Genomic DNA, 69,290 nt, shown 5'->3' on the forward strand with positions numbered 1-69,290 from the left:
TCTGCCCCCGAAACTGCTGGAGCATTTTAAGGGGAGGGACAAGTCCACCCCAGGGCCCCAAGGGGAAGACCTCGGAGCAGGGACTTGGGGTTGTTCCAGGAGCAAAAGCTGGTCCCAGCCAGCTCTCCTCTGCTCCCCCGGCACCGGGATCAGCCCCGTTTCTGCCAGAAGCATCACACAAGCGCTTGCCCTCCCCGGGGGCATCTTTGGGACTTGAGAAGAGGCGCAGCAGCTGGGTTTATGGGCTCAGAAATGGGCGCTAAGTGAGCTGGTTTGGGGGCCCAAAGCAGAAGCCGGTTTGGCCGTTTGTGCGGGGGGGTGGGAGGGCATTGGGGGCTGCAGGGGAAAGCAGGGGGTGGGCAGGGTGCGTGGACCCTCCCCAGGGGCGGGGGTCTGGTCCTGCTGGACCCTGAAGTGCGGGAGGCCGGCATGCACCAGGCCAAACTCAACGTCTGGGTGGTCTCTGCTTTTCAGACCCCGCACGCCCTCTTCGAGTCCAGCTCTTCCTTGTTGACTGCTTAGAATAGTTATTAACTAATTAGTTGTACAAACTAATTAATATATATACAATGTACAACTATGATATTTAATCCTAATAGTCAAGGTTTGACAGCGATTGATTTACGACCTTGTCAAAAGCCCAGGCTGTTGCAAATAGCTTGAGCTTGTAAGGAGAAGGAGCTGAAATCAACGGGAGCTTCAGTGCAGAGCTGGAGCTTCAATTAGCCAGAACCGTAGCAAGCAGGAGCTGGAACGAGACGGGGTGTCCGCTGTCTGGGGCATGCCTTAGCCAGAGGCAAAATTACCTGCAGCTGTAATGAGCAGGAGCTGCGATTCGCTGCAGTGTCTATTTGCCAGAGCATCCGTCGGCCGGACTGCACTCCCAGCACGGCTGAAGAGCAGCCAGGCGCAGGCAGGGCTGTCCCCAGCAAGGAGCTCCGAGCGGCAGGGAGGCGAGTTGTCCTTCTGCCAGCGGGCAGCCCGGCCTCTTCCCTCGGGGATTAAATCCACGCCACGTGCCTCTCTCTGCGTGGAGGGTCTCTCCCGGTCCCGTTCCCGAGGGCTGAAGTGAGGTGGGGGTCTCCCGGCTCTCCCAGGGGCCAGGCGGCAGCACGAGGCGGCGGTGTCTCCGCGGTACCTAGCAAAGGGGAGAGAAACCGGCCGGCTGGAGCTCCCGGGGTGCACGGCGTGGCCCCGCACGGCAGAATCCTTCCCTGTGTTTTCACCGTTGGCTGGGTGTGACAAACAGGTTCATTTTGTGCCTCCTCTTTTCCCAGCGTCACCTTCTGCGTCACGTGAAGAAAATCGTGCGTGGCTGATGCCGCTTGCTGCTCGGGTAATGGCACGTGTGGGGCTGGGGGAGCGGGGAGAAACATTGGCGCGTTCAAGGACGCTGCAGCTACTCCACATCAAACCCAGGGAAAAGGCAAATTTGCTGCCAGTGCAGAAAAGCTGATGAACAGTTGCCGTTAACAGAGCATGCCTCGTTCCTGAATTGGTCCCCGGGTAGTTACGAATGTTTTCCTTTCAGGTAAAAGAATGAACTTTCATCTACGATAAATTAAGAGCTGCCTGTGACCTTCTTTAGGGTCAAGTGTTTCTCTTCTGTTTGTTCATACTGATTTTATGGGCAGGTTGGAAATAGCCTTTTATTTTTATATGCATAACTCAATTTTTAGTAATATGTGGTGTCAGTATAGTTGATTTTTGAGCACCTAGGTAACACTAGAAATGTAATGAATGAAACACGACGGAAACTGATATTTAAACTTGATTTTTACTTGATTTTTTTTTTTTTCATTAGAGTGTTGATGGCATGTTGTCCTGTGGCTCAATCCATGTTCTGTTCAGTGGAGTCTTCAATCTAGGACTTTTAAGGAAAAAAGTTTGTGTCGTGGTTTAACCTGGCAGGCAGCCAAATACCACGCAGCCGCTCGCTGACTCCCCCCCCGCCCCCCCGAGTGGGACGGGGAGAGAATCGGAAGGGTAGGAGCGAGAAAAACTCGTGGGTTGAGATAAAGACAGTTTAATAGAACAGAAGAGGGAAAATAATAATAATAATAATGATAGAATATACAAAATGAGTGATACACAATACAATTGCTCACCACCCGCGCTGACCGATAACCAAGTAGCGATCGGTACTTCCTGGATCACGCCTACCGTTCATATACTTGAGCATGACATCACATGGTATGGAATACCCCATTAGCCAGCTGGGCTGGCTGTCCTGATTATGTTCCCTCCCATCTTGTGTACCTAGCTCAGTCAGTAGGCACGGGAGCTGTCCTTGGACTAGGAGGGCACTTAGCAACAACTGAAAACATCAGTGTGTTATCAACATTCTCCTCCTACTAAATCCAAAACACAGCACTAGGAAGAAATTTAACCCTATCCCAGCCGAAACTAGGACAGTTTGTCCTTCCAAAAAAGGGCTAGTCATTCATAGGATCGAGGTATAGACTTGGAGAGTCGCTTAAGTACGTGATCAGAATTAAAGCCAAATGTCGCTTAATGTTGCTGCTGTTGGTCTTCACTTTCATTAATTTCCCCGCTGCTCTGTCATGGTTGGGAGCTGTGAATCTGAATTTTTTTCACATTTTTCTCCCCAAGGAGAGGCTACCTTTAAAAGTTACTTAGTTTCCTCGCAAATGCATCGGTCAATAAAATTGAGTTATGATTCTTAAAACCACAAAAATGACATAAGTCTTACAGATCTGGACTATTTCTGAACACGTATTCATCACATGCAGATGTCATCGGGATACAGATCGTCTGCACTTCATGCTCTGACAAGACAACATGCTGAGACAGGGACGAGCTCCAAAAGAAAAAAAAGGTACAACGTCAAGGTTTTGTTTTGTTGTTGGTTTTTGTGGGGTTTTTGTGTTTGTGTTGGGTTTTGTTTGTTTGTTTTTTAAGAGTGCGCTGTTGACCGGTGGCAGCCTGCAGAGCTCTCTCGCTGCCTGACCTCTCCTTTTCTTCTCTGTCACTCCTCTTTCGTGGCTGTAATTTTCACTCGGGTAGTTTTAGAAGAGCAACGTAGTTACTTGCCTGTGTAAATGTGCTGGTAATACCTGGAAGGTAAATGCTTGAACCAGTAGCGAATAACGTGGCTACAAGTAGAATTTCTGAAGGAAGAACAACAACAACAGGAAGCAAGTAGCAAGTTACCACAAATTTGTATGCGTCAAACACATCAAAGTCTTACTGCCAAACATCGTTTGGCAATGTGTTCCAAATGGCTAGTTTTGGTAAACATAAACTTTCAGGAAGTTCAGGGTTGTGTGTGGAAAAACATGCCCCTCTGTCTAGGTGTCCTGCTATGTAAATAGCATCAGTCAGTAGCGCATCCAGTGGCAGGGCTGTTGTTCCCTACTCTCGATATTGCCGTAGTAGTGTTGTGATATTTCGACCTAAGAGACGGGTATAGGAATGGAAGGAGAATGCCTGCGTTCTGCAAGGGCTACGAATGCCGACCCTTTTCTCTGCCTGCTGCTTTCCTGTGCGTGAGATGAAACTGTATTGTTTTTCTCCCTTGTTCCCGGTCGAAATATTTCTGAAGCTGTCGCTACTGTGGGTTTGCAATTTGTGTTACTGCGTTTTTGTAGAGTTCTGGTTACGGATCATTTCTACCGTGGCAAAGTGTCAAGATACGGTTTTCAGTTTAAAGCTTCGAAAACTGCATTTGCTGAAATCGGAGTAGGTGAAGCGGATTGTTGTGGTTTAACCTGGCAGGCAGCTAAACACCACGCAGCTGCTCGCTCACTCCCCCTGCCCCCAAAGTGGGATGGGGGAGAGAATCGGAAAAAAAAGTGAAGTTCGTGGGGTGAGGTAAAGACAGTTTAATAGGACAGAAAAGGAAGGGGAAACAATCATAATGATAAAAGGATATACAAAATAAGCGATGCACAATGCGATTGCTCACCGCCCGCCGACGGATGCCCAGCCGGTCCCCGAGCGGCGGTCGCCGCCCCCCGGCCAACTCCCCCAGCGTATATACTGAGCGCGACGTCATATGGTATGGACTATCCCTTTGGCCGGTTTGGGTCAGCTGTCCTGGCTAAGGTCCCTCCCAGCTTCTCGCTGGCAGGGCATGAGAAGCTGAAAAGCCCTTGACTAGCGTAAGCGCTGCTTAGCAACAACTAAAACATCAGCGCGTTATCCACATTTTTCTCGTACTGAATCTAAAACAGAGCGCTATACCAGATACCAGGAAGAAAATTAACTCTATCCCAGCCGAAACCAGGACACCGATCTTGCGCGTGATCCCGCTGTGCTCGCAGGGGTGCTCAGTGGCTCCTCATCAAAACAGCGAGGTGTGTGTGTGGACGTCCGTAGGGTTGCGCTCGGGGTCTGAGAGCGTTATGTATTTTTGCTGTTGGAAGACGGAATAGAGCGTGTGCCCGTGAAATCTAATGACGGTCGAAGGTTGGGAGGGACCCTGAGCAGGTTTGGTGGCACAACTGCAGTTTTAAAAGATCTTGACCGTTTGGAGAAACGGCCTGGAAAAAAGGATTCCTCTTTTGCAGCGAGTTCACGAGGACAGATGGGTTGCTGTACTCTTTAACAAAAACACTCAACTTGGGACGTATAGGGTGAGGAAATCTCGGCTATGCTTAGGCTTGGGAAAACGTATGTAGGTATCTGTGTCTGTCACCTGCGTGTCTCTAGGAAAGTGAGTTCTAGCGAAACTAAAACTGCCAATGAGCCAACAAAAAGGCACGGTTGTCTAAAACATGTAGAAGCTCTAGCGGCCTGTCTCAACAACTGTACCAAAGATGATGCAAAATACTTTTTCCTCCTCTCAGTTGTAGTCTTCACAGAAAAGGAAGCTTTGTGCTAAACGTTGGGTTTTTTTTCCATTCGTCTCAGCAGAATGACAACTGCCGTGAAAGTACGAGACAGATGGAAAGGATCCATAGTGGTCTGCAAGTACGAGGTACGTCTGTGATACGTGTCTGCATTTTTCCTAAGGTGCTTGTAGTATGGACTTTACAGTTAACGTTAAGAATGTGGCAACTCTCCTTCTATATTTTTTTTTATGTGAAATATTTTAACACAAATACTAAAAATAAATAAGGTCTGTTCTGGAGCGTGGTACGCCTATGCAAAGCTTGCTTCCCTCCGTCTATTTTCTCTTCCTGCAAGCACAGTCTTCTGTTTCTGTGTGCTTACTATTAAAGGGTGCTGCGAAAGTAATGTTGGACTAGAAGAGGAAAGGAACCGTTTGTAGGAGTTCGGATGTTCGGGAGAAACAGACTTTGTATTCACGATAAAAGCTTTATGCTTTTTCGGTCAGTAGGTGTTTAAAATACCTTACAGTAGTACTCGAAAACCTTACTGAGATACTAGCATCTGTGCTAAAAGCCATCAAGGTCAAAGAAGAGACGTGGACAAAACGGGACAAATCGGCGTCGCTTCGGTGTGTTTTCCAGGCTTTCCCGAGAAGCGTTAGCAGCCTCATAACTAGCGACAGCGAGTCCTGACGTGTTTCCCATCAGAATGCATCTTCAGAGATGATGTACTTGGCAGAAGTCATCCGCAACGAGACTTTTCACTCTCTCTGGAAAAAAACAAAGTAGTAAGTCGATTTCCTTCCAAAGACCTAAGCGCAGCACGTCTTCCAACAGTCGATGTATCGCTGATCTTTGGTTCTCAGGTGTAACAGTCGAGATATCATAAAAACGCGTTCCTCCGCATGCTTGGGTACAGCCAAAAGCATTAGCAAATCTGCCAATCCCTTTTGGTAGCCTTATCTATTGCAGCAGTGGGGATTTCATATTCCCCACCGCCTGCTCCCCGCTCCCCCCCCCCCCCCCCCCCCCAAAAAAAAAAGTGAAACTATATGGGAGATCTCTTATCTCACTGATTTTTCTATCATAAATGAATTTTAAAAAAGAAAGTTAAAACTGTATAATTTACAAACTGATTTGCGTTGTTTAAACTGCAACTGCCGAATAGCTGTAGCGTATAATTTATTAGGTGTACTTAAGCAGTTAGGTAGTTGTTCTAAATGTTTAAAAAGAGGCAACTGAACGTTACGGGTTTTTTTTCCCAATCTTTTGGCAGAGTGCTCTGAAGTCCTTTATTTCTGTCTCGCTTTCAATGGCGCTTTTCCCCGGCAGTTCGGTAGCATCGGTCTCGGCGCAGCTGGCCAGGCGTCCCTCCTAGTCATGTAACACACGCAAAACCCCTGGTCAAATGATAGCTGTGTATTTTGGAGGTAGATAATTTAACGGTATGAATTCACAGCTATGCAATTTAAATTAATGCAAAAGGAAAATCAAATATTTTTATAGCATAAGTATTCTTCTTGTACGTGTATAAACATACGCGCACCTTTTTAGCATAAAATGAATTGCTGAGATTTGTTCTTTCTTTTTCATTTTACTCTTCAAAGTTTTACACTTCACTTTCAGCTTTATTGACCAAGCAAGCAAGATGCGCAGCAGCAGCAGCAGCGCCAGGGCTGGAGCTGTGGCGGCGGATCCGTGAGCGTAGATGCTGTTTACGGTACACCCTTGTCCTGCAGCCTCACGGGGTTATCTCCCTGCAGCGGTGCTGTAAGGAAGGGACGAGGCGTTTTCCAACACCAGCAAGAGCGTTTACTTCTCTGCGAAGAACGTGTTCAAAAATCGTGTCAATTATTTAATTATGCTGATTTTAAGCGTTCGAATCGCTCTAGCTTTTAAAGGACGTGTTGTATTTCGAGCTGACCTGTTTGCCTAGCATCCTCCTTTAGCTCAACTACTACCCTATCCCTTATCCGACTGAATTCCTCTGCTTCCTTCGGTGCTGCTATTTTTTTAATATGCTGAAATGTCATTTGGGATTTTTGTTTTTCAGATGTAAGCGTCCCGTGCTGCTCAAGAGAGACCCCCAGCCCAGGTTTGCCTGCCGGTCGTTAGGCGTGCTGATGGTAAGGGGCCAGCTGCCAGCCTGCGGGACAGGGGCTGGGGGGGGGGGGCTGCAACCGTTTGGGGGGGGCCGCCCCTCCTTTATTTTTCTAGCAGAGCCCCCCTTTTTGGCGGGGGTGCGTGCGTACATACGTAAATGGCATTATTAAAGTAACGAGCTGCCGGTTGGGGCCGTTTCCCTCGTTTTGTGCCTTTTTGGGGGGGTGATGATGTCATTTGGGGCACCCCAACATCACCGCGGGGGTGATGATGCCGTGGAGGAGCAGGTGAGTGGGGAATGGGGGGTCATGGGGGGGATCCCCCCCAAAAAAGGGGGTCACAGCCCAAAAAATGCCTGAAAATTCATGGGGGGGGGGGGTTAAAAATTTTTAAAAACTGTAAATACGTGTGTGAGGCCTTGAAATAGAGAAAAGTCTCTCGTTGTTATATATATTGAAAAATAATATTCATTTATATGTATAAAAGGATTTCAAAATAAGAACCTATATCTGTCATAGTATATAAAGGATTTTAGAGTATAAAAAAATTTGGAAGACATATATAGGGTTTTAAAATACAAAAATAACTCGTGTATATATATAAATTAAAAAATAAAGGACTTTAAAATGCAAAAAGGATGATATATTTTATATACGAAGGAATTTAAAATAGAAAAAAGTCTGAATAGATATAGCTATCTACACTTACTACGTGTTACCTAGAGAGTCTAAATAGATATTGTATGTAATCTAAGAGATTATATCTAAGTCTAAATAGATATCTAAGTCTAAATAGATATCTAAGTCTAAATAGATATCTAAGTCTATAAAACTCGACACACCCCACCCCGTCCCCCGAAACACCTCTCTGCTGAAGATATAAAAGCGCTTTCAAAAGCTGCCTCTTCCCTGTTCTCCTTTTCCGCCTTTTCCCATCCTGGTTTGGGGCCAGTTCCCCCAACAGGGACTTTCCCCTGCAGGACCGTGCACAGAGAGCGGGACCTGCCGCCATGGCATAAAAATACCACAAAACCCCTGATTCAGGGCCTGCAAGGGCTGAAAAAAAAACAACCCACAATTCTGGGGGAAAAATACCCAACTTGGAGCTCCCGGGAGAGCCAAATCCACCTGGATTTGGGCAGCCGGAAAGCAAAAAAACCCCCATTTTCATGCACAAAACCAAAAGCAAAAATCACCAATTTTTGTTGTGAATAAGCATTGAAAAACCTCCAAATTGAATATTTTGGAAAAGGAAAAAAACCCCAATTTTTATATTATAGAAAAGCAAAAAACCCCCCAATTTGGGGTGAAACACCAGCCATTTGAGGGGCATCGCTCATGGTCATCCAGTGTGGGTCATCCAGTGTGGGTCAGTTATCGGGAACTGTTTTATCTGTTGCGGAGTATCCCAGGTGAGTTATCTGCTGTGGATGGTCCTGGGTGGACCCCCTGGTGTAGGTCATCCCCACGCATGTTCCCCCATGCATGTTTCTACCCACACACACCCCTCCCAGTGTCCGCCCCTCCTTTCCCGCGCGAGGTTGTTTCCCCCGCGCGAGGTTGTTGTTTCCCCCGCGCCACGCCCCCCATATCCCCTGCCCTCCTACCTCGTGCCGCACTGCCCTCCTCTCTCCTCTCCCTCCTCCCACCCCCCCGTGTTCCGCACTGCCTCCCCGTAACCCCTCTGCCCCGGACCCCTGGGGTGCTGCCTGCCCCGCCAACCTGCCCTCCGCCCAACTCTGACACCCCCCTCCCACTCCCCTGCACCCCACTCCCACCCCGCTCTCCCTCCTCCTGCGTTTTGGGTATGTGCTGAAAACAGCGTTCATGACGCAGGGGTGTGTTAGTTCCTGCTGAGCAGCGCTTGCACAGCGCTGGGGGCTGTTCTGTTCCTCAGCCTGCCCTGCCAGCGAGCAGGCTGGGGGTGCACAAGGGTTTGGGAGGGGACACAGCTGGGAGAGCTGACCCCAACTGACCCAAGGGATATTCCAGACCGTATGATGTCATGTAATAAAACTAGGGGGGAGGTTGCCAGGGGGGCCGCTGCTGGGCTGCGGCTGGCTGGGCATCGGTCGGTTGGTGGCGAGCAATTGTTTTCATTTGTACTGCTTGCCTGTCTTGGGTTTTTCTCTGTTGTTGTTTTTTTGGTCCCCCCCCCCCTTTTCCTTATAAGTGGAGTTTTTTCACTTTTGCCCTTCCAATTCTCTACCCCATTCCACTGAGGGAGGGGAGCGAGTGAGTGGTTGTGTGGTGCTTAGATGCCGGCTGGGATTAAACCATGACACAAGGTGAGTTGCAAGCCCTGCCTGGCTTAAATGCTTTAGGCTCTCCGTGTTATTCCTGCCATCTTGCTAGGCCATCCTTGTTCTTTCCTGCTGCTTTAAAGTGCCTTGTGCTCCATAAGCAGGCTGGGAAGTATGGTTGTTGCAGAAACTGCTACACCCTGTGCCTCCTTCTCAGGTTGTTAGCTTTGCCCGTTGTATGGGCTGCCGAGGTCGTCGGCTCTGCACGGGACGCAGGCAGCCTGCAGAGCTTAACGCCAAGCCATTCCTTTCCCCTCTGCGCAGCAGCGGTTCTGCCGCTGCTACAGGCAGCCACTCGCTCGAGGGCGAGGGGCTGGGATGACGACAGGCTGCTGCACGCTTCAGTCGAACTAAGACGCCCCCCAAGCTACTGGGAAGAAAGTTAACCCAGTCCCAGCTGGAACCAGGACAGCAGCTAAGGGAACCGAGCTGCTCACCTGTCACGTTGGCAGAACAGCCCCTCCAGCCCACTAAGTACTGCGTGTTGCAGGCAGCAAAGTGCAACTGTGACGCTTGCTGGCAGGAGCGGCAAGGAGTGCAGAGCTACGCGCCCTGTACAGAGCAAGGATGGAACCTGCCGGCTCTACGGTCATCTGCTGAGGACACCTAATACACCAACATGCCTCTTCGCTTTCCCTGCTTCATTTCTAATTACTTTGCACGCTGGAGGGCAGGGTGGTAAGTGACGTCGTGCAGTGTCTCTCCTCCAAGTGACAAGCCCTGCATGGCAAGCCTTGTGTGTGTGCAGGATGAGGAGAGCAGAGTGCTGATAGCACAGAGGTGAGGAAAGGTGCAAACACCACAACAAAGCCCCAGGACCACCAGCGTATCGCTCGTTTGCAGATCAGCCACTGGCACCGGGTCTGCTCAGAAGCGCGGTTTCCTGATCGACATAGCTGCCCCTCTCCTGCTTTCAGGGTGTCACCTGTGTTGCCTTATTTTTTTTTTAAATCTCTCTCCGGCATCTGTTGAGTCGCTGCTGTCACTGCCACAACCCAGATGCCACATGCAGACCGAGACAGCAATCCCTGGGGCTTCCTCTGGGTTAGAAAGAAACCTGTTCCACGGGTTCCCCGTGCTGCTTCTCCTCCCCAGGTAATGGTCTGGGGGGCACAGACTGATACCACCGGACTTTTAAAGCAGCCGAAGGGAAAGGACTGAAATGCTGGAGCCACCGGGTGTTTTTGATACAGAGGTGACGAAGATTAGTGCCCGGGCCGCGAGTGGGAAAAGGGCAGAGAAATCTAAGCCCAGTGCCCCCAGTAAGCAGTTACCATCTTTCGATGGTACGAACTGGGCGGAGAGATGGGGAAAGGGTCGGTGAGACGGCGGTGGCACCCGGCGGCCAGAATTGGGTACTGCAGCTCTTGAGACGCGCATGCGCAGTAGCGCGTTTTTCTTTGCTCGCTGCTGCCACCGAGCGAACAGAATTCGGTACTGCAGCTCGGGAGCCGCGCATGCGCAGTGGCGCGCTTTTCTTTGCTCGCTGCTGCCACCGAGCGACCAGAATTCGGTACTGCAGCTCGGGAGCCGCGCATGCGCAGTGGCGCGCTTTTCTTTGCTCGCTGCTGCCACCGAGCGACCAGAATTCGGTACTGCAGGTCTTGAGCCGCGCATGCGCGCTGGTGCGCCTCTTTTTGCTCGCTGCTGCCACCGAACGATCAAAACTGGGTACTGCAGCCCTTGAGCCGCGTATGCGCGGTGGCGCGCTTTTCTTTGCTCGCTGCTGCCACCGAGCGACCAGGATTCGGTACTGCAGCGTGGGAGCCGCGCATGCGCAGGGGCGCGCTATTCTTTGCTCGCTGCTGCCACCGAGCGACCAAAATTTCCTACTGCAGGTCTTGAGCCGCGCATGCGCGCTGGCGCGCTTGTCTTTGCTCGCTGCTGCCACCGAGCGACCAAAATTTGGTACTGCAGCTCTTGAGCCGCGCATGCGCGCTGGCGTGCTTTTTCTTTGCTCGCTGCTACCACCGAGCGACCAGAACTCGGTACTGCAGCGCGGGCGCGACGCATGCGCAGTTGCGCGCTTTTCTTTGCTCGCTGCTGCCACCGAGCGACCAAAATTTGGTACTGCAGCTCTTGAGCCGCGCATGCGCGCTGGCGTGCTTTTTCTTTGCTCGCTGCTACCACCGAGCGACCAGAACTCGGTACTGCAGCGCGGGCGCGACGCATGCGCAGTTGCGCGCTTTTCTTTGCTCGCTGCTGCCACCGAGCGACCAAAATTCGGTACTGCAGCTCTTGAGCCGCGCATGCGCAGTGGCGCACTTTTCTTTGCTCGCTACTACCACCGAGCGACCAAAATTCGGTACTGCAGGTCTTGAGCCGCGCATGCGCGCTGGTGCGCCTCTTTTTGCTCGCTGCTGCCACCGAACGATCAAAACTGGGTACTGCAGGTCGGGAGCCGCGTATGCGCGGTGGCGCGCTTTTCTTTGCTCGCTGCTGCCACCGAGCGACCAGGATTCGGTACTGCAGCGTGGGAGCCGCGCATGCGCAGGGGCGCGCTATTCTTTGCTCGCTGCTGCCACCGAGCGACCAAAATTTCCTACTGCAGGTCTTGAGCCGCGCATGCGCGCTGGCGCGCTTTTCTTTGCTCGCTGCTACCACCGAGCGACCAGAATTCGGTACTGCAGCGCGGGCGCGACGCATGCGCAGTTGCGCGCTTTTCTTTGCTCGCTGCTGCCACCGAGCGACCAAAATTCGGTACTGCAGCTCGGGAGCCGCGCATGCGCGCTGGCGCGCTTGTCTTTGCTCGCTGCTGCCACCGAGCGACCAAAATTTGGTACTGCAGCTCTTGAGCCGCGCATGCGCGCTGGCGTGCTTTTTCTTTGCTCGCTGCTACCACCGAGCGACCAGAACTCGGTACTGCAGCGCGGGCGCGACGCATGCGCAGTTGCGCGCTTTTCTTTGCTCGCTGCTGCCACCGAGCGACCAAAATTCGGTACTGCAGCTCTTGAGCCGCGCATGCGCAGTGGCGCACTTTTCTTTGCTCGCTACTACCACCGAGCGACCAAAATTCGGTACTGCAGGTCTTGAGCCGCGCATGCGCGCTGGTGCGCCTCTTTTTGCTCGCTGCTGCCACCGAACGATCAAAACTGGGTACTGCAGGTCGGGAGCCGCGTATGCGCGGTGGCGCGCTTTTCTTTGCTCGCTGCTGCCACCGAGCGACCAGGATTCGGTACTGCAGCGTGGGAGCCGCGCATGCGCAGGGGCGCGCTATTCTTTGCTCGCTGCTGCCACCGAGCGACCAAAATTTCCTACTGCAGGTCTTGAGCCGCGCATGCGCGCTGGCGCGCTTTTCTTTGCTCGCTGCTACCACCGAGCGACCAGAATTCGGTACTGCAGCGCGGGCGCGACGCATGCGCAGTTGCGCGCTTTTCTTTGCTCGCTGCTGCCACCGAGCGACCAAAATTCGGTACTGCAGCTCGGGAGCCGCGCATGCGCGTTGGCGCGCTTTTCTTTGCTCGCTGCTGCCACCGAGCGAACAGTATTCGGTACTGCAGGTCGGGAGCCGCGTATGCGCGGTGGCGCGCTATTCTTTGCTCGCTGCTGCCACCGAGCGACCAGAATTTGGTACTGCCGCGTGGGAACTGCGCATGCGCGTTGGCGCGCTTTTCTTTGCTCGCTGCTGCCACCGGGCGACCAAAATTTCGTACTGCAGGTCTTGAGCCGCGCATGCGCGCTGGCGCGCTTTTCTTTGCTCTCTGCGGCCACCGAGCGACCAAAATTTGGTACTGCAGCTCTTGAGCCGCGCATGCGCGCTGGCGCGCTTTTCTTTGCTCGCTGCTGCCACCGAGCGACCAATATTCGGTACTGCAGCTCTTGAGCCGCGCATGCGCGCTGGCGCGCTTTTCTTTGCTCGCTGCTGCCACCGAGCGACCAAAATTCGGTACTGCAGGTCTTGAGCCGCGCATGCGCGCTGGTGCGCCTCTTTTTGCTCGCTGCTGCCACCGAACGATCAAAACTGGGTACTGCAGCCCTTGAGCCGCGTATGCGCGGTGGCGCGCTTTTCTTTGCTCGCTGCTGCCACCGAGCGACCAGGATTCGGTACTGCAGATCGGGAGCCGCGCATGCGCAGGGGCGCGCTATTCTTTGCTCGCTGCTGCCACCGGGCGACCAAAATTTCGTACTGCAGGTCTTGAGCCGCGCATGCGCGCTGGCGCGCTTGTCTTTGCTCGCTGCTGCCACCGAGCGACCAAAATTTGGTACTGCAGCTCTTGAGCCGCGCATGCGCGCTGGCGTGCTTTTCTTTGCTCGCTGCTGCCACCGAGCGACCAGAACTCGGTACTGCAGCGCGGGCGCGACGCATGCGCAGTTGCGCGCTTTTCTTTGCTCGCTGCTGCCACCGAGCGACCAAAATTCGGTACTGCAGCTCTTGAGCCGCGCATGCGCGGTGGCGCGCTTTTCTTTGCTCGCTGCTGCCACCGAGCGACCAGTATTCGGTACTGCAGGTCGGGAGCCGCGCATGCGCGGTGGCGCGCTTTTCTTTGCTCGCTGCTGCCACCGAGCGACCAGAATTCGGTACTGCCGCGTGGGAACTGCGCATGCGCGTTGGCGCGCTATTCTTTGCTCGCTGCTGCCACCGGGCGACCAAAATTTCGTACTGCAGGTCTTGAGCCGCGCATGCGCGCTGGCGCGCTTTTCTTTGCTCTCTGCGGCCACCGAGCGACCAAAATTTGGTACTGCAGCTCTTGAGCCGCGCATGCGCGCTGGCGCGCTTTTCTTTGCTCGCTGCTGCCACCGAGCGACCAAAACTCGGTACTGCAGGTCTTGAGCCGCGCATGCGCGCTGGCGCCCCCCTTCTCCGCGCTGCCGCCCGCCAGTAACGCCAATGTCGTACTGTGGTTCCTGCGGGGTGATGCCGCCGCTTTCGTTGCTTCGTCCGGGTAAGGATACGCTGCTGCCGCCCCACGTGCGCGGTGCCGGCGGGCGCTGGGCGCGCAAAGCGCGGACTTGCAGCGCCGGTGCCGCCCCCGGGCACGCGCCGCCCGGCGGGTGCTCGCTGGTGCTGCCGCCCCGTGGCCGAATCGCGGTACTGCAGCGCCGGCACCGCACAGGTGCGCAGCCGCGCCGCCGCCGCCGCCTTCGCTGCTGCCGCCCCGAAGCCGAAGCGTGGTACTGCAGCCCGGCGTCCGCGCGCCGGCTCTGGCCCCTCCATTCGCGGTCCCCATCCCGGTGCATCCCTCATCCCGGTGCATTCCTCATCCCGGGCGGCAACAGTTAGGTTGCCCCCCCTCGCATGCCAGCGCCCCCAAGAGTGTCGGCGTGTCCCGGTCCTGTCCCCAGCCCTGGGGCAGCTCCCCGTCCCCTGTCCCTGTGGCTGATCTTTGGGCTCTGTGTTCCCCCAATAAAACACGGGGACGGAGGGCACCCCTGGGGACAGGGGGCGGGGACCCCCAGAGAGTGGGCTGTGCTGCCATCGCTCCTTGGTGCTGGCCCTGCTTGTCCCCTGACCCCCCAGCGGTGACCAGCTCCGGGCCACTGGCGGGAACCCTCACTGTCACCTTCCCCCCATGCCGGTTGCCACCAGCGACAGGGACAGCAAGGCCCCCCCCCCCCCCGCCACGCACACGGGTGTGCAGGGGCACAGGCCACCCCCGTCAGGTGGACACGCTGGGGACACCGTCTGCCCCAGGGGTGTTTGGGGTCCCCAGGGTGGGAGCGGTGCTGCAGGATGCCGGATCCCCCCTGCGCAAGCCCTGCAGACCCAGGTGGAGCACAGGCATCCCCCAGCCCTGTCTCCGCGTGGCCGTGGGTCAGTGCTGCCATTGCGTGGCCAGCGGCTGGGAGGACACAGCTCCCGCCGGCTGGGGCCAGAGGAGCCCGGCAGCCTGGGGACCCCCGGGAAGGGCTGGCTGGGGTGGGGACTCGGCGCCCAGGGCCCAGGGCACCCCAGAGACCCGACAACAGGGTGCAGCATGAACTATTTTATTACCTGTGCAGTATCCATGAGTGAGTCCCTGTCGTGGTTTAACCCCAGCCAGCAAAAATAAACGCCACGCAGCCGCTCGATCACACCCCCCCCGGTGGGATGGGGGAGAGAATCGGGAGGGCACAAGTAGGAAAGCTCCCGGGTTGAGATAAAAACAGTTTAATAATTGAAATAAAACTAAGTAGAACAGTAATAATAACAATGAGAACAACAACAATAACAGAATACACAAAGCAGGCAATGCACAACACAACCGCTCACCGACCGCCGACCGCGTGTCACGAACGGGGGGCGAGCCCCCCCACATACCTGTTTTTTATACTGAGCATGATGTCACATGGTATAGAATACTCCATTGGCCAGCTGGGTCCACCACTCCGGCTGTGCTCCCCACTCCCGGTGCAAGCATCACCCAGCAACAGCCAAAGCATCAATGGGCCATCAACGTTCCTTTCACACCGAACCTAAAACACAGCACACCCCCCAAGCTACTGGGAAGAAGGTTAACTTTGTCCCAGCCGGAACCAGGACAGTCCCCATCATTCCCATCCTGGTCCCCCAGTGGGTCGGGGTCCCAGCTGCCGCTGGGGGTCGCTGCAGGTGTGGGGGGTGGGATCCCTTCTCCCCAGAGTGCCCCCCACCTCCCCAGGGTCATCCCTCCCAGTCTCAACCCCCCACATGGCGTCCCCAATCTCCCGAGAAACACCTCTGTCCCCAAATGTCCCCCTACTCCACTCCCAGGGTCCTTCTCGGACCCCAGGATTCCCCCTCCCGCCCCATCCCGAGGCCCCCCCCCCATCCCCACGGTCACCCCCAGCCCTGAGACACACCCCCCCCCTCCTCTCAGCACGGCAGGTGCCTGGGGAGATGCTGGGAAGAGCCGGCACCGCCGTCTCGGGGTCCCGCTGACCCTCATCCCCCCTAAAGTCTTGCACCATGCTCTGCTCCTTAGGGGGAGTGCCCACAGTCGGGGGGGTGGGGGCTCCCCTCCTCCCCAGGGAACCCCCCCAATCTGTCCAGGGCACCCTCTGCCACCTCCCCAGGGTCCAATCACCGTAACAGGGTCTGACCCTGAGATCCCGCTGGTTAACATCAGGTCCAAGAGTAGGTTCCTCATTACTCCTTGATTAGTTCTTAGGTGCCAGCTCGAGCTGGGTGCCTCCAGAGAGGGACCCCTACCCCGGATCGCCCTCCTTGCACACCCGCACCCGTTGCAGGAGGGTCCACGCACACCATGGGAGCCACGTGAGAACCGGAGGCGGCCTCGAGCCTGCCCAGCAGCAGTCAAAACACCCCAGTGGTTTCAGACACCGGCTGTTTTGCTCCCAAACCCAAGAGAAAAATAACCACCACTGTCACACGAGGGTCCTGCACAACTACCGCTGTCACACGAGGGTCCTGCACAATCGCCACCATCGCACAAGGGTCCCCGTGCACCTGCCCGCCATTGCACAAGGGTCCCCTGCACACCAACCAGTTGCATAAGGGTCTTCCTGCACTGCCCCCCCCATCGCACGGGGGTCTCCACACACCGACCCCCCGTGCGCAAGGGTCCCTACACAATCACCACCGTTGCACGGGGGTCCCTGCACAGCCCCCCGCACTGCACAAGGCGCCGTGCGCATGCGTACTTCCGGGGCGGGGACTACAACTCCCGGCGTGCCCCCCGCGGGCGGCCCGGAGGAGCCGCGCGCTGATTGGCTGCGGAGGATATTTCAACAGGGCGCGCGGCGGGGTCTGCACCCAGGCGGCGGCGGCGGCGGCGGCGGCGGCGGCGGCGGCGGCGGCGGCGGCGGCGGCGGCGGCGGCGGCGGCGGCGGCGGCGGCGGCGGCGGCGGCGGCGGCGGCGGCGGCGGCCTGAGGTGCCGCGGGCACGGCGGGCTGAGGGGAGACCGGGGGCCGTGGGGCTTGGGGGGCTGTGTGCCCTAGATGCGCTGGGGAGTGGGGCTGCGTGCCCTAGATGCGCTGGGGAGTGGGGCTGCGCGTCCCGGAGGGGGCCGGGGAGTGGGGCTGGGGGGGGGCTGCGCGTCCCGGAGGGGGCCGGGGAGTGGGGCTGGCGGGGGGCTGCGCGTCCCGGAGGGGGCCGGGGAGTGGGGCTGGCGGGGGGCTGCGCGTCCCGGAGGGGGCCGGGGAGTGGGGCTGGGGGGGGCTGCGCGTCCCGGAGGGGGCCGGGGAGTGGGGCTGGGGGGGGCTGTGCGTCCCGGGGGGGCCGGGGAGTGGGGCTGGGGGGGTTGTGTGTCCCGGGGGGGCCGGGGAGTGGGGCTGGGGGGGCTGTGTGCCCTAGATGCGCTGAGGAGTGGGGCTGTGTGTTCTAGGGGGGCTGGGGAGTGGGGCTTGGGGGGGCTGCGGTGCCCCAAGGAGCTGGGGAATGGGGCTGTGGGTCCTGGCGGGACTTGCGAGTGGGGCTTGGGGCTCCCAGGGGGCTGGAAAATGGTTGTGGGTCGGGTGCTGTGAACACCGGGGGTCCTGGGGCTGGGAGGTGCTTGCAAACACTGGGGAGGGGCTGCGAGCATGGGGGGCACAAGGGTTGCACCAGGGTCGGTGCACGATCACCACCATTGTACGGGTATCGATGTAGAGGCAGCCGCGCTGCACGAGGCGCCGTGCGCATGCGCACTCCGGAGGCGGGGACTACAACTCCCGGCGTGCCCCGCGCGGGCGGTCCGGTGGAGCCGCGCGCTGATTGGCTGCGGAGGGTATTTCAACGGGGCGCGCGGCGGGGTGTGCACCGAAGCGGCGGCGCAGCGTGAGTGTGAGGGGCCGCGGGCCCGGGGAGCCGAGGAGTGGGGCTGTGGCGGGGGGGGCGGTCCTGCAGGCTCCGCGGAGGGGGGCTGGGGGGGGGCTCCAGGCGGAGGAGGGGCTGTGAGCATCTGGGGAGTGGGGCTGGGGGGGGGGCTGTGTGCCCTAGGGGGGCCGCGCAGTGGGGCCGGGGGGGGGGAGGGGCGGCGGCGGCGCTGTGTGCAAACAGACCCCCCCTGCGAGTTCCTACTGTAGCCCCGTGGGGACGGGGACCCCCCAGCCCTCCCTGCAGGCAGATGGGCAACCTGTAGGCAATGGAGGCTGCCCGTCCCAGCGAGGTGCTCGAGTGTGGGGGTTTCACGGGCCGAGTCGAGGGAGGAGCTGCTGGAGAGAGGGATTAGAAACGGCCTTCTGCCCCCGAAACTGCTGGAGCATTTTAAGGGGAGGGACAAGTCCACCCCAGGGCCCCAAGGGGAAGACCTCGGAGCAGGGACTTGGGGTTGTTCCAGGAGCAAAAGCTGGTCCCAGCCAGCTCTCCTCTGCTCCCCCGGCACCGGGATCAGCCCCGTTTCTGCCAGAAGCATCACACAAGCGCTTGCCCTCCCCGGGGGCATCTTTGGGACTTGAGAAGAGGCGCAGCAGCTGGGTTTATGGGCTCAGAAATGGGCGCTAAGTGAGCTGGTTTGGGGGCCCAAAGCAGAAGCCGGTTTGGCCGTTTGTGCGGGGGGGTGGGAGGGCATTGGGGGCTGCAGGGGAAAGCAGGGGGTGGGCAGGGTGCGTGGACCCTCCCCAGGGGCGGGGGTCTGGTCCTGCTGGACCCTGAAGTGCGGGAGGCCGGCATGCACCAGGCCAAACTCAACGTCTGGGTGGTCTCTGCTTTTCAGACCCCGCACGCCCTCTTCGAGTCCAGCTCTTCCTTGTTGACTGCTTAGAATAGTTATTAACTAATTAGTTGTACAAACTAATTAATATATATACAATGTACAACTATGATATTTAATCCTAATAGTCAAGGTTTGACAGCGATTGATTTACGACCTTGTCAAAAGCCCAGGCTGTTGCAAATAGCTTGAGCTTGTAAGGAGAAGGAGCTGAAATCAACGGGAGCTTCAGTGCAGAGCTGGAGCTTCAATTAGCCAGAACCGTAGCAAGCAGGAGCTGGAACGAGACGGGGTGTCCGCTGTCTGGGGCATGCCTTAGCCAGAGGCAAAATTACCTGCAGCTGTAATGAGCAGGAGCTGCGATTCGCTGCAGTGTCTATTTGCCAGAGCATCCGTCGGCCGGACTGCACTCCCAGCACGGCTGAAGAGCAGCCAGGCGCAGGCAGGGCTGTCCCCAGCAAGGAGCTCCGAGCGGCAGGGAGGCGAGTTGTCCTTCTGCCAGCGGGCAGCCCGGCCTCTTCCCTCGGGGATTAAATCCACGCCACGTGCCTCTCTCTGCGTGGAGGGTCTCTCCCGGTCCCGTTCCCGAGGGCTGAAGTGAGGTGGGGGTCTCCCGGCTCTCCCAGGGGCCAGGCGGCAGCACGAGGCGGCGGTGTCTCCGCGGTACCTAGCAAAGGGGAGAGAAACCGGCCGGCTGGAGCTCCCGGGGTGCACGGCGTGGCCCCGCACGGCAGAATCCTTCCCTGTGTTTTCACCGTTGGCTGGGTGTGACAAACAGGTTCATTTTGTGCCTCCTCTTTTCCCAGCGTCACCTTCTGCGTCACGTGAAGAAAATCGTGCGTGGCTGATGCCGCTTGCTGCTCGGGTAATGGCACGTGTGGGGCTGGGGGAGCGGGGAGAAACATTGGCGCGTTCAAGGACGCTGCAGCTACTCCACATCAAACCCAGGGAAAAGGCAAATTTGCTGCCAGTGCAGAAAAGCTGATGAACAGTTGCCGTTAACAGAGCATGCCTCGTTCCTGAATTGGTCCCCGGGTAGTTACGAATGTTTTCCTTTCAGGTAAAAGAATGAACTTTCATCTACGATAAATTAAGAGCTGCCTGTGACCTTCTTTAGGGTCAAGTGTTTCTCTTCTGTTTGTTCATACTGATTTTATGGGCAGGTTGGAAATAGCCTTTTATTTTTATATGCATAACTCAATTTTTAGTAATATGTGGTGTCAGTATAGTTGATTTTTGAGCACCTAGGTAACACTAGAAATGTAATGAATGAAACACGACGGAAACTGATATTTAAACTTGATTTTTACTTGATTTTTTTTTTTTTCATTAGAGTGTTGATGGCATGTTGTCCTGTGGCTCAATCCATGTTCTGTTCAGTGGAGTCTTCAATCTAGGACTTTTAAGGAAAAAAGTTTGTGTCGTGGTTTAACCTGGCAGGCAGCCAAATACCACGCAGCCGCTCGCTGACTCCCCCCCCGCCCCCCCGAGTGGGACGGGGAGAGAATCGGAAGGGTAGGAGCGAGAAAAACTCGTGGGTTGAGATAAAGACAGTTTAATAGAACAGAAGAGGGAAAATAATAATAATAATAATGATAGAATATACAAAATGAGTGATACACAATACAATTGCTCACCACCCGCGCTGACCGATAACCAAGTAGCGATCGGTACTTCCTGGATCACGCCTACCGTTCATATACTTGAGCATGACATCACATGGTATGGAATACCCCATTAGCCAGCTGGGCTGGCTGTCCTGATTATGTTCCCTCCCATCTTGTGTACCTAGCTCAGTCAGTAGGCACGGGAGCTGTCCTTGGACTAGGAGGGCACTTAGCAACAACTGAAAACATCAGTGTGTTATCAACATTCTCCTCCTACTAAATCCAAAACACAGCACTAGGAAGAAATTTAACCCTATCCCAGCCGAAACTAGGACAGTTTGTCCTTCCAAAAAAGGGCTAGTCATTCATAGGATCGAGGTATAGACTTGGAGAGTCGCTTAAGTACGTGATCAGAATTAAAGCCAAATGTCGCTTAATGTTGCTGCTGTTGGTCTTCACTTTCATTAATTTCCCCGCTGCTCTGTCATGGTTGGGAGCTGTGAATCTGAATTTTTTTCACATTTTTCTCCCCAAGGAGAGGCTACCTTTAAAAGTTACTTAGTTTCCTCGCAAATGCATCGGTCAATAAAATTGAGTTATGATTCTTAAAACCACAAAAATGACATAAGTCTTACAGATCTGGACTATTTCTGAACACGTATTCATCACATGCAGATGTCATCGGGATACAGATCGTCTGCACTTCATGCTCTGACAAGACAACATGCTGAGACAGGGACGAGCTCCAAAAGAAAAAAAAGGTACAACGTCAAGGTTTTGTTTTGTTGTTGGTTTTTGTGGGGTTTTTGTGTTTGTGTTGGGTTTTGTTTGTTTGTTTTTTAAGAGTGCGCTGTTGACCGGTGGCAGCCTGCAGAGCTCTCTCGCTGCCTGACCTCTCCTTTTCTTCTCTGTCACTCCTCTTTCGTGGCTGTAATTTTCACTCGGGTAGTTTTAGAAGAGCAACGTAGTTACTTGCCTGTGTAAATGTGCTGGTAATACCTGGAAGGTAAATGCTTGAACCAGTAGCGAATAACGTGGCTACAAGTAGAATTTCTGAAGGAAGAACAACAACAACAGGAAGCAAGTAGCAAGTTACCACAAATTTGTATGCGTCAAACACATCAAAGTCTTACTGCCAAACATCGTTTGGCAATGTGTTCCAAATGGCTAGTTTTGGTAAACATAAACTTTCAGGAAGTTCAGGGTTGTGTGTGGAAAAACATGCCCCTCTGTCTAGGTGTCCTGCTATGTAAATAGCATCAGTCAGTAGCGCATCCAGTGGCAGGGCTGTTGTTCCCTACTCTCGATATTGCCGTAGTAGTGTTGTGATATTTCGACCTAAGAGACGGGTATAGGAATGGAAGGAGAATGCCTGCGTTCTGCAAGGGCTACGAATGCCGACCCTTTTCTCTGCCTGCTGCTTTCCTGTGCGTGAGATGAAACTGTATTGTTTTTCTCCCTTGTTCCCGGTCGAAATATTTCTGAAGCTGTCGCTACTGTGGGTTTGCAATTTGTGTTACTGCGTTTTTGTAGAGTTCTGGTTACGGATCATTTCTACCGTGGCAAAGTGTCAAGATACGGTTTTCAGTTTAAAGCTTCGAAAACTGCATTTGCTGAAATCGGAGTAGGTGAAGCGGATTGTTGTGGTTTAACCTGGCAGGCAGCTAAACACCACGCAGCTGCTCGCTCACTCCCCCTGCCCCCAAAGTGGGATGGGGGAGAGAATCGGAAAAAAAAGTGAAGTTCGTGGGGTGAGGTAAAGACAGTTTAATAGGACAGAAAAGGAAGGGGAAACAATCATAATGATAAAAGGATATACAAAATAAGCGATGCACAATGCGATTGCTCACCGCCCGCCGACGGATGCCCAGCCGGTCCCCGAGCGGCGGTCGCCGCCCCCCGGCCAACTCCCCCAGCGTATATACTGAGCGCGACGTCATATGGTATGGACTATCCCTTTGGCCGGTTTGGGTCAGCTGTCCTGGCTAAGGTCCCTCCCAGCTTCTCGCTGGCAGGGCATGAGAAGCTGAAAAGCCCTTGACTAGCGTAAGCGCTGCTTAGCAACAACTAAAACATCAGCGCGTTATCCACATTTTTCTCGTACTGAATCTAAAACAGAGCGCTATACCAGATACCAGGAAGAAAATTAACTCTATCCCAGCCGAAACCAGGACACCGATCTTGCGCGTGATCCCGCTGTGCTCGCAGGGGTGCTCAGTGGCTCCTCATCAAAACAGCGAGGTGTGTGTGTGGACGTCCGTAGGGTTGCGCTCGGGGTCTGAGAGCGTTATGTATTTTTGCTGTTGGAAGACGGAATAGAGCGTGTGCCCGTGAAATCTAATGACGGTCGAAGGTTGGGAGGGACCCTGAGCAGGTTTGGTGGCACAACTGCAGTTTTAAAAGATCTTGACCGTTTGGAGAAACGGCCTGGAAAAAAGGATTCCTCTTTTGCAGCGAGTTCACGAGGACAGATGGGTTGCTGTACTCTTTAACAAAAACACTCAACTTGGGACGTATAGGGTGAGGAAATCTCGGCTATGCTTAGGCTTGGGAAAACGTATGTAGGTATCTGTGTCTGTCACCTGCGTGTCTCTAGGAAAGTGAGTTCTAGCGAAACTAAAACTGCCAATGAGCCAACAAAAAGGCACGGTTGTCTAAAACATGTAGAAGCTCTAGCGGCCTGTCTCAACAACTGTACCAAAGATGATGCAAAATACTTTTTCCTCCTCTCAGTTGTAGTCTTCACAGAAAAGGAAGCTTTGTGCTAAACGTTGGGTTTTTTTTCCATTCGTCTCAGCAGAATGACAACTGCCGTGAAAGTACGAGACAGATGGAAAGGATCCATAGTGGTCTGCAAGTACGAGGTACGTCTGTGATACGTGTCTGCATTTTTCCTAAGGTGCTTGTAGTATGGACTTTACAGTTAACGTTAAGAATGTGGCAACTCTCCTTCTATATTTTTTTTTATGTGAAATATTTTAACACAAATACTAAAAATAAATAAGGTCTGTTCTGGAGCGTGGTACGCCTATGCAAAGCTTGCTTCCCTCCGTCTATTTTCTCTTCCTGCAAGCACAGTCTTCTGTTTCTGTGTGCTTACTATTAAAGGGTGCTGCGAAAGTAATGTTGGACTAGAAGAGGAAAGGAACCGTTTGTAGGAGTTCGGATGTTCGGGAGAAACAGACTTTGTATTCACGATAAAAGCTTTATGCTTTTTCGGTCAGTAGGTGTTTAAAATACCTTACAGTAGTACTCGAAAACCTTACTGAGATACTAGCATCTGTGCTAAAAGCCATCAAGGTCAAAGAAGAGACGTGGACAAAACGGGACAAATCGGCGTCGCTTCGGTGTGTTTTCCAGGCTTTCCCGAGAAGCGTTAGCAGCCTCATAACTAGCGACAGCGAGTCCTGACGTGTTTCCCATCAGAATGCATCTTCAGAGATGATGTACTTGGCAGAAGTCATCCGCAACGAGACTTTTCACTCTCTCTGGAAAAAAACAAAGTAGTAAGTCGATTTCCTTCCAAAGACCTAAGCGCAGCACGTCTTCCAACAGTCGATGTATCGCTGATCTTTGGTTCTCAGGTGTAACAGTCGAGATATCATAAAAACGCGTTCCTCCGCATGCTTGGGTACAGCCAAAAGCATTAGCAAATCTGCCAATCCCTTTTGGTAGCCTTATCTATTGCAGCAGTGGGGATTTCATATTCCCCACCGCCTGCTCCCCGCTCCCCCCCCCCCCCCCCCCCCCCAAAAAAAAAGTGAAACTATATGGGAGATCTCTTATCTCACTGATTTTTCTATCATAAATGAATTTTAAAAAAGAAAGTTAAAACTGTATAATTTACAAACTGATTTGCGTTGTTTAAACTGCAACTGCCGAATAGCTGTAGCGTATAATTTATTAGGTGTACTTAAGCAGTTAGGTAGTTGTTCTAAATGTTTAAAAAGAGGCAACTGAACGTTACGGGTTTTTTTTCCCAATCTTTTGGCAGAGTGCTCTGAAGTCCTTTATTTCTGTCTCGCTTTCAATGGCGCTTTTCCCCGGCAGTTCGGTAGCATCGGTCTCGGCGCAGCTGGCCAGGCGTCCCTCCTAGTCATGTAACACACGCAAAACCCCTGGTCAAATGATAGCTGTGTATTTTGGAGGTAGATAATTTAACGGTATGAATTCACAGCTATGCAATTTAAATTAATGCAAAAGGAAAATCAAATATTTTTATAGCATAAGTATTCTTCTTGTACGTGTATAAACATACGCGCACCTTTTTAGCATAAAATGAATTGCTGAGATTTGTTCTTTCTTTTTCATTTTACTCTTCAAAGTTTTACACTTCACTTTCAGCTTTATTGACCAAGCAAGCAAGATGCGCAGCAGCAGCAGCAGCAGCGCAAGGGCTGGAGCTGTGGTGGTGGATCCGTGAGCGTAGATTCTGATTACGGTACACCCTTGTCCTGCAGCCTCACGGGGTTATCTCCCTGCAGCGGTGCTGTAAGGAAGGGACGAGGCGTTTTCCAACACCAGCAAGAGCGTTTACTTCTCTGCGAAGAACGTGTTCAAAATCGTGTCAATTAGTCTTAATGCTGATTTTAAGCGTTCGAATCGCTCGAGCTTTTAAAGGCCGTGTTGTATTTCGAGCTGACCTGTTTGCCTAGCATCCTCCTTTAGCTCAACTACTACCCTATCCCTTATCCGACTGAATTCCTCTGCTTCCTTCGGTGCTGCTATTTTTTTAATATGCTGAAATGTCATTTGGGATTTTTGTTTTTCAGATGTAAGCGTCCCGTGCTGCTCAAGAGAGACCCCCAGCCCAGGTTTGCCTGCCGGTCGTTAGGCGTGCTGATGGTAAGGGGCCAGCTGCCAGCCTGCGGGACAGGGGCTGGGGGGGGGGGGGCTGCAACCGTTTGGGGGGGGCCGCCCCTCCTTTATTTTTCTAGCAGAGCCCCCCTTTTTGGCGGGGGTGCGTGCGTACATACGTAAATGGCATTATTAAAGTAACGAGCTGCCGGTTGGGGCCGTTTCCCTCGTTTTGTGCCTTTTTGGGGGGGTGATGATGTCATTTGGGGCACCCCAACATCACCGCGGGGGTGATGATGCCGTGGAGGAGCAGGTGAGTGGGGAATGGGGGGTCATGGGGGGGATCCCCCCCAAAAAAGGGGGTCACAGCCCAAAAAATGCCTGAAAATTCATGGGGGGGGGGGGTTAAAAATTTTTAAAAACTGTAAATACGTGTGTGAGGCCTTGAAATAGAGAAAAGTCTCTCGTTGTTATATATATTGAAAAATAATATTCATTTATATGTATAAAAGGATTTCAAAATAAGAACCTATATCTGTCATAGTATATAAAGGATTTTAGAGTATAAAAAAATTTGGAAGACATATATAGGGTTTTAAAATACAAAAATAACTCGTGTATATATATAAATTAAAAAATAAAGGACTTTAAAATGCAAAAAGGATGATATATTTTATATACGAAGGAATTTAAAATAGAAAAAAGTCTGAATAGATATAGCTATCTACACTTACTACGTGTTACCTAGAGAGTCTAAATAGATATTGTATGTAATCTAAGAGATTATATCTAAGTCTAAATAGATATCTAAGTCTAAATAGATATCTAAGTCTAAATAGATATCTAAGTCTATAAAACTCGACACACCCCACCCCGTCCCCCGAAACACCTCTCTGCTGAAGATATAAAAGCGCTTTCAAAAGCTGCCTCTTCCCTGTTCTCCTTTTCCGCCTTTTCCCATCCTGGTTTGGGGCCAGTTCCCCCAACAGGGACTTTCCCCTGCAGGACCGTGCACAGAGAGCGGGACCTGCCGCCATGGCATAAAAATACCACAAAACCCCTGATTCAGGGCCTGCAAGGGCTGAAAAAAAAACAACCCACAATTCTGGGGGAAAAATACCCAACTTGGAGCTCCCGGGAGAGCCAAATCCACCTGGATTTGGGCAGCCGGAAAGCAAAAAAACCCCCATTTTCATGCACAAAACCAAAAGCAAAAATCACCAATTTTTGTTGTGAATAAGCATTGAAAAACCTCCAAATTGAATATTTTGGAAAAGGAAAAAAACCCCAATTTTTATATTATAGAAAAGCAAAAAACCCCCCAATTTGGGGTGAAACACCAGCCATTTGAGGGGCATCGCTCATGGTCATCCAGTGTGGGTCATCCAGTGTGGGTCAGTTATCGGGAACTGTTTTATCTGTTGCGGAGTATCCCAGGTGAGTTATCTGCTGTGGATGGTCCTGGGTGGACCCCCTGGTGTAGGTCATCCCCACGCATGTTCCCCCATGCATGTTTCTACCCACACACACCCCTCCCAGTGTCCGCCCCTCCTTTCCCGCGCGAGGTTGTTTCCCCCGCGCGAGGTTGTTGTTTCCCCCGCGCCACGCCCCCCATATCCCCTGCCCTCCTACCTCGTGCCGCACTGCCCTCCTCTCTCCTCTCCCTCCTCCCACCCCCCCGTGTTCCGCACTGCCTCCCCGTAACCCCTCTGCCCCGGACCCCTGGGGTGCTGCCTGCCCCGCCAACCTGCCCTCCGCCCAACTCTGACACCCCCCTCCCACTCCCCTGCACCCCACTCCCACCCCGCTCTCCCTCCTCCTGCGTTTTGGGTATGTGCTGAAAACAGCGTTCATGACGCAGGGGTGTGTTAGTTCCTGCTGAGCAGCGCTTGCACAGCGCTGGGGGCTGTTCTGTTCCTCAGCCTGCCCTGCCAGCGAGCAGGCTGGGGGTGCACAAGGGTTTGGGAGGGGACACAGCTGGGAGAGCTGACCCCAACTGACCCAAGGGATATTCCAGACCGTATGATGTCATGTAATAAAACTAGGGGGGAGGTTGCCAGGGGGGCCGCTGCTGGGCTGCGGCTGGCTGGGCATCGGTCGGTTGGTGGCGAGCAATTGTTTTCATTTGTACTGCTTGCCTGTCTTGGGTTTTTCTCTGTTGTTGTTTTTTTGGTCCCCCCCCCCCTTTTCCTTATAAGTGGAGTTTTTTCACTTTTGCCCTTCCAATTCTCTACCCCATTCCACTGAGGGAGGGGAGCGAGTGAGTGGTTGTGTGGTGCTTAGATGCCGGCTGGGATTAAACCATGACACAAGGTGAGTTGCAAGCCCTGCCTGGCTTAAATGCTTTAGGCTCTCCGTGTTATTCCTGCCATCTTGCTAGGCCATCCTTGTTCTTTCCTGCTGCTTTAAAGTGCCTTGTGCTCCATAAGCAGGCTGGGAAGTATGGTTGTTGCAGAAACTGCTACACCCTGTGCCTCCTTCTCAGGTTGTTAGCTTTGCCCGTTGTATGGGCTGCCGAGGTCGTCGGCTCTGCACGGGACGCAGGCAGCCTGCAGAGCTTAACGCCAAGCCATTCCTTTCCCCTCTGCGCAGCAGCGGTTCTGCCGCTGCTACAGGCAGCCACTCGCTCGAGGGCGAGGGGCTGGGATGACGACAGGCTGCTGCACGCTTCAGTCGAACTAAGACGCCCCCCAAGCTACTGGGAAGAAAGTTAACCCAGTCCCAGCTGGAACCAGGACAGCAGCTAAGGGAACCGAGCTGCTCACCTGTCACGTTGGCAGAACAGCCCCTCCAGCCCACTAAGTACTGCGTGTTGCAGGCAGCAAAGTGCAACTGTGACGCTTGCTGGCAGGAGCGGCAAGGAGTGCAGAGCTACGCGCCCTGTACAGAGCAAGGATGGAACCTGCCGGCTCTACGGTCATCTGCTGAGGACACCTAATACACCAACATGCCTCTTCGCTTTCCCTGCTTCATTTCTAATTACTTTGCACGCTGGAGGGCAGGGTGGTAAGTGACGTCGTGCAGTGTCTCTCCTCCAAGTGACAAGCCCTGCATGGCAAGCCTTGTGTGTGTGCAGGATGAGGAGAGCAGAGTGCTGATAGCACAGAGGTGAGGAAAGGTGCAAACACCACAACAAAGCCCCAGGACCACCAGCGTATCGCTCGTTTGCAGATCAGCCACTGGCACCGGGTCTGCTCAGAAGCGCGGTTTCCTGATCGACATAGCTGCCCCTCTCCTGCTTTCAGGGTGTCACCTGTGTTGCCTTATTTTTTTTTTAAATCTCTCTCCGGCATCTGTTGAGTCGCTGCTGTCACTGCCACAACCCAGATGCCACATGCAGACCGAGACAGCAATCCCTGGGGCTTCCTCTGGGTTAGAAAGAAACCTGTTCCACGGGTTCCCCGTGCTGCTTCTCCTCCCCAGGTAATGGTCTGGGGGGCACAGACTGATACCACCGGACTTTTAAAGCAGCCGAAGGGAAAGGACTGAAATGCTGGAGCCACCGGGTGTTTTTGATACAGAGGTGACGAAGATTAGTGCCCGGGCCGCGAGTGGGAAAAGGGCAGAGAAATCTAAGCCCAGTGCCCCCAGTAAGCAGTTACCATCTTTCGATGGTACGAACTGGGCGGAGAGATGGGGAAAGGGTCGGTGAGACGGCGGTGGCACCCGGCGGCCAGAATTGGGTACTGCAGCTCTTGAGACGCGCATGCGCAGTAGCGCGTTTTTCTTTGCTCGCTGCTGCCACCGAGCGAACAGAATTCGGTACTGCAGCTCGGGAGCCGCGCATGCGCAGTGGCGCGCTTTTCTTTGCTCGCTGCTGCCACCGAGCGACCAGAATTCGGTACTGCAGCTCGGGAGCCGCGCATGCGCAGTGGCGCGCTTTTCTTTGCTCGCTGCTGCCACCGAGCGACCAGAATTCGGTACTGCAGGTCTTGAGCCGCGCATGCGCGCTGGTGCGCCTCTTTTTGCTCGCTGCTGCCACCGAACGATCAAAACTGGGTACTGCAGCCCTTGAGCCGCGTATGCGCGGTGGCGCGCTTTTCTTTGCTCGCTGCTGCCACCGAGCGACCAGGATTCGGTACTGCAGCGTGGGAGCCGCGCATGCGCAGGGGCGCGCTATTCTTTGCTCGCTGCTGCCACCGAGCGACCAAAATTTCCTACTGCAGGTCTTGAGCCGCGCATGCGCGCTGGCGCGCTTGTCTTTGCTCGCTGCTGCCACCGAGCGACCAAAATTTGGTACTGCAGCTCTTGAGCCGCGCATGCGCGCTGGCGTGCTTTTTCTTTGCTCGCTGCTACCACCGAGCGACCAGAACTCGGTACTGCAGCGCGGGCGCGACGCATGCGCAGTTGCGCGCTTTTCTTTGCTCGCTGCTGCCACCGAGCGACCAAAATTTGGTACTGCAGCTCTTGAGCCGCGCATGCGCGCTGGCGTGCTTTTTCTTTGCTCGCTGCTACCACCGAGCGACCAGAACTCGGTACTGCAGCGCGGGCGCGACGCATGCGCAGTTGCGCGCTTTTCTTTGCTCGCTGCTGCCACCGAGCGACCAAAATTCGGTACTGCAGCTCTTGAGCCGCGCATGCGCAGTGGCGCACTTTTCTTTGCTCGCTACTACCACCGAGCGACCAAAATTCGGTACTGCAGGTCTTGAGCCGCGCATGCGCGCTGGTGCGCCTCTTTTTGCTCGCTGCTGCCACCGAACGATCAAAACTGGGTACTGCAGGTCGGGAGCCGCGTATGCGCGGTGGCGCGCTTTTCTTTGCTCGCTGCTGCCACCGAGCGACCAGGATTCGGTACTGCAGCGTGGGAGCCGCGCATGCGCAGGGGCGCGCTATTCTTTGCTCGCTGCTGCCACCGAGCGACCAAAATTTCCTACTGCAGGTCTTGAGCCGCGCATGCGCGCTGGCGCGCTTTTCTTTGCTCGCTGCTACCACCGAGCGACCAGAATTCGGTACTGCAGCGCGGGCGCGACGCATGCGCAGTTGCGCGCTTTTCTTTGCTCGCTGCTGCCACCGAGCGACCAAAATTCGGTACTGCAGCTCGGGAGCCGCGCATGCGCGTTGGCGCGCTTTTCTTTGCTCGCTGCTGCCACCGAGCGAACAGTATTCGGTACTGCAGGTCGGGAGCCGCGTATGCGCGGTGGCGCGCTATTCTTTGCTCGCTGCTGCCACCGAGCGACCAGAATTTGGTACTGCCGCGTGGGAACTGCGCATGCGCGTTGGCGCGCTTTTCTTTGCTCGCTGCTGCCACCGGGCGACCAAAATTTCGTACTGCAGGTCTTGAGCCGCGCATGCGCGCTGGCGCGCTTTTCTTTGCTCTCTGCGGCCACCGAGCGACCAAAATTTGGTACTGCAGCTCTTGAGCCGCGCATGCGCGCTGGCGCGCTTTTCTTTGCTCGCTGCTGCCACCGAGCGACCAATATTCGGTACTGCAGCTCTTGAGCCGCGCATGCGCGCTGGCGCGCTTTTCTTTGCTCGCTGCTGCCACCGAGCGACCAAAATTCGGTACTGCAGGTCTTGAGCCGCGCATGCGCGCTGGTGCGCCTCTTTTTGCTCGCTGCTGCCACCGAACGATCAAAACTGGGTACTGCAGCCCTTGAGCCGCGTATGCGCGGTGGCGCGCTTTTCTTTGCTCGCTGCTGCCACCGAGCGACCAGGATTCGGTACTGCAGATCGGGAGCCGCGCATGCGCAGGGGCGCGCTATTCTTTGCTCGCTGCTGCCACCGGGCGACCAAAATTTCGTACTGCAGGTCTTGAGCCGCGCATGCGCGCTGGCGCGCTTGTCTTTGCTCGCTGCTGCCACCGAGCGACCAAAATTTGGTACTGCAGCTCTTGAGCCGCGCATGCGCGCTGGCGTGCTTTTCTTTGCTCGCTGCTGCCACCGAGCGACCAGAACTCGGTACTGCAGCGCGGGCGCGACGCATGCGCAGTTGCGCGCTTTTCTTTGCTCGCTGCTGCCACCGAGCGACCAAAATTCGGTACTGCAGCTCTTGAGCCGCGCATGCGCGGTGGCGCGCTTTTCTTTGCTCGCTGCTGCCACCGAGCGACCAGTATTCGGTACTGCAGGTCGGGAGCCGCGCATGCGCGGTGGCGCGCTTTTCTTTGCTCGCTGCTGCCACCGAGCGACCAGAATTCGGTACTGCCGCGTGGGAACTGCGCATGCGCGTTGGCGCGCTATTCTTTGCTCGCTGCTGCCACCGGGCGACCAAAATTTCGTACTGCAGGTCTTGAGCCGCGCATGCGCGCTGGCGCGCTTTTCTTTGCTCTCTGCGGCCACCGAGCGACCAAAATTTGGTACTGCAGCTCTTGAGCCGCGCATGCGCGCTGGCGCGCTTTTCTTTGCTCGCTGCTGCCACCGAGCGACCAAAACTCGGTACTGCAGGTCTTGAGCCGCGCATGCGCGCTGGCGCCCCCCTTCTCCGCGCTGCCGCCCGCCAGTAACGCCAATGTCGTACTGTGGTTCCTGCGGGGTGATGCCGCCGCTTTCGTTGCTTCGTCCGGGTAAGGATACGCTGCTGCCGCCCCACGTGCGCGGTGCCGGCGGGCGCTGGGCGCGCAAAGCGCGGACTTGCAGCGCCGGTGCCGCCCCCGGGCACGCGCCGCCCGGCGGGTGCTCGCTGGTGCTGCCGCCCCGTGGCCGAATCGCGGTACTGCAGCGCCGGCACCGCACAGGTGCGCAGCCGCGCCGCCGCCGCCGCCTTCGCTGCTGCCGCCCCGAAGCCGAAGCGTGGTACTGCAGCCCGGCGTCCGCGCGCCGGCTCTGGCCCCTCCATTCGCGGTCCCCATCCCGGTGCATCCCTCATCCCGGTGCATTCCTCATCCCGGGCGGCAACAGTTAGGTTGCCCCCCCTCGCATGCCAGCGCCCCCAAGAGTGTCGGCGTGTCCCGGTCCTGTCCCCAGCCCTGGGGCAGCTCCCCGTCCCCTGTCCCTGTGGCTGATCTTTGGGCTCTGTGTTCCCCCAATAAAACACGGGGACGGAGGGCACCCCTGGGGACAGGGGGCGGGGACCCCCAGAGAGTGGGCTGTGCTGCCATCGCTCCTTGGTGCTGGCCCTGCTTGTCCCCTGACCCCCCAGCGGTGACCAGCTCCGGGCCACTGGCGGGAACCCTCACTGTCACCTTCCCCCCATGCCGGTTGCCACCAGCGACAGGGACAGCAAGGCCCCCCCCCCCCCCGCCACGCACACGGGTGTGCAGGGGCACAGGCCACCCCCGTCAGGTGGACACGCTGGGGACACCGTCTGCCCCAGGGGTGTTTGGGGTCCCCAGGGTGGGAGCGGTGCTGCAGGATGCCGGATCCCCCCTGCGCAAGCCCTGCAGACCCAGGTGGAGCACAGGCATCCCCCAGCCCTGTCTCCGCGTGGCCGTGGGTCAGTGCTGCCATTGCGTGGCCAGCGGCTGGGAGGACACAGCTCCCGCCGGCTGGGGCCAGAGGAGCCCGGCAGCCTGGGGACCCCCGGGAAGGGCTGGCTGGGGTGGGGACTCGGCGCCCAGGGCCCAGGGCACCCCAGAGACCCGACAACAGGGTGCAGCATGAACTATTTTATTACCTGTGCAGTATCCATGAGTGAGTCCCTGTCGTGGTTTAACCCCAGCCAGCAAAAATAAACGCCACGCAGCCGCTCGATCACACCCCCCCCGGTGGGATGGGGGAGAGAATCGGGAGGGCACAAGTAGGAAAGCTCCCGGGTTGAGATAAAAACAGTTTAATAATTGAAATAAAACTAAGTAGAACAGTAATAATAACAATGAGAACAACAACAATAACAGAATACACAAAGCAGGCAATGCACAACACAACCGCTCACCGACCGCCGACCGCGTGTCACGAACGGGGGGCGAGCCCCCCCACATACCTGTTTTTTATACTGAGCATGATGTCACATGGTATAGAATACTCCATTGGCCAGCTGGGTCCACCACTCCGGCTGTGCTCCCCACTCCCGGTGCAAGCATCACCCAGCAACAGCCAAAGCATCAATGGGCCATCAACGTTCCTTTCACACCGAACCTAAAACACAGCACACCCCCCAAGCTACTGGGAAGAAGGTTAACTTTGTCCCAGCCGGAACCAGGACAGTCCCCATCATTCCCATCCTGGTCCCCCAGTGGGTCGGGGTCCCAGCTGCCGCTGGGGGTCGCTGCAGGTGTGGGGGGTGGGATCCCTTCTCCCCAGAGTGCCCCCCACCTCCCCAGGGTCATCCCTCCCAGTCTCAACCCCCCACATGGCGTCCCCAATCTCCCGAGAAACACCTCTGTCCCCAAATGTCCCCCTACTCCACTCCCAGGGTCCTTCTCGGACCCCAGGATTCCCCCTCCCGCCCCATCCCGAGGCCCCCCCCCCATCCCCACGGTCACCCCCAGCCCTGAGACACACCCCCCCCCTCCTCTCAGCACGGCAGGTGCCTGGGGAGATGCTGGGAAGAGCCGGCACCGCCGTCTCGGGGTCCCGCTGACCCTCATCCCCCCTAAAGTCTTGCACCATGCTCTGCTCCTTAGGGGGAGTGCCCACAGTCGGGGGGGTGGGGGCTCCCCTCCTCCCCAGGGAACCCCCCCAATCTGTCCAGGGCACCCTCTGCCACCTCCCCAGGGTCCAATCACCGTAACAGGGTCTGACCCTGAGATCCCGCTGGTTAACATCAGGTCCAAGAGTAGGTTCCTCATTACTCCTTGATTAGTTCTTAGGTGCCAGCTCGAGCTGGGTGCCTCCAGAGAGGGACCCCTACCCCGGATCGCCCTCCTTGCACACCCGCACCCGTTGCAGGAGGGTCCACGCACACCATGGGAGCCACGTGAGAACCGGAGGCGGCCTCGAGCCTGCCCAGCAGCAGTCAAAACACCCCAGTGGTTTCAGACACCGGCTGTTTTGCTCCCAAACCCAAGAGAAAAATAACCACCACTGTCACACGAGGGTCCTGCACAACTACCGCTGTCACACGAGGGTCCTGCACAATCGCCACCATCGCACAAGGGTCCCCGTGCACCTGCCCGCCATTGCACAAGGGTCCCCTGCACACCAACCAGTTGCATAAGGGTCTTCCTGCACTGCCCCCCCCATCGCACGGGGGTCTCCACACACCGACCCCCCGTGCGCAAGGGTCCCTACACAATCACCACCGTTGCACGGGGGTCCCTGCACAGCCCCCCGCACTGCACAAGGCGCCGTGCGCATGCGTACTTCCGGGGCGGGGACTACAACTCCCGGCGTGCCCCCCGCGGGCGGCCCGGAGGAGCCGCGCGCTGATTGGCTGCGGAGGATATTTCAACAGGGCGCGCGGCGGGGTCTGCACCCAGGCGGCGGCGGCGGCGGCGGCGGCGGCGGCGGCGGCGGCGGCGGCGGCGGCGGCGGCGGCGGCGGCGGCGGCGGCGGCGGCGGCGGCCTGAGGTGCCGCGGGCACGGCGGGCTGAGGGGAGACCGGGGGCCGTGGGGCTTGGGGGGCTGTGTGCCCTAGATGCGCTGGGGAGTGGGGCTGCGTGCCCTAGATGCGCTGGGGAGTGGGGCTGCGCGTCCCGGAGGGGGCCGGGGAGTGGGGCTGGGGGGGGGCTGCGCGTCCCGGAGGGGGCCGGGGAGTGGGGCTGGCGGGGGGCTGCGCGTCCCGGAGGGGGCCGGGGAGTGGGGCTGGCGGGGGGCTGCGCGTCCCGGAGGGGGCCGGGGAGTGGGGCTGGGGGGGGCTGCGCGTCCCGGAGGGGGCCGGGGAGTGGGGCTGGGGGGGGCTGTGCGTCCCGGGGGGGCCGGGGAGTGGGGCTGGGGGGGTTGTGTGTCCCGGGGGGGCCGGGGAGTGGGGCTGGGGGGGCTGTGTGCCCTAGATGCGCTGAGGAGTGGGGCTGTGTGTTCTAGGGGGGCTGGGGAGTGGGGCTTGGGGGGGCTGCGGTGCCCCAAGGAGCTGGGGAATGGGGCTGTGGGTCCTGGCGGGACTTGCGAGTGGGGCTTGGGGCTCCCAGGGGGCTGGAAAATGGTTGTGGGTCGGGTGCTGTGAACACCGGGGGTCCTGGGGCTGGGAGGTGCTTGCAAACACTGGGGAGGGGCTGCGAGCATGGGGGGCACAAGGGTTGCACCAGGGTCGGTGCACGATCACCACCATTGTACGGGTATCGATGTAGAGGCAGCCGCGCTGCACGAGGCGCCGTGCGCATGCGCACTCCGGAGGCGGGGACTACAACTCCCGGCGTGCCCCGCGCGGGCGGTCCGGTGGAGCCGCGCGCTGATTGGCTGCGGAGGGTATTTCAACGGGGCGCGCGGCGGGGTGTGCACCGAAGCGGCGGCGCAGCGTGAGTGTGAGGGGCCGCGGGCCCGGGGAGCCGAGGAGTGGGGCTGTGGCGGGGGGGGCGGTCCTGCAGGCTCCGCGGAGGGGGGCTGGGGGGGGGGCTCCAGGCGGAGGAGGGGCTGTGAGCATCTGGGGAGTGGGGCTGGGGGGGGGGCTGTGTGCCCTAGGGGGGCCGCGCAGTGGGGCCGGGGGGGGGGAGGGGCGGCGGCGGCGCTGTGTGCAAACAGACCCCCCCTGCGAGTTCCTACTGTAGCCCCGTGGGGACGGGGACCCCCCAGCCCTCCCTGCAGGCAGATGGGCAACCTGTAGGCAATGGAGGCTGCCCGTCCCAGCGAGGTGCTCGAGTGTGGGGGTTTCACGGGCCGAGTCGAGGGAGGAGCTGCTGGAGAGAGGGATTAGAAACGGCCTTCTGCCCCCGAAACTGCTGGAGCATTTTAAGGGGAGGGACAAGTCCACCCCAGGGCCCCAAGGGGAAGACCTCGGAGCAGGGACTTGGGGTTGTTCCAGGAGCAAAAGCTGGTCCCAGCCAGCTCTCCTCTGCTCCCCCGGCACCGGGATCAGCCCCGTTTCTGCCAGAAGCATCACACAAGCGCTTGCCCTCCCCGGGGGCATCTTTGGGACTTGAGAAGAGGCGCAGCAGCTGGGTTTATGGGCTCAGAAATGGGCGCTAAGTGAGCTGGTTTGGGGGCCCAAAGCAGAAGCCGGTTTGGCCGTTTGTGCGGGGGGGTGGGAGGGCATTGGGGGCTGCAGGGGAAAGCAGGGGGTGGGCAGGGTGCGTGGACCCTCCCCAGGGGCGGGGGTCTGGTCCTGCTGGACCCTGAAGTGCGGGAGGCCGGCATGCACCAGGCCAAACTCAACGTCTGGGTGGTCTCTGCTTTTCAGACCCCGCACGCCCTCTTCGAGTCCAGCTCTTCCTTGTTGACTGCTTAGAATAGTTATTAACTAATTAGTTGTACAAACTAATTAATATATATACAATGTACAACTATGATATTTAATCCTAATAGTCAAGGTTTGACAGCGATTGATTTACGACCTTGTCAAAAGCCCAGGCTGTTGCAAATAGCTTGAGCTTGTAAGGAGAAGGAGCTGAAATCAACGGGAGCTTCAGTGCAGAGCTGGAGCTTCAATTAGCCAGAACCGTAGCAAGCAGGAGCTGGAACGAGACGGGGTGTCCGCTGTCTGGGGCATGCCTTAGCCAGAGGCAAAATTACCTGCAGCTGTAATGAGCAGGAGCTGCGATTCGCTGCAGTGTCTATTTGCCAGAGCATCCGTCGGCCGGACTGCACTCCCAGCACGGCTGAAGAGCAGCCAGGCGCAGGCAGGGCTGTCCCCAGCAAGGAGCTCCGAGCGGCAGGGAGGCGAGTTGTCCTTCTGCCAGCGGGCAGCCCGGCCTCTTCCCTCGGGGATTAAATCCACGCCACGTGCCTCTCTCTGCGTGGAGGGTCTCTCCCGGTCCCGTTCCCGAGGGCTGAAGTGAGGTGGGGGTCTCCCGGCTCTCCCAGGGGCCAGGCGGCAGCACGAGGCGGCGGTGTCTCCGCGGTACCTAGCAAAGGGGAGAGAAACCGGCCGGCTGGAGCTCCCGGGGTGCACGGCGTGGCCCCGCACGGCAGAATCCTTCCCTGTGTTTTCACCGTTGGCTGGGTGTGACAAACAGGTTCATTTTGTGCCTCCTCTTTTCCCAGCGTCACCTTCTGCGTCACGTGAAGAAAATCGTGCGTGGCTGATGCCGCTTGCTGCTCGGGTAATGGCACGTGTGGGGCTGGGGGAGCGGGGAGAAACATTGGCGCGTTCAAGGACGCTGCAGCTACTCCACATCAAACCCAGGGAAAAGGCAAATTTGCTGCCAGTGCAGAAAAGCTGATGAACAGTTGCCGTTAACAGAGCATGCCTCGTTCCTGAATTGGTCCCCGGGTAGTTACGAATGTTTTCCTTTCAGGTAAAAGAATGAACTTTCATCTACGATAAATTAAGAGCTGCCTGTGACCTTCTTTAGGGTCAAGTGTTTCTCTTCTGTTTGTTCATACTGATTTTATGGGCAGGTTGGAAATAGCCTTTTATTTTTATATGCATAACTCAATTTTTAGTAATATGTGGTGTCAGTATAGTTGATTTTTGAGCACCTAGGTAACACTAGAAATGTAATGAATGAAACACGACGGAAACTGATATTTAAACTTGATTTTTACTTGATTTTTTTTTTTTTTCATTAGAGTGTTGATGGCATGTTGTCCTGTGGCTCAATCCATGTTCTGTTCAGTGGAGTCTTCAATCTAGGACTTTTAAGGAAAAAAGTTTGTGTCGTGGTTTAACCTGGCAGGCAGCCAAATACCACGCAGCCGCTCGCTGACTCCCCCCCCGCCCCCCCGAGTGGGACGGGGAGAGAATCGGAAGGGTAGGAGCGAGAAAAACTCGTGGGTTGAGATAAAGACAGTTTAATAGAACAGAAGAGGGAAAATAATAATAATAATAATGATAGAATATACAAAATGAGTGATACACAATACAATTGCTCACCACCCGCGCTGACCGATAACCAAGTAGCGATCGGTACTTCCTGGATCACGCCTACCGTTCATATACTTGAGCATGACATCACATGGTATGGAATACCCCATTAGCCAGCTGGGCTGGCTGTCCTGATTATGTTCCCTCCCATCTTGTGTACCTAGCTCAGTCAGTAGGCACGGGAGCTGTCCTTGGACTAGGAGGGCACTTAGCAACAACTGAAAACATCAGTGTGTTATCAACATTCTCCTCCTACTAAATCCAAAACACAGCACTAGGAAGAAATTTAACCCTATCCCAGCCGAAACTAGGACAGTTTGTCCTTCCAAAAAAGGGCTAGTCATTCATAGGATCGAGGTATAGACTTGGAGAGTCGCTTAAGTACGTGATCAGAATTAAAGCCAAATGTCGCTTAATGTTGCTGCTGTTGGTCTTCACTTTCATTAATTTCCCCGCTGCTCTGTCATGGTTGGGAGCTGTGAATCTGAATTTTTTTCACATTTTTCTCCCCAAGGAGAGGCTACCTTTAAAAGTTACTTAGTTTCCTCGCAAATGCATCGGTCAATAAAATTGAGTTATGATTCTTAAAACCACAAAAATGACATAAGTCTTACAGATCTGGACTATTTCTGAACACGTATTCATCACATGCAGATGTCATCGGGATACAGATCGTCTGCACTTCATGCTCTGACAAGACAACATGCTGAGACAGGGACGAGCTCCAAAAGAAAAAAAAGGTACAACGTCAAGGTTTTGTTTTGTTGTTGGTTTTTGTGGGGTTTTTGTGTTTGTGTTGGGTTTTGTTTGTTTGTTTTTTAAGAGTGCGCTGTTGACCGGTGGCAGCCTGCAGAGCTCTCTCGCTGCCTGACCTCTCCTTTTCTTCTCTGTCACTCCTCTTTCGTGGCTGTAATTTTCACTCGGGTAGTTTTAGAAGAGCAACGTAGTTACTTGCCTGTGTAAATGTGCTGGTAATACCTGGAAGGTAAATGCTTGAACCAGTAGCGAATAACGTGGCTACAAGTAGAATTTCTGAAGGAAGAACAACAACAACAGGAAGCAAGTAGCAAGTTACCACAAATTTGTATGCGTCAAACACATCAAAGTCTTACTGCCAAACATCGTTTGGCAATGTGTTCCAAATGGCTAGTTTTGGTAAACATAAACTTTCAGGAAGTTCAGGGTTGTGTGTGGAAAAACATGCCCCTCTGTCTAGGTGTCCTGCTATGTAAATAGCATCAGTCAGTAGCGCATCCAGTGGCAGGGCTGTTGTTCCCTACTCTCGATATTGCCGTAGTAGTGTTGTGATATTTCGACCTAAGAGACGGGTATAGGAATGGAAGGAGAATGCCTGCGTTCTGCAAGGGCTACGAATGCCGACCCTTTTCTCTGCCTGCTGCTTTCCTGTGCGTGAGATGAAACTGTATTGTTTTTCTCCCTTGTTCCCGGTCGAAATATTTCTGAAGCTGTCGCTACTGTGGGTTTGCAATTTGTGTTACTGCGTTTTTGTAGAGTTCTGGTTACGGATCATTTCTACCGTGGCAAAGTGTCAAGATACGGTTTTCAGTTTAAAGCTTCGAAAACTGCATTTGCTGAAATCGGAGTAGGTGAAGCGGATTGTTGTGGTTTAACCTGGCAGGCAGCTAAACACCACGCAGCTGCTCGCTCACTCCCCCTGCCCCCAAAGTGGGATGGGGGAGAGAATCGGAAAAAAAAGTGAAGTTCGTGGGGTGAGGTAAAGACAGTTTAATAGGACAGAAAAGGAAGGGGAAACAATCATAATGATAAAAGGATATACAAAATAAGCGATGCACAATGCGATTGCTCACCGCCCGCCGACGGATGCCCAGCTGGTCCCCGAGCGGCGGTCGCCGCCCCCCGGCCAACTCCCCCAGCGTATATACTGAGCGCGACGTCATATGGTATGGACTATCCCTTTGGCCGGTTTGGGTCAGCTGTCCTGGCTAAGGTCCCTCCCAGCTTCTCGCTGGCAGGGCATGAGAAGCTGAAAAGCCCTTGACTAGCGTAAGCGCTGCTTAGCAACAACTAAAACATCAGCGCGTTATCCACATTTTTCTCGTACTGAATCTAAAACAGAGCGCTATACCAGATACCAGGAAGAAAATTAACTCTATCCCAGCCGAAACCAGGACACCGATCTTGCGCGTGATCCCGCTGTGCTCGCAGGGGTGCTCAGTGGCTCCTCATCAAAACAGCGAGGCGTGTGTGTGGACGTCCGTAGGGTTGCGCTCGGGGTCTGAGAGCGTTATGTATTTTTGCTGTTGGAAGACGGAATAGAGCGTGTGCCCGTGAAATCTAATGACGGTCGAAGGTTGGGAGGGACCCTGAGCAGGTTTGGTGGCACAACTGCAGTTTTAAAAGATCTTGACCGTTTGGAGAAACGGCCTGGAAAAAAGGATTCCTCTTTTGCAGCGAGTTCACGAGGACAGATGGGTTGCTGTACTCTTTAACAAAAACACTCAACTTGGGACGTATAGGGTGAGGAAATCTCGGCTATGCTTAGGCTTGGGAAAACGTATGTAGGTATCTGTGTCTGTCACCTGCGTGTCTCTAGGAAAGTGAGTTCTAGCGAAACTAAAACTGCCAATGAGCCAACAAAAAGGCACGGTTGTCTAAAACATGCAGAAGCTCTAGCGGCCTGTCTCAACAACTGTACCAAAGATGATGCAAAATACTTTTTCCTCCTCTCAGTTGTAGTCTTCACAGAAAAGGAAGCTTTGTGCTAAACGTTGGGTTTTTTTTCCATTCGTCTCAGCAGAATGACAACTGCCGTGAAAGTACGAGACAGATGGAAAGGATCCATAGTGGTCTGCAAGTACGAGGTACGTCTGTGATACGTGTCTGCATTTTTCCTAAGGTGCTTGTAGTATGGACTTTACAGTTAACGTTAAGAATGTGGCAACTCTCCTTCTATATTTTTTTTTATGTGAAATATTTTAACACAAATACTAAAAATAAATAAGGTCTGTTCTGGAGCGTGGTACGCCTGTGCAAAGCTTGCTTCCCTCTGTCTATTTTCTCTTCCTGCAAGCACAGTCTTCTGTTTCTGTGTGCTTACTATTAAAGGGTGCTGTGAAAGTAATGTTGGACTAGAAGAGGAAAGGAACCGTTTGTAGGAGTTCGGATGTTCGGGAGAAACAGACTTTGTATTCACGATAAAAGCTTTATGCTTTTTCGGTCAGTAGGTGTTTAAAATACCTTACAGTAGTACTCGAAAACCTTACTGAGATACTAGCATCTGTGCTAAAAGCAATCAAGGTCAAAGAAGAGACGTGGACAAAACGGGACAAATCGGCATCGCTTCGGTGTGTTTTCCAGGCTTCCCCAAGAAGCGTTAGCAGCCTCGTAACTAGCGACAGTGAGTTCTGATGTGGTTTTGGTGAGTTACTGCTTCTATAATGTCCTTTTTCCTTAACCTACAGTGTGTAATTGACTTCAGTTGGAAAGAGATTTTCCAGAATGGAAATCTTTCTCATTCAAAGGAGTTGCCTTTTATGAACGTCCCATCAGAATGCGTCTTCAGAGATGACGTACTTGGCAGAAGTCATCCGCAACGAGACTTTTCACTCTCTCTGGAAAAAAACAAAGTAGTAAGTCGATTTCCTTCCAAAGACCTAAGCGCAGCACGTCTTCCAACAGTCGATGTATCGCTGATCTTTGGTTCTCAGGTGTAACAGTCGAGATATCATAAAAACGCGTTCCTCCGCATGCTTGGGTACAGCCAAAAGCATTAGCAAATCTGCCAATCCCTTTTGGTAGCCTTATCTATTGCAGCACTGGGGATTTGATATTCCCCACCGCCTGCTCCCCCCCTCTCCGCCCCTCCCCTCCCCCCCCCCCCCCCCAAAATAGTAAAACCATATGGGAGATCTCTTATCTCACTGATTTTTCTATCATAAATGAATTTTAAGAAAGTTAAAATTGTATAATTTACAAACTGATTTGCGTTGTTTAAACTGCAACTGCCGAATAGCTGTAGCGTATAATTTATTAGGTGTACTTGAGCAGTTAGGTAGTTGTTCTAAATGTTTAAAAAGAGAGGCAACTGAACGTTACGGGTTTTTTTTCCCCCAATCTTTTGACAGAGTGCTCTGAAGTCCTTTATTTCTGTCTCGCTTTCAATGGCGCTTTTCCCCGGCAGTTCGGTAGCATCGGTCTCGGCGCAGCTGGCCAGGCGTCCCTCCTAGTCATGTAACACACGCAAAACCCCTAGTCAAATGATAGCTGTGTATTTTGGAGGTAGATAATTTAACGGTATGAATTCACAGCTATGCAATTTAAATTAATGCAAAAGGAAAATCAAATATTTTTATAGTATAAGTATTCTTCTTGTACGTGTACAAACGTACGCACACCTTTTTAGCATAAAATGAATTGCTGAGATTTGTTCTTTCTTTTTCATTTTACTCTTCAAAGTTTTACACTTCACTTTCAGCTTTATTGACCAAGCAAGCAAGATGCGCAGCAGCAGCAGCAGCGCCAGGGCTGGAGCTGTGGCGGCGGATCCGTGAGCGTAGATGCTGTTTACGGTACACCCTTGTCCTGCAGCCTCACGGGGTTATCTCCCTGCAGCGGTGCTGTAAGGAAGGGACGAGGCGTTTTCCAACACCAGCAAGAGCGTTTACTTCTCTGCGAAGAACGTGTTCAAAAATCGTGTCAATTATTTAATTATGCTGATTTTAAGCGTTCGAATCGCTCTAGCTTTTAAAGGACGTGTTGTATTTCGAGCTGACCTGTTTGCCTAGCATCCTCCTTTAGCTCAACTACTACCCTATCCCTTATCCTGACTGAATTCCTCTGCTTCCTTCGGTGCTATTTTTTTAATGTGCTGAAATGTCATTTGGGATTTTTGTTTTTCAGATGTCTCGCTGTAAGCGTCCCGTGGTGCTCAAGAGAGACCCCTAGCCCAGGTTTGCCTGCCGGTCGTTAGGCGTGCTGAGGGTAAGGGGCCAGCTGCCAGCCTGCGGGACAGGGGCTGGGGGGGGGGGGAGGCTGCAACCGTTTGGGGGGGGCCGCCCCTCCTTTATTTTTCTAGCAGAGCCCCCCTTTTTGGCGGGGGTGCGTGTGTACATACGTAAATGGCATTATTAAAGTAACGAGCTGCCGGTTGGGGCCGTTTCCCTCATTTTGTGCCTTTTTTGGGGCTAAAAAAAAAGGGGGGCTTGGGGGGCCTGGGGGGGTGATGATGTCATTTGGGGCACCCCAACATCACCGGGGGGGTGATGATGCTGTGGAGGAGCAGGTGAGTGGGGAATGGGGGGTCACGGGGGGGTCCCCCCCCCAAAGGGGGTCACAGCCCAAAAATGCCTGAAAACTCACGGGGGGGTGGGGGGGTGGGGTTGTTCAAAAATTTTTAAAAACTGTAAATATATGTGTGAGGCCTTGAAATAGAGAAAAATCTCTCGTTGTTATATATACTGAAAAATAATATTCATTTATATGTATAAAAGGATTTCAAAATAAGAACCTGTATCTGCCATATTATATAAAGGATTTTAGAGTATAAAAAAATTCGAAAGACATATATAGGGTTTTAAAATACAAAAATAACTCATGTATATATAAATTAAAAAATAAAGGACTTTAAAATGCAAAAAAGATGATGTATTTTATATATGAAGGAATTTAAAATAGAAAAAAGTCTGAATAGATATAGCTATCTACGCTTACGTGTTACATAGAGAGTCTAAATAGATATATGTAATCTAAGAGATGATATATAAGTGTAAATAGATATCTAAGTCTAAAATCTAAGTCTATAAAGATATAGGTGTACATATATGTAAGTGTAAATAGAGAAATGTCTATAAAGACATTTATATAAAGACAAAGACATTAAGTGTCAAAATATGTAAGTCAACTGATATATAGTCTGAACAGGTATTATATATAATAAGTGGGAAATAGGGGGGATAAGTGGGAAATGGGGGTATAAGTGAAACATAAATATATTCACTAAAAATATATATATATATGTATGTGTAAATACATGAAGTGTAAATGTCTATGATAGATAAGGTTTTTAAAATGCAGAGAAACCCTGTTTATAGAAAGGATTTAAAAACTCTTCACCCCCCCACCCCCCCCCCCGGAAATACCTCTCTGTTGAAGATATAAAAGCGATTTCAAAAGCTGCCTCTTCCCTGTTCTCCTTTTCCGCCTTTTCCCATCCTGATTTGGGGCCAGTTCCCCCAACAGGGACTTTTCGCACAGAGAGCGGGACCTGCTGCCATGGCATAAAAATACCACAAAACCCCTGATTCAGGGCCTGCAAGGGGTGAAAAAAAAAACCTGCAATTCTGGGGGAAAAATACCCAACTTGGAGCTCCCGGGAAAGCCAAATCCACCTGGAATTGTACAGCCGGAAAGCAGAAAAACGCCCATTTTCATGCACAAAACCAAAAGCAAAAATCACCAATTTTTGTTGTGAAAAAGCATTGAAAAACCTCCAAATTGAATATTTTGGAAAAGGAAAAAACCCCAATTTTTATATTATAGAAAAGCAAAAAACTGCCCAATTTGGGGAAAATTTGGGGTGAAACACCAGCGGTTTGAGGGGCATCGCTCGTGGTTATCCAGTGCGGGTCAGTTACCGGGAACGGATTATCTGTTGCGGATTATCCCAGGTGAGTTATCTGCTGTGGATGGTCCCGGGCGGACGCCCTGGCGTAGGTCACCCCCACGCATGTCCCCCCACGCATGTCTCTACCCACACACGCCCCTCCCAGTGTCCGCCCCGCCTTTCCCGTGCGAGGTTTTCCCCCCGTGCGAGGTTTTCCCCGTGACACGCCCCCCATATCCCCTGTCCTCCTACCTCGTGCCCGCACTGCCCTCCTCTCTCCTCTCCCTCCTCCCACCCCGCCGTGTTCCGCACTGCCTCCCCGTAACCCCTCTGCCCCGGACCCCTGGGGTGCTGCCCACCCCGCCAACCTGCCCATTGCCCCCGCCCAAACTCTGACACCCCCCCTCCCGCTCCCCCGCACCCCGCTCCCACCCCGCTCTCCCTCCTCCTGCGTTTTGGGTTTGTGCTGAAAAGGGCGTCGATGACGCAGGGCTGCGTTAGTTCCTGCTGAGCAGCGCTTGCACGGCGCCGAGGGCTGTTCTGCTTCTCAGCCTGCCCTGCCAGCGAGCGGGCTGGGGGTGCGCGAGGGCCTGGGAGGGGACACAGCTGGGACAGCTGACCCCAACTGACCCAAGGGATATTCCAGACCCTATGATGTCATGAAATAAAACGCGGGGGGAGGTTGGCAGGGAGGCCGCTGCTGGGCTGCGGCTGGCTGGGCATCGGTCGGTTGGTGGCGAGCAATTGTTTTCATTTGTACCGCTTGTCTTTCCTGGGTTTTTCTCTCTGTTGTTGTTTCCCCCCCCCGCCTTTTCCTTACAAGTGGAGTTTTTTCACTTTTGCCCTTCCAATTCTCTACCCCATCCCACTGAGGGGGGAGTGAGTGCGTGGTTGTGTGGTGCTGAGTTGCCAGCTGGGGTTAAACCATGACACAAGGTTAGTTGCAAGCCCTGCCTGGCTAAATACTTTAGGCTCTCTGTGTTATTCCTACCGTCTTGCTAGGCCGTTCTTGTTCTTTTCCGCTGCTTTAAAGTGCCTTGTGCTCCATAAGCAGGCTGGGAAGTATGGTTGCTGCAGAAACTGCTACACCCTGTGACTCCTTCTCAGGTTGTTAGCTTTGCCCGTTGTATGGGCTGCCGAGGTCGTCGGCTCTGCACGGGACACAGGCAGCCCGCAGAGCTTGATGCCAAGCCATTCCTTTCCCCTCGGCGCAGCAGCGGTTCTGCCGCTGCTGCACGCTTCAGTCAAACTAAGACGCCGTTCTCTGAGGAGCCGGTGCAAGGAGAGCTCAGGTACGTTCTGTACTGCCGATGGCTCTTCACAAGGGAAGCGTGCTCTGGTTTTAGCAGAAAAAGGTGTCGGTCATAGGCAGCCACCTATCACTGTGCACAGCTCAGCTATTTGGCAGGTGTCTGTCTTGTTCAAGTAGAGGTGCAGTCTCGATGGCAAAACAATCGGGGTTCAAGTTACAAAAGCCTTTTGACATCGGGGCAGACATGGGGAGGGGCATGCGTGGGGATGACCTACACCAGGGGCTCCACCCGGGACAATCCACACAGATAACTCACCTGGGACAACCTGCAACCGATAATCCGTTTGGGATAACTGACCCTCACTGGATAATCCACACCAGATAACCCCGAGCGATGCCCCTCAAACCGCTGGTGTTTCACCCCAAATTGGGAGGTTTTTTGCTTTTCCATAGTATGAAAATTGTTTTTTTTTTTCTTTTCCAAAATATTCAACTTGGAGGTTTTTTGGCGCTTTTCTGCAACATAATAATTGGTGATTTTTGCTTTTGGTTTTGTGCATGAAAATGGGCGTTTTTCTGCTTTCCGGCTGTACAAATCCAGGTGGATTTGGCTTTCCCGGGAGCTCCAAGTTGGGTATTTTTCCCCAAAAATTTTGATTTGTTTTTTGTCCGTCCGTGTCCCCCCCCCCCCCCCCCCCGCCCCACCCTTGCAGACCCTGATTCAGGGGTTTGGGGGTATTTTTATGCCACAGCGGCAGGTCCTGCTCTGTGTGTGCACAACCCCGCAGGGGAAAGTCCCCATTGGGGGAACTGGCCCCAGATCAGGATGGGAAAAGGTGGTAAAGGCGAAGGGGAAAGGGGCAGCTTTTGAAAGTGCTTTTATATCTTCAATAGAGAGGTATTTTGGGGGGGGAGGGGGGGGCAGCAGGTGGTGTCAATTTTTTACATCCTTTCTATAAACAGGGTTTCTTTGCATGTTAAAAACCTTATCTATCATAGACATTTACACTTATGTATCTATTTACACATACATATACATGTATTTAGGGAACATATTTATGTTTCACTTCCCCCCCCCCCCCCCCCCCCCCCCGTTTCCCACTTTTCCCCTGCTATTTTCCTCCTGCGTGGAGCGGGACTACGGGTCCTTGGGGTGGGGGGGCGTGACTTTGGGTGTTTGGGGCGGGGTTACGAGGTGGGGGCGTGGCTTGGGGTGCTCGGGGCGGGCCTGCGGGCAGGCGGTGTGGCTTCAGGTGCTGCCTGCATCCCTCGCAGTAGCTTTGGGTGGGCGGGAGTAGGTGTTTTGGGGAGCTGCTCATCCCCTCCGCAGTAGCTCCCCCAGGCAGCATGGCAGAGGGCTGGCAGGACTGCCCTGTCCTGGGCCTGGGCTGGAAGTGGCAGAAGGTTGTATGGAAATCTGGGACCTCATGTGGGTGCACTGATACCTACTACAAGAGGTACTGCTCCCCCACCCACACACTCATCCCCCCTGAATGCCTGTGTTCCCCCAGTCCCTCTCCCATACCCCCCAGTCCCTCCCCCGCCTAAGATTTTTACCCCTTCAACCCTAAACAGGACCCAGAGATCCTCCCCACAAGTTGGCTTTGGGAGAGGGGCTGGCTCTAGCCACACCCCTTTCAAGTCTAGAGCCTGCCTCCTGGGTCTAAGCCCTGCCCCCTGCCAGGTTTGGGGCTCCCCTCTAAGCTTGGACCCCCCAGGTGGTTTTACAGCCCCCCCGGAGCGATTTCAGGGCCTCCCCAGGAGCTTCTCCCCTCGCCATTTTGGGGTCCCCTCACTTCCAGGGATACCCCCCTTCCCACCAGTGGCCCCTAAATCTCTGTTACCTGTTTCAAAGCCCCCTCCCCCCCCCCCGACTGTTTGGGTCCTGACGGGGGCATTTTGGGGGCCCCTGGGGTATGTTGAGCCCCCCCAGATTTTGGGGGATTCCCCATGGATTTCATTCTCCCTGCCTCATTTCCACTTGTCCTTCCCACTGCTTCTGCTTGGATTTTGGCATCCTCTCCTGATCCCCCAGGTTTTGGGGACCCCTCCATCTCCTCTCCTCCTTGATTTTACCCCCTACTGCCCCATTCCTGCTCCTGCCTCCTGCTGCTTTCCCTTGAATTTTGGGGGTCCCGCCATGGGTCAGTGATGCCCTCCAGGTTTTTGGGGGACACCCCTGGGGTTTTGCCGCCCCCTCCTCCCCCTCAGTTTTGGGGGACCCTGACCACTTCCTCCCCCCTTGATTTCATGCTCCCCGCTGCCCCATTTCCACTCCTCCATCCCGCTGCTTCTCTTTGGCTTTCTGGTTTCCCTCAGGGGGCAGCGACCCCCACTGGGGTTTTGGGGACCCCCCTGGGGTTTTGATGTTGCTCCTAGTTTCAAGGATTCCCCTATCTCTTCCCCACGTTGATTTTATTCCTCCCTTCCCATTTTTGCTCCTCTTCCCCAACTGCTTCCCCTTGATTTTTGGGGTCCCTGGGGTTTTGGGGACCTCCCAGTTTTGGGGACACACCCTATGTTCTTCTGCCTGTTAATTTCACCCCCCACTGCTGCTATTCCCTCTTGACTTTTGGGGTCCCCCGTGAGCCCCCCCCAGGGGTTTGGGGTTTTCCACCCTGCCAGGGCTGTTTTTTGCCCCTGCTCCTTCAGCCAGGGCTGGTTTTCTCCCTCATCAAGGCTGATTTTCTACCCTGTTGGGGTTGCTTTTCTCCCCCTGCCATGACAGGGGCTCATTGCCCGCCCGCCCCCCCCGGGTTCAGTTTTTGCCCTATGCTACATCCAGGGCTGGTTTCCCCCCCTACTGGGATGTTTTTTACCTCCCCCACTGCAACTGCTGCTGTTTCCCTCCTGGCAGGCGCAGCTGAAGCTGGTGGAGGAGATGGTGCAGCAACAGGCAGCACAGGCAGCCAAGCTGTGGGCGCAGGCAGCTGCCCAGGAGTGATGTAGTAGGCACAGTATCTGCTATTCCATACTGCTAGCTTCTGTAGTTCTACTGTTCACTTATGTAATTCTAAACAATGAAGACTTGTTGCTTAGAAGTTAGGTAACTAGCAGGTGTTGTGTTTGCAGGTGTGTAGAATTGTAACTAGTCTAAATTGTATGTCCTGGAAGCATTGTTAGACTAGTGAAGAATAACCTTGGAAACTATAAACAAATGTGGTCCAAGCATGGCTCAGGGACAAATTGTGACCCTATAAGGTAAAGAGGAAATAAGTTCATGAAGAGTTCGCTATCCTGCTGACCACCAGAGACCACCCAAGACCCTTAAGGAGACCCTAAAGGCTTTAGTGTGCATGTGTTTAAGATGATGTAATATTATAATTAGTTCTTGGAAATGTAATGAATATGTAAAAGAGAAATTTAAAATATGTATGAGAAGCATGGATATAAACAGAAAGGTGACTAGACCAGGTGTGCTTGATTTGTGGCAAGTCCACCGAGCACCCAGGCCTGAATAAAACAATATCTCTCCTGAGCGTGTGGAATTGGTTACTTGCACGCCAGGCACGAATCCGCTTTTCGGACAACAGGAGCAGCGGCTGGGGCAGCAGGAGGAACAGCTCCATGGCCTGGAGATAGAGCGGCGACATCTCCATAACCTTGTCCAGGAGCTCAAGGTGAAGCCCAGGGGGGGTTTGGGTGGGGGACAAACCGTCCGAGTTCCCTCCTTGTACCACTAAAATAACAGCTTCTCTCCTTCTTCAGGGCAACATCTGTGTCTTCTGTCATGTGTGGCCGGTGCTGCCCGAGGAGGAGGAGCAGCAGAAGGGCCTGGAGCATCTCTACTTCCCCCCAGGGACAACAAGGTGCTCTCCAAGGCAGGGGAGGTGAGTTGCTTTGGGGGTGTCTCCCTGTTGCTTACCCCTATTTTGAGGGACTGAGGGTGTCTCTGCTGCTAACGAACCTTGGGTCAGTCCACAGGGGACATTAGGCGCAAGCTCCAGAAGCTACGTACTACAGAAAGTAGAAATTTGGAGGTGTTGCTAGATGAAGCATGGAGAGTATTTAGTAACAGGGAAGAAGCATACAAACAGGTACGAAGGAGAATAATAGCAGCTGTCAGGGAAGAGGAAGAAAGGAGGCCTAGACGAGAACCATCTCGGTTAGGCAAGGATCAATGTGCACTGTGCAAGGAATTTGGTCATTGGAAAAGGGAATGTCCAATAAACTGAATCAAGACTTGATGCCCCTGGAGAACGATTACATCATGGTAAAGGGGGCAACTGGCCAAAGTGAAAAGGCGTATTTCTGTAAACCTGTGAAATATAAACTGGGAAAACAATGGGGAATTCACAGATTTCTATATATGCCCGACTCTCCAAAGGCCCTATTGGGAAGAGACTTACTAGAACAACTAGGTGCAAAAATTATATTCGAAAAAGGAGAAATTTCTCTGAAAGTAAAAGATCAAGAATACATTCAAATCCTAAGTTTATTCTTAACCAGTCCTTCCATAAAAGGAGAAATTAGGGAGGAAGTCTTAAATCAGGTATACCCTGGGGTATGGGCTACCGATGTACCAGGAAGAGCAAAGAATGCATTACCTATTGAAGTTAAACTTAAAAAGGGAAACCAACAACCAGTAAGGATTAAGCAATATCCCCTAAAGAGAGAAGATAGAGAAAGGATTCGGCCGATAATTGAAAAATTTTTACAATTCGGACTATTAAAAGAATGTGAGTCTAATTTTAACACACCCATATTACCAGTTCGGAAACCTGACGAGTCGTATCGTGTAGTCCAGGATCTACGGGCCGTAAACAAGGTAACTGAGGATCTCTACCCCGTGGTGGCAAATCCATATACTCTGTTGACTACACTAACACCTGAATTAGCCTGGTTGACTGTTATAGACTTGAAAGATGCCTTCTTTTGCCTCCCTCTCCATGAATCCAGCCAAAGATTGTTTGCATTCGAATGGGAAAACCCCAAAACTGGTCGCAAGACTCAACTCACCTGGACGGTGTTGCCACAAGGATTCAAAAATAGCCCTACCATTTTTGGCAATCAGCTTGCAAAGGACTTGGAATCATGGGAAATCCCGTCTGAAAAGGGAAAACTGCTACAATATGTGGATGATATCCTGATTGCCACCGAAACAGAGAACGATTGTGTCACCTGGATGGTGAGTCTATTAAATTTCTTGGGGCTCCAAGGGTACCGGGTGTCTAAGAAGAAAGCCCAAGTAATACAGCGCAAAGTGATTTATTTAGGCTATGAAATCAGTGCTGGGGAAAGAACTTTGGGACAAGCCCGCAAAGAGGCAATCTGCCAAACCCAGAGACCTCGAACAGTGAAAGAGTTACGGACTTTCTTGGGAATGACTGGGTGGTGTCAGCTGTGGATTTATAATTATGGACTGCTTGTTAAACCATTATATGCCCTAATAACTACCAGCCAGGGACACCTTGAATGGAACAACCAGGCCGTACGAGCCTTTGAGAAACTAAAGAAAGCCTTGATGTCAGCTCCAGCTTTGGGGCTCCCAGATGTGAGTAAGCCATTTCTCCTCTTTTCCCACGAAAAACAAGGGGTTGCACTGGGGATACTAGCACAGAATTTGGGTCCCGATCGACGAGCAGTTGCCTACTTTTCCAAACAGTGGGATACAACTGCGAAGGGCTGGCCTGGATGCTTGCGGGCAGTCGCAGCTGTAATACTAAACATACAAGAAGCCCAAAAATTCACTCTGGGTCAGAAAATGACTGTGCTGATGTCCCATACAGTATCTGCAGTACTGGAAGCGAAGGGTAGACATTGGCTTTCTCAACAAAGATTTCTAAGATATCAGGCTATATTGGTAGAACAGGATGATGTAGAAATAACAGTCACTAACATTGCCAACCCAGCTTCCTTCCTAGAGGGAAACACAGGAGAACCAGTGCATCGTGACTGCTTAGAAACCATTGAAGCAACATACGCAAGCCGACCAGATTTGAAAGACAGCCCCATAGAAGACGGAGAAAACTGGTTCACAGATGGAAGCAGCTATGTCCTGAGTGGTAAAAGATACGCGGGATACGCTATTACCACTCGTCAAGAGATAATAGAATTAAGGCCTTTGCCCCTAAATACCTCGGCACAGAAAGCGGAGGCCCTACTGTAAGGCAAGTGATCTCTGCCTCCAGACAAATCCCAAGAATACCCCAAACTAGAAATGGGCCAAATTGGTAAAGGTAATGGGCCTGGGCAACAGTGGCAGATCGATTTTTCAGAACTCCCAAGAAAAGGGGGGTATCGATATTTATTGGTATTAACTGACTCCTTTTCAGGTTGGCCAGAGGCATTCCCTACCAGGACAGCCAAGGCTCGGGAGGTAACTAGAACATTAATACAAGAAATAATACCACGTTTTGGGGTTCCAGCAACCATATCTTCTGACAGAGGACCACATTTCATCTCCAAAGTAGTACAACAAATTAGCCGCTATTTGGGCATAGATTGGCAGCTTCATACCCCATATCGCCCTCAGTCGAGTGGCCAAGTAGAAAAATGAACCACTTAATTAAACAGCAGATTGTGAAATTGGGATAGGAAACTAACTTGGCCTGGCCTTAGTCTCTTCCTTTGGCTCTTTTGCGCATACGAACTAGGCCAAGAGCAAAGGAAGGACTGACCCCTTTTGAAATCTTGTGTGGACGACCCTATAGAATACAGAAAGGGATGTCCACACAAGTCGGGGATGAAATCATGACCTCCTACATGGTTGCATTGGGGAAACAACTCAGGAAGGTTGAGAAATATGTGGTTGGGACTCGAAGCAGGGGTTTGGATGGTCGCCCACTGCTACAGGTATTCTTAATACCTTATGTCACCCTATTGTTTTTCTCCTAATTCTAGTTTTTATTAGTATTGCTTTATCTGCAATACTGTATGTTTTAAATTGGCGAATGATAAAACAAATAAGGCACTTGAGGTATGACTATCAGCACCGACAACAAATTGAAACAGGCAGAAATCTTATAAAGGACCTGGAGAAGAATGGGATAATATAAAGAAAATTAGTATAGGGTTTAGTATAGAGTAAAAGAATTTACTAACTTTTTAGAAAAGGGGGGACTGAGACAAGGGATTAAGGAATTTTAGTAGTTGAATGATTAATAGTAGTTAGAAGATTGAATCAGTAGGTAGGGGCTAGATACTTTGTTCCTCACAAGGCCGGCTCAGCCTGATAAGGCCGACTTAGCTATGGTGTAAATTAACTGAGGCGCCTCACAAGGACAGCTCCCGATAAAGACTAAAAACTTGTCTCAAGAAGCCAGCTAAAACTGACCCTGCGGTATGGACAAAAGTAAGAAGACAACTGAGCCTGCGCAAGAACAAAAGGTTACTAGCGGTGACGAAGAGGAACTATCAGCCTTCATCCCCACGACCCCTGACGACCACCACTAGGAGGCAATGCGCAAGTGCAGATGGGAGGGGTCTATGGAAATGACTTCTTGGAACTCATTTTAATACAAAGCGGGGACAGGTCATGCATATGTATAGGCATATTACAAAACTTTATGAATATGTAATATTTTACTGTATATATTTATGGTGAGTGCCGCATTGAGGCGCGCACGATTTTGGTGGGACTACCCCCCGTGCCGCCCAGCGCTGAATAAACATACCTACTTTACAATCTCATAGATTGTGGAGTCCGGTTTCCGCAAGTCAGGGCTGCTGCAGATGGCAGCCGCCAACCACTCGGTGGCCCGGACAGCCCTGAACGACGGCTCATCCTGCAGCCATGGTGTCTTCTAGCTCTGCATCCAGGGCTCCAACACTGCCCGGGACCTGTGCTGCGCCTGTGAGTGGGGGCGTGGGACCCTTTATGGGGGGCCACCCTTTAGAGGCTGTGGTTTGGGGTGAGCCTTTAGAGGTCACTGCTTTGGGGACACTAGTTTGGGCTGGGCCATTAGGGGCCACTGGTTCAGGGGGCACCCTTCATGGAAGAGCTTTTAGGGGCCACCCATTAGGAGCTCCTAGTTTGGGGTGAGTCTTTAGGGGCCATTGCTTTGGGGCCACCTGGTTTGGTGTGAGCCTTTGCGGGGGCCACCCTTTAGGGGCCACTGGTTTGGGATGAGCTTTTAGGGTAGGGACCACCTGGTTTGAGGCGAGCCTTTTGGGGCCATGGGTTCAGGGCCACCTGTTCGGGGTGAGCCCTTTTTGGGTTCTTCCTCTTGGGGTGAGCCTTTTAGGGGCTCTGCTTTCAAGGCCGCGGGTTTGGGGTGAACCTTTTGGGGCCATGGGTTCAGGGCCCCCCTTTTGGGGCCACCAGTTTGGGGCAAGCCTTTTCAGGGTCATGAGTTTGTGGCCAATCGTTTGGGGTAAGCCCTTTTTGAGACGCCCCCTTCTGGAGTGAGCTGTTTTGGGGCTCTGCTTTTGGGGCCCCAAATTTGGGGTTAGCCCTTTTGGGGTCCCCCTTCTCGGGCCACAGGTTTGGGGTCACTGGTTTGGGGTGAGCACTTTTTGGGGCCCACGGGTTTGGGGCCACTAGTTGGGGTGAGCCTTTGCGGGGGGCCCACCTTTCAGGGCCGTGGGCTTGGGGTGACTCTTTTTGGGGTTTCTCTTTTGGTGCCACCAGTTTGGGGTGAGCCCTTTTGGGGTCCCACTTTTTGGGTCACAGGTTTGGCGTCACCAGTTTAGGGTCAGTCTTTTTGGGGCCCCCTTTTTTGGACCCACAGGTTTGGGGTGAGCCCTTTTTGGGCCTCGCTGTTTTTGGGGTGACCCTCCTCTCCCCCCACAGCGGTGCTGAGCCTGGTGGACCTGGCAGGCAGCGAACAGCTGGACAGTTGCTGTTGGGCGGGGAGCAGCCGCACGAGACGCAGGCCATCAATGCCAGCTTCTCCACCCTGGGGCAAGTCATCATGGCCCTTGCCAAAAAGGTATGGGGAGGCCCCTGGGTTTGTGGGGGTCCTCAGGGCCCTCGCCTTAACTGCCAGGGTCCCCGCAGGAGCCCCACATCCCCTATTGCAACAGCAGGCTGACCTACCTCCTGCAGAACTGTCTGGGGGGCTTTGCCAAGATGTGATTGAAGGGCTTGGGGAGGTATTTTGGGGGGCTGGGAGTTTTGGGGGACCCCACTGACACCCCGATGTATCCTCAAGATTGGTTGTTAGTGAATCTCGCTCCCCTGGAGGAGAAGTTCACCGAGTCCTTCACCTCCCTGCGCTTTGCAAGCAAGGTGGGGGGGATGGGCGGGTTTTGGGCGGGAGGGGGCAGGTTTTGGGTGGCTTTGGGAATGATTTGAGAAGGGGGAGATAGAAAATTTTGGAGCGGGGGTTTGGGGGACATAAAGATGGTTTTGGGGGGTGGGGGTGATTTGGGAAGGAGGAGATGGGAAGTTTGGGGGGTGAGATCGTTTTGGGGGGCAGGGGAGCATTTGGGGGAGCATAGGAGGGTGTAGAGGGATGGGGGCCAGTTTTGGGGGCAGATGGGGGTGATTTGGCAAGGGGGATATGGGAAATTTGGGAGGACTGGGGCAGTTTTGGGGGATGGGGATGATTTGGGCGCGCACAGTTAGAGGAGGGGAAGATTGTTTGGTGGGTCAGGGGGCAGGTGGGGGTGATGGTTTGGGGTACTGGGGGTCTGTTTTGGGGGTGAGGACAGTTGGGGGGGACAGGGGTAGGGTTTGGGGTGGTGGTTGGGGGGATTTTGGGGGGTCTGTGGGCGGTTCTGGGGGTCCAAAGTTCCCTCCCACCCCTCTCTCCACAGTTGAGCTAATGTGTGGTGGGCATGGCCCATGCCAACTGGAGGTAGCCCCTTGCTCCCCTGGCAGCAAAATCCATAGGGCGAGCCTCTTCCCTTTGTACATCTACTGTCTATAAGCCCCGCCGGCACCTATAGCGGAGCGTAAATGCTCCCACGTATCAGTGAGCTAAAATTCCATTTTTTTTTTTTTAAGGATTTGATGTTTTTCTCAGTAAATATTAGGGCTCAAACCCTAAACATTCATAATAAACCTCAGAATTGGTTTTTGGTATGGGTAATAATTAATAAAAAAAACTTATTAGAGGCAAAGTAAACAGTTAAAAAGGATAAAATAAATAGTTAATTTAAATTCTGGCTGTTTTGGGTCACGCCTTGCCGTGGTCCTTCCTATTTTGGGTGGAAAATGTTAATATTTAATTCTTATATTTCTAAGTTCAGGCGGGAGGGCAGCGGAGTAGGGGCACAGGAGCCGCAATTGAATGTCCTGATAAGATATGTTGAATTCTGCTTAAAAAAAAGAAGTGATTTTTTTCTTTTTACGATCACAATTCATGTGTGTTTTATACCCACCTGGGGTGTTTTATTGTCGATATTGATGATATATCACACCGAGGACTCGTTGACTTTTAGTTAAAGGTACGACGAGTACTGTTTCCTCACCAAATCGTCGCAAATGACCCCAAGCCTGCCAGGATTTCTCTGCTTTCGGCCTCAAAATCTGGGTTATAGGGAAAAAGGAGGAATATGTGAGTAAATATATACATAAATATACCCTAATAAATACATATATGCACATTCAATTATGCTGTTACTCTTGTTTTGCAACATCGCATTGTGTCCAAATTTATTATATCTGGTGCCTTTTCGACCCCGTTACCTGTTTTTTATTTTATTTTTGTCCCAACTTGAGCAGCTTTTGATCCTTTTTTTCCCCCCACATTTCCCTTGTGAATTTGGGGGGGGGTTAGGGAATTGGTGTAACTCAGGTATGGGGGAACCGCTGGCATTAAGCTGTACCCACACTCTTCCTGTTCCCCTGGAGGAACGATCTCCTCCAATGGGCTTGATTTCTTTTTAATTTATTGTCTCTTGTGAAAGACTCAAGGAAAACGGGTTTTCCTTTAGTCCTATTTAACGATTTTATGGGTGGGTTAAGGGCGGCAGCGAGCCCAGCACCTCCCCAGACCCTGTGCTGCCTTGTTTTGATCAATATAATATTAATTATGATTAATAATTTGCCCTTATGCCCCTGGAAACTGGCACCGGCGAAGTCGAAATACACTCCCCGCTTTCACCTCGAGCCCCTGTGGCCTCCCTGCCCGGCAACATCATCGTGCTGGATGATGAGGACGAGGGGGTCTGCAAGCCTCCACCCGGCACCTCTGGAGGGTGCCACCTCGGGGTCTCTGTTCCCCCTCCATCATCTCCATGTTGCTCCCTGGGTGTCTTCATCCCCCTTGGTGTCTCAGTGCCACCTCGGTGTCTCTGTGCCCCCTTGGTCTTTCCATGTCACCTTGACATTGCTGTCTGATCTCAGCATCTCCTTGTTCTCCTGCAGTATCTCCATGTCTCCCTTGGTGTCCCCACACCACCTTGGTGTCTCTGTCTCCCCTCGATGTCTCTGTCCCCCTCAATCGTCTCCATGACCCCCCTTGGGTGTCTCCGTCCCCCCCGGTGTCACCGTGCCACCTTGGCATCTCTGTCCCCCCTCCAGCATCTCCATGTCCCCCCTTGGCATCCCCATTGGCATCCCTCTTGATGTCTCACCTCTGCATCTCCCTTGATGTCTCGTCTCGGCATATCCACGTCCCCCCTTGGTGTCCCTGTGCCACCTCAGCGTCTCCATCTCTCTCAGTGTCTCTGTTTTCGCTCCATCATCTACATGTCCCTGCTGGGTGTCCACATGCCACCTTGGTGTCTCCATCCCCCCTCAGCCTTTCTCTGTTCCCCCCTCTCTCACCTCCCTGTTGCCCCTGGTGTCTCTGTCCCTCTCCATCATCTCTGTGTCCCCCTTGCATCACATCTGTGTTCCCCTGAGGTGTCCCTGTGCCAGCTCAGTGTCTCCATCCTACCTGGTTGACTCTGTTCCTGCTCCATCACCTCCCTGTACCCTCTGGGTGTCGCTGTCCCCCCTCCATCACTTCCATGTCCCCACTGATTGTCTCCGTCCCCTCTCCATGACCTCTGGGTGTCTTCTGGGTGTCTCTGTCCCCCCCGCATCATCTCCATGTTACCCCTGGGTGTCCCTGTCCCGTCCTTTGTCACTTCCATGCTCCCTCTGGGTGTCCCTGTGCTGCCTTGGTGTCTCCATCTCCCCTGGGTGTCTGTCCCCTCTCCATCACCTGTGTGTCCCCCTTGGTGTCCCCATGCCACCTCAGTGTTTCTGTTCCTCCTCCTTCACCTCCCTGTCGCTCTGGGTGTCCCTGCGCTGCCTTGATGTTTCTGTTCCCCCTCTATCATATCTCTGTCCCCGCTCCGTCATCTCCGCATCGCCCCTGGTTGTCCCTGTCTCCCCTCCATCACCTCTCTGTCCCCCCCTGGGTCCCTCTATTCCTCCTCCATCTCCTCTCTGTCCCCCGTGGATCTCCCTGTGCCACCTTGGCATCTCCCTCTCTCCTGGATGTCTCTGTCCCTGCTCCAGCACTTTGGTGTTCTTTTCAGTGTCCCTGTGTCCCCCTCCATCACCTCTGTCCCCCCCTCGGTTGTCTCTGTCCTCCCTCCATCATTTCCACTTCCCCCCTGAGTGTCTCCATTCCCCCTCCATCACCTCCCTGTCCCCCTCAAATGTCCCCGTGCCACCTCAGGGTCTCCCTCCCCCCCGACCCCTCTCCCTTTGCAGTTCCTGGAGCTCTGCATCCGCCTGAAGGAGATGCACCCTGAGGTCATCCCTTCCTCTGCAGCCATCACCAAAAAGCCAGCCTGGATTTCATGATCTCAGCCGAACTCGGCAAACTTCAGGAATTTTAATTTAGAAGCGTACACACAATTACGTTTTAAAGAAGAGGGAACATGAGAATACGTGGTATCTGAATCGCCACAAACTGCGCCTGCAAGAAGGGTGCCTACAGCAGCACCTGTGTTGATGGGCCGGAAGCTTCTGCTTTCTGAAACAGCTGCACATGACCTAAGACATCTCCATCTGTAAGTGCCACTCACATCTCCAGAGTTCACTCTCTTAACTTGTCATTAAATTTCTATCCCTTCTCAGAAGTTTTAATGAAAAATAAAGAATAGTCCAGTTTAAGACCTATTTTATTCCTATGATTTGGGTACTTGTGAATGTTCCTTCAATAATGTGAATAAGGACTGCAAATGCGTATTGACACTCATTATCGAGTACAGAGTAATTAAAAGTGTAATTAAAATATATTTGGATAATTACTATAGCCAGAACACACATCTGTATCCCAATTCACGTTTAAACTTTTTCCTTAATTTCAAATCATCTTGGTTTCTCTTGGACAAGGAACTACATCACATTTTCATTATAATCTAGAAAAATACTTATCATTGGGCTTTTATCATTGAATAGTTATCAATAACACTGCAAGTCTGTCAAAAGCAATTTGCAATATGGTACACATTTAGCAAAAGCTGGGGGAGGGAACTTCAAGTGATTAAATTGGATATTTAAATCAGATAGAAAAAGGCAATTAAAAGTGTTCCTAAAATCATGGCCTCACTTTTAAACGGTAAAGTGAATGTCTTCTGTCTTTTAACTAAACATAGGATTCCTTTTCCACTGAATATTACAGATGTCATGACAAAGCAAACATAGACTTTATTCTTTAAATTGAATCACTCGGTACCAATTTTATTTCTCACACTGTGAGAGACTCCCCCGTGCTCCGCGCTGCTGTCCGCCGGTAACGGCAATGCGGGCCTGCGGGGTGGTACCGCCGTTCCCCTCGGGGCCGCCGCGCTCGTCGCTGCCTCCCGGTAAGGAAACGCCGCTGCCGCCCCACGTTGCCGGCGGGCGCTGGGCGCGCAAAGCGCGGAGCTGCAGCGCCGGTGCCGCCCCCGAGCACGCACCGCCCGGCGGGTGCTCCCTGCTGCTGCCGCCCCGTGGCCGAAATGCGGTACTGCAGCCCGGCGTTCGCTCACCGGCTCTGGCCCCTCCAGCGCGCCGTCGGCAGCGGGCGCATGCGCTTTGCGGGGGAGCAGCATGGCGGTGCGCCGGGCGCGCTTCCCGGCGGCGGCGGGTCAGGGCCGAGGTCATCGGTGAGGCTGGCGAGTCCCCTCGGCGGATGGGGGGGTGTCTCCTGGCCGCTCGGGGATGGCGGGATGGGAAGCTTCAAACTGCCCGCTGCGGCAGGCTCCCGGTCTGCTGGAGTCCTGTAGGCCCAGGTCACCCCCAAGCCCAGTCGGCAAGCTGGCCTTTGATGCGTCTCTAGAAGCCCCTGCAGAAGGAGATGATGTGGCCAGGGGCAAGCTACGGTAATATCGGTCGGTGCTTTTTCTTTCCCTCTTCCAGAGGCTGCACTGAGGATGTGGTTGTCTGTTCCTGCCTTGGGGATGCCGTTGATGGCACCCGCTTTAGGCTTGCATGGGTTGTCTCTGCCCGGCCTCACTTTCCTCGCAGCATCGGGGCGAAAAGGGACAGGCGGAGAATTTACTGGCTGTGGACAGGGGCTGCCGTGGCTGAAGCTGGAGAGGCCAGAGAAAGGTAAAGAAGATGACATCGAAGGCCACCTGGCTGGCCGCTGCCTCCCGCTGCAGGCGAGAGAGAGCTTGCCTTTCCAGGTGAGGAAGGATCCCTCTTCGTAGTCCGCAGCAGGCCAGGCCGCCAACATGGACCGCAGGGTTTGTATGCATCACCAGTGGCGCGGTACGGCTGCGTAGCGCAGGAGCAAGCGAGGCTACTTGTGTAGGAAGCCTCGTCTCATCAGAGCTGCGAGATACCCACATATTCTTTTAGGTGGAGGACAGCAAAGTGACCGGAGTTACAGAAGAGGAAGGGAGGAGAGAAGGAGAAAGAAGCGTCTGAAGTGTCAAATTTTCCCGGCAGCACCGAGAGAAAGAGCTGCGGTGAGTCCCAGGCCCTCGGGGCCGTGTCTTCCCTCTTATGCATCCTGGGCCCTCCCCGCCCCTCCCCTGGTCCCCTCTGTTTCCCACGCTGCAGTGGTTTTTTTTGTTTTGCTCCCCTGTACCTCTTCCTCTATTCTTGTGTCCTGCTCCCTCTCCCTCTTTTTTTTCATCCTCTGTCTCTGTTCTGTAGCCCATCACTGTTTTTTCCTTTTCTATCTCTTTGTCCTGATCTGCATTTGTTTCTTTTTTCCCCACAATTTCTCTGGTCTGTTCTCTGGCTTTCTTTTGCTCTCTGCACCTGTACGTGCAGCGCCGTGTCCCTGCCTTCCTACCTCTATCTCTCCTTTCCTGCCTCCCTATCTCTGTCTGTCCTTCTGTCTCTTTCTCTCTCCTTCCTCCCGTCCTTCCTTCCCCCTGCCCCCCTGCCTCTGTCCTGATGTTTTTCACTGGTTTTTCTTTCTCCCACTCTCTGCCTGGGTTTTGTCACTCACTCTGTCTCTGTCTCTCTTTCCTTCAACCTGTTTTTTCTTCTCTCTATTCATCTGCCTCTAATGCTTCTTTCTCCATCTTTTAGTCCTGCTCTGTTCTGCTGCCCATCTCTGTCCAGTTCCCTTTCTGTTTTTTTTTCCCCTCTTGGTTACTCTGCTTTTCTTCCTGTCCCTATTTTTTGTTCTTTTTCTATTCCTCTGTCCTGCTCACTCCCCCAGTGTCCTGATAATACGCAGTCCTCCTGTGTGTTACTGGACCTTCTCCCTGTTGATTTTTTCCTCTTGCTCTATTCCTCTGTCCTGCTCCCTAGAAGTATTTTTTAAATTCTCTGTATTTTTGTTCTTCGGCCCATCACTATTTTTTCGTTCTCCATCTCTCTGTCTCCTGCTCCCCATTCTCCTCTTTCTCTCTCTGTCATTCTTTTCTCTTTCCTGTACCTATGCTTTTCTGTATCCTTGCATGCCACTCCTTCCCTCCCTCCGTCACTCCCTCCCCACTCCTTCCCTCCCTCCTTCCCTCCCTCCGTTACGCTGTCTCGCTCCCCATCCCTCTCTTTTTATTTCTACTCTTGTGACGTGTGTGTCCCCCAACCCTTCCTTTTACGTGTCCCGGTCTTTCTGTCTACATCCTTCTATCATTCTCCTTCTCTTGCTGTTCTTGCTCTTTTTCTTTCTTTTTCTCTAACCTGCTGCCCATCACTATTTTTTCCTCCTGCATCCCTTTGTCCTGCTCCCTGTACTTGTCAATCTTTGCCTTTGTTCTGCCTCCAGTCTTTCTCTGTTTTCTCCATCTCTGCCCTTTTCCCTGTACCTTTTTCTGTCTGCTTCTCAGTTCTTCTCTCTCATCTTATTTTTCTCTTTCTGCCATCCCTCTCTTTTTCTCTGTGACCCTCTGTGCTGTTCCCGTTCTTTTCTTTCTCCAATTATCTGTTGTCTTACCTGTCCCTCTCTCTCTGTCTGTCTTCCTCTGTCCTGCTCCCTGGCCCTATTATTTATTGCTTCACTTCTCTGTCCCGTTCTCTGTCTTTTTTCTCTTATTCTCTTTGTCATCCATCCTCCCCCTAACTTTTTGTCTGTATATGTCCATACCACTGCCTGTTTGCATAATTTCTCGCTATATACCCCTGCCCAGCATGATTCTCCTTTGTCCTGCTTCCTGGCCTTTTTTCTCATCCTGCAGCGCTGGTTTTTCTTTCTCCCTCTCTTTATCCTGATCTGTCTCTCTCTCTTTTCCCCTCAGTCCTTCTGGTGTGTTCACTATGTTTTTTCCTCTCTCTCTCCTTCCTTATTTCTCTCATTCAATTTTTCTCTCAAGCCGTCTGTTCTGCACCCTGCTCATAATTTTCTTCCTCTTTCCCTCCGTCCTACTCCTGTGTGTAGCGCGCGAGTGAGGCTATGCATCTAGGAAGCTTCGTCTCGTAAGACCTGTGAGATACCCATGTATTCTCTTAGGTGGAGGACAGCCAAGCGACCGGAGTTACAGAAAAGGAGGGGAGGAGAGAAGGAGAAAGAAGCGTCTGAACTGTCAAATTCTCCCGGCAGCACTGAGAGCGAGAGCTGCAGTGAGTCCCAGTCCCTCCGCGCCCCTGCCCTGGTCCCCTCTCTTTCCCACGCTGCTGCGATTTTGTCTTTTTGCTCCCCTATACCTCCTTTCTCTATCTTGCTCTGAGCGGCTCCCTGTTCCCATGTTTTAGGTCCTCCCTCTCTCTGCCCTGTAGCCTGTGGCTATTTTTTCCTTCTCCATCTCTCTCTGTCTGGCTCCCGGCCACTATTTTTGCATTCTTCCCTCTTTGTCCTGTAGCTAGTGTGTCGGTATTGTTGCTGTCTCTGTCTCTCTCTGTCCGGCTCCCTGTCCCTCGGGCGCTTCTTTCCTTTCTCCATCCCTCTCTGTTCGTCTCGCTGTCCCCACTTTTAAACTCTCCTCTCCTTTGCCCAGTAGCCCACTACCGTTTTTTTCTTTGTCTGTCTCTGTCTGCCCCACTCCCTGTCTGTAATTTTTAATGCCTCCCTCTTTCTCTGGAAGTCTGTCAGGAGTTTTCCTCTTCTCAGTCTCTCTGTCCCGTTCCCTCTCCCTGTTTTTTAATTCCCTCCTCTCTGCCCTGTTAACCATCACCATTTTTATTTTCTCTGTCTCTCTTGGTCCGGCTCAAGATCCTGATTTTTTAAATTCCTCACTTTCTGCCCTGTAGCCCATCGCTTTTGAAATTCCCTTTCTCTGCCTCTTTCCGTCTGGCTTCTGGCCCCTCTTTTGTACTTCCTCCCTCTGTACCCCGTGGCCTGTTGCTTTCTCCCTCTTATTTCTCAGTCTCCCTCTCTGACTCCCCGCCCCTGCTTTTTCATTCCTCCCTCTCTGCCATCAGAGCCCATCAGTCTCTTTTCTTTCTCTGTCTCTCTCTTTCCAGTTCCCAGGACCTGTTTTTCAATTTTGTCCTTCCTGGCTCTGTGCCACGTTGCGATTTAATTTCTTTCGCCATCTCTCCCCGTCCGGCTCCCGTTCAGGATTTTTTAATTCCTCCCTATCTGTCTTGTAGCCCGTCGCTGTTTTTAATTTGTCTGTATCTCTCTGTCTGGCTCCCTGTCCCTGTCTTTACTTATTTTTTTTTAATTCCTCCCTCTCTGTCCTGTACGTGTCGCTCGTTATATTTTTGTTTCCCGACGTCTTTCTGTAGATAGCTTCCGGTCCTGTTTTTTAAAAATTCCTCCCTGTCTGTCCTGTGGCCTATAGCGGTTTGTTCTTTCTCTGTCTCTCGTCGTTCCGGCTCTCGGTCCCTATTTTTCAGTTTCTCCCTCTTGGCCCTGTAGCATAATGCTATTATTTGGCTTTCCTCATCTCTCTCTGTCCGGCTCCCTGTCCCTGTTTTGTAATTCCTCCCTCTCTGCCCTGCAGCCCATCACTATTTTCCGTTCTCTGTCCCGCTCCCTGTCCTGAGTCTTTAATCACTCCCTGTCTGCCCTATAGCCTGTCACTTTTTTTTTTTTCTTTCTCCACCGCTCTCTGTCCGGCTCCCTGTCCCTACTTTTTAGTTCTTCCCTTGCTGCCTGTCGCTATCTTCCCTTTCTCCGTCTCTCTCTGTACGGCTCCTGATCCCTTCTTTTTTGAAATCCATCCCTCTCCGTCTCGGAGCCCATCACGGTATTTCCTTTCTCTGTTTCTCTCTGGTTGGCTCCCGCTCGCTATTTTTCAATTTCTTCTTTCTCCATCTCTCTGTCTGGCTCTGGATCCCAATTTTTTAATTCCTCCTTCTCTTCCCTGTAGCCTGTCTGGTTTTTTTTCCCCTCTCTTTATCTCCCCTTCCACCTCTGGCTCTCCGCCCCTGTTTTAATTCCTCCCTCTCTGCCCTCTAGCTGTTGCTATACTTCCTGTGTGCGTCACGTCGCGTCCGGGTCCTCGTCCCTATCTTTTAATTCTTCCCTCTCCTCCCTGTAGCCCGTCGCTATCGTTTTCTTTCTGTTTGGCTCCGGATCCCTGTTTTTTCCTTCCTACCTCTCTCTGCCCTCTTGGCCCCTGGTTATTTTTTTTTCCTCCTTCTTGCTCTGCCCGGCCCCGGCTCCCTATTTTTTCATTCCTCCCTCTCTGTTACGTAGTCCGTCGGTATTTTTTCTTTCTCTGGCTCCCTGTCCCCGTTGTTCAGTTTCTTCCTTCACAGCCCTGTAGCACATTCTGTTTCTATTTCTTTCTCCGCCTCTCCTTTCCCAGCTCCCCGTCCCTCACTTTTAATGCCCCCTCGCTTCCCCCATCTCACTCTTTCTTGCTTCCCGTCCCTGTTTTTTAATTCCTCCCTCTCTGCCGTGTACTCTCTCACTTTTTTCTTTTCTCCATCTCTCTATGTCCATCTCGCTGCGCCCCCTTTTCAATTCTTCTTCTCTGCCCTGTACCCCGCCGCTATTTTTGCATTTCTCCGTCCCTCTCTGTCTGGCTCCCTGTCCCTATTTATTAATACCTCACTCTTCTTCCTGCACCCACCGCTATTCCCCGCGATCTCCATCTCTCTCTGTCTGGCTCCCTGTCCCCAGATTTTAATTCCTCCCTCTGCCCCACGTAGCCTGTCTGGATTTTTTCCTCGGTCTCTCTGTGTGTCTGGCTCCCTCTCTCCGTGTTTTAATTCCGCGTTCTCTGTCCCGTAGCCTCATGCTATTTGTCTTTCTCCATCTCTCTCTGTCCAACTCCCTACTGCTAGTTTTTATTTCTTCCCTATCCGTATTGTAGCCATCGCTGTTTTTTTTCTTTCTCCGTGTCTCTCTGTCCAGCTCCCAGTCCCTGTTCTTTAATTCCTACCTCTTCCCTGTAGCCTGCTGCTGTTTTTTTCCATTCTACATTGTGTTCTGTGTGGTCCCCTGTCCCTATTTATCAGTTCCTCTCTCTCTGCCCTGTGGCCTGTCACTTGTCCCCATTTTATTTCTGCCTCTCTCTCTGTCCGGCTCCCTGTTCCTGGTTTTTGAATTCTTCCCTCTCTGCCCTGTCAGCTGTCCAATCTTTTGCCTTTTTCCATCTCTCTCTGGCCAGCTCTCTGTCGCTATTCGTTAATTCTGCCCTCTCCGCCTTGTAGCCTGTCGCTTTTGTCCTCTCTCCATCTCACTGTCTCTGGCTCCCCGATGACCCTATTTTAGAATTTCCCCCCTCTTCTTTCTGTACGTGTTGCTATTCTTCTTGCTCTCCAGCTGTTTTTTTTTTCCAGCTCGCTGTTCCTAATTCTTAATTCTTCCCTCTCTGCCACGTAGCATGCAGCTATGTGGTTTGTTTTCTGTTGTTCCCCCCCTATGCCCCTTCCCTCCATCGTTTGCTGTCCCGGCTCCCTGTCCCTGTTTCATTCCTCCCTCTTTGCCCTGTTCTTGTCGCTTTTTAATCTTTCTCCATGTGTCTCGGTCCGGCTTCCTGCCCGTATTCTTTCCCTTCTTTCCTCCCTTTCTGTCGTGCTGCCCATCCCAGGTTTTTCCTGCATCTCCATCCTGCTCCCCGTCCTTTGTCAGTCTCTGTCCTGCTCCCTCTCCCTCTTTTTGCTGCTTCCCTTCTCTTCCTGCTGCTTCTTTCTCCACCTCTGTCGGGCTCCCTGTCCCCATCTTTCTCTCGCTGTCCCGTTCCCTTCCTCACGCTTTCTCGCTACACCCCCCCGTCTAGCCTGCTGCCGCTTTTTTCTCTCGTGTCCTGTGCCCTGCTCCTCATTTTTGGCAGCCTCCACCTCTGCCCAGCAGCCCATCGGTCCAGGAGCCAGCCGACTGACCGTCCGTTCCCCGCCGAACCGACAAGCGTGGCTCCGGGAACGACTGCTGAGGTGTCCCATGGGCTGGGGGAGCATCGGGGGCCCCAAGCCCCAGAGCAGACTCGCTCCCGGGACTTGTTACATGCGTGACTAAATAAACACTCGCCGTCTCCTTTGTCCTCACGGCTGCATTTGCACTCCCTTTGCACCGGGCGAGGGGCTGTGACAGAGCCCAGGGGAGGAGGTGATGCGGAGTGGGGGTCGGGCGATGGTCCTCTGTTCCTGCTGGGCTCCAGCTGCGGGCCGGGGCTGGAGGAGCCCCAGGTGCGGGCAGTGAGGCTGATGGCGACGGCCCCTCCCTGTAAAGGGGTGGCTGCCGGGGGAAGGGCTAGTGCTCGTGCTGGTGCTGCCCTGCCCCGGCTGGCCGTGGAGGGGCCAGTGTGAATCAAGGGAGGAGCGGCTCGGTCACTGGGCTGCGGCTACACCGAGGGCGAAGGTGAGTGGGGGCCGGGCGATCACCCGGCGGGTCCCGGGGAAAACCCGAGGAGGGCGGCGGTGGTTGCGGGGGGGCCGGCGGGGTCCGTGTCGGAGGCACGGAGCGGCGGCGGCACGGGTGCGGGGGTGCCGCGCCGTATCGGAGCCAGCGGCGAGGACTGTCGGGAGCCGGGCGGAGGGGCGCGCCGTGTCGGAGCCGGGCGGCGGGGGCTGCCCGGAGCCGGAGCCGGGCAGCGGGAGCTGCTCGGAGCCGCGCTTTGGAGCGCGGGGTTGCACTGGGGTCTCCGGGTGCGTTGGCGGGGGAGGGAACGGTGTCCCTGCAGGGTCAGAAGGCAGGGAAGGCTGCCTCGCGGCATGCCGGGAGGTGTAGTCCTGGGGTGGGAGGTGTAGTCCTGGGGTGCGAGGTTTACGGTCGGACATGTTTGCTCCCCGGAGCATGCCGGGAGGTGTAGTCTTCCGGCACTCGGTTTCCGGGCGGCCATGCTGTGTTTGCCAGTGCATGCCGGGAGGTGTAGTTTTTGCGGACTTGGCTGCCTGGCAGCCGCCTTGCTCTCAAGCGCGTGCGGCGCGGCGTTGTCGTTGCTACCGCCGCGGCCCCCGTGGCGCAGCACGATGTGTAGTTTTGCTGCCGGTTTCTTGTAGTTTTCTGCGGGCTTCCAGCTGCGGCCGCTCCCCAACAAGCGGTGCGGCCGCCCCTCGCGAGCGCATGCGCGGTGGCGCGCCGCTCAGCGTCCGAATAGCGATACTGCTGCTCGCACGCCGCGCGTGCGTGGTTGCACGCGCCTCTACTCTCGCTGCTGCTGCCTGGCGACCAAAATGCGGCACTGCAGATCGGGCGCCGCGCATGCGGGGTGTGGCGCTCGTCCGTGCTCGATGCTGCCGTCTGGCGAACGAAACGCGGTGCTGCAGGTGGGCGCCGCGGAGGTGCCGCCGTTCTCCGCTTTCCCTTCAGCTGGTAACGGCAATGCGATCCTGCGGTGCCTTCGAGGTAATGCTGCCGCACTCATTGCTGCCTCCACCGCCGCCCAACGTGCGCGGTGCTAGCGGGCGCTGGGTGTGCAAAGCGTGGAACTGCAGCGTTAGTGCTGCCCCCGGGCACGCGCCGCCCGGTGGGTGCTCGCTGCTGCTGCCGCCCCGTGGCCACAGCGCGGTACTGCAGCGCCGGCACCACACAGGTGCGCAGCAGCGCTCCTGCTGCCGCAGCATGGTGGTGTGTGGGGCATGATTCCCGGTGGTGGGTCAGGGCCAGGACCACCGGTGAGGCGAGTGAGCCCTTCGGCGAGTACAGGGGTGTCTTCTGGCTACCTGGGGGTGGTGGGCTGCAAAGCTTCAAACCGTCTGCTCTGTCAGGCTCCCAGTCTGCTGGAGACGAGCTGGGTCAGGGCAGCCCCAGGGAGTTACCCAAGAGCTGATAGAAGGGAAGAGGGCAGACATCTCCCAGGCACAGATGCTGGGTGCCTCCTCAGCTCACCAGAGTTCTTTGTGAGCCTCCCTTTGTCCAGGTTGCCCTGTGCGGCTGCCCCCAGCTCCAGCACCTCCCCTGAAGCCTGTCCCGTAGCCGCAGGCCACCCCCAAGCCCTGTTGTGAAGGCCGCAAGCTGGCCCTTGAGTGCGCTGGATTCTCCCTTGATGCGGGTGCTGTTAGCAGTGGTGCAGGGAAGGAGCAGCGTCTCTCTGTGGAAGGAGAGGCTTCAGAAATCTACGCTAATAACGGTCGCTGCTTCTTCTTTCCTACTCCCAGAGACCATGCTGAGGCTGCAGTTTTCTGTTCCTCCCCTGAGGATGCTGTTGACTGCAGACACCTCAGGCTTGTGTGGGTTGTCTCTGTCCGGCCTCGCTCTCCTCGTGGCGTTGGGGGCAAAAAGGGACAGACGGAGCACTTACTGGCTGTGGACAGGGGCTGCCGCGGCTGAAGCTGTAGAGGCCAGAGAAAGGTAAAGAAGATGACATCGAAGGCCATGTGGCTTGCAGTTGCCTCCCACTGCAGGCGAGAGAAAGCCTGCCTCTCCAGGTGAGGAGGGATCCCTCTTCGTAGTCTGCAGCAGGCCAGGTTGCCAACACGGACCGCAGGGTCTGTATGCGTCACCAACAGCGCGGTACGGCCGCGTAGCGCATGAGCGAGGGAGCCTATGAAGCCTCGTCTCATCAGAGCTGCGAGATACCCATGTATTCTCTTAAGTGGAGGACAGCCAAGCGACCAGAGTTACAGAAGAGGAAGGGAGGAGAGAAGGAGAAAGAAGCATCTGAACTGTCAAATTCTCCCGGTCGCGCCAAGAGCGAGAGCTGCAGTGAGTCCTGGGCCCTCAGGGCCCTGTCTCCCCTCTCATGCATCCTGGGCCCTCCCTGCCCCTCTCCTGGCCCCCCCTTTTTCCCATGCTGCTGTGTGTTTGGTGTTTTTTTTTTTTTCCCCCTTTCCTGTACCTCTCCTTTTTTCTCTATTTTTCTGTCCTGCTCGTTCTTCCTCTCTCCCTTTCTCTCTCTTGTTCTGCCGTTCCCTTTTCTTTTTCTCTCTGCGCTTTTGTCCTGCTCCGTCTCCCTCCTTTTTTTCATCCTCTATCTCTGTCCTGCCGCCCATTGCCATTTTTTCCTTTTCCACCTCTTTGTCCTGATCTGCACCTGTCTC

General features: G+C 53.9%; 4 long non-coding RNA genes across 5 annotated transcripts in view; all 4 read left to right on the forward strand.

The window, feature by feature from the left end:
- Positions 1–594: 594 nt before the first annotated feature.
- LOC142088910 (uncharacterized) lies at positions 595–10,114 on the forward strand. Its single transcript, XR_012676065.1, has 7 exons — positions 595–1,885; positions 2,416–2,839; positions 4,879–4,942; positions 5,439–5,584; positions 6,850–6,922; positions 8,179–8,310; positions 9,692–10,114. It is a non-coding gene; the product is annotated as an uncharacterized LOC142088910 (long non-coding RNA).
- Positions 10,115–18,874: 8,760 nt separating this feature from the next.
- LOC142088911 (uncharacterized) lies at positions 18,875–42,925 on the forward strand. Of its 2 annotated transcripts, XR_012676066.1 has the most exons (7): positions 18,875–20,164; positions 20,695–21,118; positions 23,158–23,221; positions 23,718–23,863; positions 24,683–24,888; positions 25,130–25,202; positions 42,807–42,925. It is a non-coding gene; the product is annotated as an uncharacterized LOC142088911 (long non-coding RNA). The 2 variants fall into 2 exon arrangements; XR_012676067.1 differs by lacking the exons at positions 25,130–25,202; positions 42,807–42,925 and having other exon boundaries at positions 18,877–19,810; positions 21,033–21,118; positions 24,683–25,110.
- Positions 26,031–28,395, forward strand: LOC142088912 (uncharacterized). Its single transcript, XR_012676068.1, has 2 exons — positions 26,031–26,591; positions 27,973–28,395. It is a non-coding gene; the product is annotated as an uncharacterized LOC142088912 (long non-coding RNA).
- A 17,013-nt stretch (positions 42,926–59,938) lies between the features above and the next one.
- LOC142088913 (uncharacterized) overlaps positions 59,939–69,290 on the forward strand; it is a 13,340-nt gene continuing 3,988 nt past the window's right edge. The window contains exons 1-3 of the long non-coding RNA XR_012676069.1: positions 59,939–60,202; positions 60,378–60,487; positions 62,428–62,537. This is a non-coding gene — a long non-coding RNA (uncharacterized LOC142088913). The remainder of the gene's footprint in view (positions 60,203–60,377; positions 60,488–62,427; positions 62,538–69,290) is intronic.

This window comes from Calonectris borealis, chromosome 15, assembly GCF_964195595.1.
Source record: "Calonectris borealis chromosome 15, bCalBor7.hap1.2, whole genome shotgun sequence".
NCBI classification, from domain to species: Eukaryota; Metazoa; Chordata; class Aves; order Procellariiformes; family Procellariidae; genus Calonectris; species Calonectris borealis.